Raw genomic sequence first — 72089 nt, 5'->3', positions numbered from 1 at the left:
GTGTGGTGGCGGGCGCCTGTAGTCCCAGCTACTCGGGAGGCTGAGGGAGGAGAATGGCGTGAACCCGGGAGTCGGAGCTTGCAGTGAGCTGAGATCTGGCCACTGCACTCCAGCCTGGGTGACAGAGCGAGACTCCGTCTCAAAAAAAAAAAAAAAAAAGAAGTGAGTGGTTCTGACTGGCAACCATCTGGCAAGGCCAGATATAATACATTAGGAAGTGGCAGGGATCATGGTGTTCACCAAGGATGCCAACAGGTAAAATCATGTTTGCCAAGACATTCTGCGAGTTTCACTACTATTTGGGAGCTCTTGCATATAACCATTTGTACCAAGAACCAAAATTATAGTGAATGTGTCTCTTGTGCATTTTCACCATGACCCCCGTTTTGCCAATTTCTTCAGGCTCTCTCAGCTTGAATTTAACCTCAGACCAGGTGTTTCTAAATAAGTAATGTATGTTTCTAATGCAGGAGGAGTAAGGCCTAAATGTAAAAAAGAACTATTAAAGCTAACTACTTTTTTTTTTTACAAAAGAAAAAATTTTGAAGTTTTTTTTTTTAATGCCCCCCTCAAGGGAAAAATGAAGCCCACCTTTTAGAGCCAGGTGCTCTTTATAGTTAAGTGATAATGGCAAGGAGAAGTTAAGCTCACTGGACTTTTCACAGAGTAATAAAAGTTTATACTGGCTTTATTAACATGTATAATGTTAAACACATTGCATAAAAATAAAAAGAAAAATATGGTATATATGTTCAATTCTTTTGCAAATCTCTCATGTCCACAGGTAACTGGGCAATTTGGTAGTCTAAAGTGGGCCCAGGTTCACCCCCTCCTTCACCCTACTTCATTGCTACAGATGCTAATATAAATCAATTAGAGGCTGACACAGCAATTGGCTGCCTGACAAATGTTCCATAATAATGCAGCTCAAGAGAATGTGGAATTTCTGAGGTGCTGGTTATAACGCTTTCAATAATAGCTGTAAATTCCATGCCATGTCAGCACAGGTGGAAAGCCGAGTCGTAAATAAAATGTTTCCCCAATTCCTAAAGAGCTCCCTAGATGATTGAGCAAAGTAAGTTGGGATTTAATTCAACCACTTAAACTTTCAGGAAGTAAAAACCAGACCTTCATCAAATTTAGACCAAAAAAAAAAAAAAAAGGAGGGAGGAAGTGGGGAGAATGTGTGTGTGGAGAATAGAGAGAAGGAAGAAGGGAAAGAACACCGGCTGCCAAGTATTAGAATGAGCCCGGGCTGCTCCAGCTGAAGTCATTAGAGTACTCATTATTTGGGAAATAGTAAAAGACCCTGGCTAGACATGTGCTCAGTTCCATGGGAGTAATTAATGGAGGCACGCCACTGCCACTTCAGCCCCCTTCCTGGAGCACAGCATGTCACACATGTGGGGACTTAAATTTTCCATTGTATTTTAATGGCTAATGATAGAAGCACTCTACCAGACAGCCCTTCCAGTTTGAGAAGTCTAGCCGATTACCTTATCTGAATGGGGGATGAAGGGAAAGCTGAAGTTCTCACAAGCATTTTCTGGGCATCTCCCCAAGGAGATGTGTTGTGTATTCCCCACAGCTTTTAACATAACTCTAAAAACATAGCAGACGCACTAATACCGCATTGAAGAATGAATAAAATCAAAGGGTTGTCCTCAGAGATTTATTTTAGGACACGTGAGGTAAATACAGAAATATTAACAAGTTTATATGAAGTCCTAAAATTTGAATATACCCAGTATACCCCGTTACCTTTTTTTAATAGAGAATTATTACTCTGCCAAATTTTCCCTTAGTTCTCTATAGTTTTAGGTGCCATTATGTCCAAGTATATTTTGACTATTTACGAGAAGAATAGAAACCTCCTACAGATGTAAGTATTGAAAGATATTACTATCCGAATTGATGCTAATGCATACTCTTATTTTCAGAGAGATACCTAAGTAGAGAGAAAGAACTCATTGCCAAGATAGTAATTGGTTTTATTTTTATGGTCTTCCATTTCACATTTTATCTAGCTTCTTTGCAAAATTATGAATGTGTATGTTTGTGCATAGGTGTGTGTTTGTACAATTCTGAGTATGTTCTTAGTATGCTTCTACTAAAGATACTAAATATTATAAGTACATCATTAAATTCCTCTCTAATGTAATAGCTATAATGCTATATTATAGAAAAGCTGAGGATAATATAGTCTATTATCTGTGAAATGATGAATACTTCTCATATTTGTGAATTGCACTTACGCTTACTTTTCTGTTCATGAAGCTAATTGTGACTTTCATTAGGGAAATCAGTAATTTCCAGTGTATCTGAAATTTCCAAGTAGACATACATTTCTTCTCTTGACTTGTGCTTCAGTAACTCTAATTCACCAGATATTTTTATTATCCATGTCATCAGACAAGACCAAACTCCTGCTTAATCAAAAGTAATTAATAATAATAAGCTATTTTAAAATTTAATATATTTGGGTTGATTTAGTATATTTTTAATTTTTGTTTCCTGGCATAGATATTATCTATAGAATTCCTAGAAATATAAGACCTGGAAAACAAATCTTCTAGCCATCTATTTCTACAATCCCAACCTATTCTCCTTATCATGCACTGAACTCAACAATATTCAGATTCAAATGTGCTATGCTTTTCCCAGTCTTCAGGTCTTAGCACATACTATATTCCCTTTTCCAGAAGATAAATCCTCTGTTCATTAGAGTAACTACAGCTTATTCTTAAGGTCTCAGTTTCAAGATTCCCTTCCACAGGAAGCAGTGGCACACTCTCTAAACAAGTACCCCCGTACTCCTCTATGACTATATTAACTTCCCCTCTTCACAAGCCTCTAAAACCTCCCCGTCCCCTCTTCTCATTCTCAGTCAATTTTATTGATAAATAGAGGCAAACAGAAGTACATTTTTACAAGTTCCACTATTACCCATCTACCTCCATCTATGCCCAAATAACTTGCCATCTCTCTTAGTTCATCTCTTGGATGAACTATCAATTCTCCAACCAAGGCTTAAACCTATTGTACTGTTTACAGTTTATGTATCACCACAGATCAGTGTACTTTCCTTTTTCTCTGCCTGGAGCAGCAATGACAGTTTACACCATTAAAAACTAGGTTCATACTGCTACTGCCACCAGACAAGGTGCATACTCTGGGAGCTGCTTCAAGTCTCCAGTTATTCGTAAGCTTAACTCAATGGCAGCTTCCTTAACCCTTGCTAGAGACGCACACCTCTTGCCTCCCACCCCTCATCTTCTCTCACTGAGGCAACTTTGACAGATGGGAGGCATGAACAGTTGAACAAATTCTTCTCCCTTTCTCCCCCTTGGATGGATTCTTTGGGAGTTCACTAACTTCTCCGATATAGTATCTCTGAAGATGTCTTGCAAGATTAAGCAATGCATTTGTCACAAAGCTATGGTCAGATCCAACATACTATCTTATATTTGATTCTTTTTTCTTTCAGACAACATTCCCTTTATGCTCACTTCTGCTTCCTTGGGTGGGATTTCACCCTCCTGATAAAATATTAACACATAAGCCTTTGTTTTCATAAGAACACACACTAAGACACCGTCTACCTGTGCACTGGGTCCTCCATTGCTTACTCAAGGACACTGCTCCAATAATCTTCCCTTTCTTGCATCATCTATCTTTTTCTGTGTTCTGAATTTTTCCTGTAAAGATACAGACAATTGTTACTTATCTCACATTAAAAATAAAAATCTGGACAACACCTGGATTTTACTTCTTTCTTCATCTGCTCAATTTTTCTCCTTTTACTATTTTTCAAACTGCAAAACTGTTGGAAGAGTTGTATCTAACTCTTGGCTTCCTTTCCTTTCATGAACGTACCCCCACCTCTTCTCTAAAACTGTTTTTGTCCTGGTCACTTATAATTTCCATGTTTCTGAATCTAATGGTCATTTTTCAATCTTTCCTCTACTTGACCTATCAACAGCATTTGACACTTGATCCATTGTGCCCCCTTAGAGCATTTTATTCTCTTGTCTTCAAGGATATTTTACTGGTTTTCTTTCTATTATAAGAAATTCTCCTTCTCATTCTCCTTTGGTGATTCCTTCTTATATTCCCAGTCTCTTAACACTGGAGTCCTGGAGCTCAGTCTTGAACCTCTTCTCATCTCTATTGATAGCCCCTCTTTAGGATAGTCATTGTCTTGTCCAATGGCTTTAAATAACATCTAAATACTGACGATGCTCATGTCTATATCCCAGCCCTAATTCCTTCCCCAAATTCCTTCTATACCTCTGCCTCTGTGACATCTCCCATTAGATGTCTATTTGGCATCCTGAACTTCACATTCTGAACTTATCTTTCCTTCTCAAAAGCTGCTTCTCCTATAGGTTTTTTTTTTTTTTTTTTTTTTTATGGTCATTTCATTCTTCCCTTGCTCATATATATTTTTAAAAGTCACTTTTAGCTTCTCTCTTCCTGTAATACCCTATTTTCAATTCATTAGCAAATTACGTTGACTCTACTTTCAAATTATATCCAGAACCCAGCAATCTCTCACCTCATCCCTTGCCACTGACCCTTATTCCAAGCTACCAGCATCATCACCTGCACAAGTACAATATACTTATAGTTGGTATCCTTAATTCTTTATTTTCATTCCTTCAATCTATTCTCAATAGAACTACCAGAGTGATCCTATTATAACGTAGAGATCCTGTGATTCCTATCCTCAGAACATTGCCATGAATTCAGAGTAAAACACAAAGACCATTACATTGGTCTGCCAGATCGCATAGGATCTGAATTACTGTTAACCTCTTTGACAACATCACCTGCTGCTATATTGTCTCCTTCCTCACTGTCTCCAACCATGTGGACTACTTACTGTTCCTGGAAAGTGTTAGACTTGTCATGCTGGGCCCTCTCTTCTGTTTATCTCTCCTTCTTTCCCTTTCCCTCTTCCAGAATAATCCTCCTCTAAATACCATATGACTCACCCTCTTCACTCCAGTAGGTCTTCATCAAATGTTACCTTTTCTGGCAGGCTTCCATGATTCTTTATCTAATTCCAGTTGCTCATGATTCACCACCCACCTTCCAACTGCTTTTTTTCCCTTAGAACTTACCACCATTTCACCTACCTTGTATTTTATTTGTTTGATTTTCTCTCTTCCTTCACTAGCATGTAAGCTCTGTAAGGGAAGGGATATTCAATAGCAGAGTTCATGGCAGTATCCTCAGTGTGTGCAGCAGAACCTCACACATAGTAGGCAGTTAGTAAATATCTGTTGAGTAGCAGCATGCCGCACTTCCCCTCCCATCTGGCAGTGAGTGTTCGTTAAATGTCTCTCTCTCCAACCTGAGTGAACAGTTTGCTAGAGCAGGGTCAGGTTCCCCAGGGTATAGTATAGGACTGGCATGAAATTAAATGCCCAATAAATATATTTTAGAAAACCAAATGCAATGTTCCTATTATCCATGTGAATTACTTATTTATATGAATTTAGATGATTGATTTGCTAAGGTTTATATGATGTCAATGGGAAAGTCAACAAGTTAGCTTTTGACTTAGCCTAGTACATTAACAGCCTTTGCCATGGTTTTAAGAAACACTCAATCTATTTTGTTATAAATATATTAGCAAGATTTGGGTTGACACTCATTACTTAAATGAGTTGCAGTCCTAGAGATAATGTCACCATTTATCATGTTAGAATCTGAACCATATGGATATCTAAAACCAACTTCTCCTAAATGCTTATTGCAATATTTCTCTAGTTCCCACTCCCTCTTTGTCCTTTTAAGGAAAGCAACAATAACAATAATGCCACACTTTTCTTATTGTTGTTCTTATGAAAATAATCACTATAAAACTTTGGAGACGATAGTTAAGAAAGAAAAGAAATTTCAAATCATCTGTCATGGCTGTGTTCAGTAATAACCTGTGTGTACATTATACATATTAACTGCTTGAAATCTGATCATACTTTCTTACCTTATTTTCCATATAAAACATTATATGTACAAATATGTAGATAGCACTAAATATACTGTATATACATATATATCACACATATATGCAATACACATGCTTTTAAAGAATATATCATAATTTATTTAACCATCTTCAGATTGTTGATTATTTAACTTTTCTCTAATGAAAATAACACATTTGATAAATATTAGCTATTTGCTCAGAACTTAATATATTTTGAAATATATATGTATATATACACATATATATATTTAAGGCTTGATATATTTTGTGCTTTTGAAAGACTCTATTAATGTGCACTCATTTAGCTGTGATTATCAGGATCTAATTCTTCAAGGCTTATTAGAAGTATGATGTGTACAAGTTTTTTACAATATGAGAAGTGAAAGATGAATTCTCATTGTTTACCTAAAAATTCTTCAGCACTTTATGCCAGAAAAACACATTTTAGAGCATTTAAAATGAATTACGTAATTTAATCCTCACAATAACACTGTGAAATACTCTGACATAATTCTTTTCATACTATTATATCAAAGGCAAGGAAAATGAGGAACAGAGACTTTTTCATAGTTCAAAATGTTAAACTAAGTAATTTACCCTTGTTTAAATCTTTTAACTTGTAGTTAATCCTGGATTTGGGCATATACTAACTTGTAGCTTAGTTAATCCCTGTGACAGTAAGATTGCATTTCTTCATATGTTTATTGGTTCTTTTTCTTATTTTTGTGAATTCGCTATTTAAGACATTTTCATTATTCTTTTAGAGTCTTCACCTTTTATTGATATGTAAGAAATATTTATATATTAATAATGCTTTGTGGCATAGCATACATATGTTTCTCATGTGTGTTTGTATTCTGTATATAAAAATTTGTCTTAAAGAAATTTTTGTATTTCATGTAATCAAATATATCACTTGCTGCTCTTATGATTTCTATTTTGTTGTAATATTTAGTAAATCATTTTCATATCAGAGGTATAGAAATAACTGCCTACATTTTGCTGTAGTTCTTTCAGGATTTCTCCTTTTACATTTAAATTATTGGGCCTTCTAGAATTTATTTTGATGTGAGAAAGAGACTTGTTTTTTCAGATGATTTAACAGTGTTCAAGATCACTTATGAAATCATCCATCCCCTTTCCACTGGTATGAAATGCCTCCTTTATCATATACTAAATTTTTATGTCTACTCGGATTCATTTCTAGATTTTTAACCTTCCATAATTTTGACAATGCGTATTTCAAAGTGCCATTTTATGAGATTTTTAGTGTTGTGTTTTGGAAAGAACATGGGTTTAGACTTACTAGATATGTCATCCTCGCCAAGCAATTTCTTTGATCCTCTTTCCTTTGTAAAAAGGAGGGAGCATAGTATTTGTCCAAACAATAGCTAAGCTTATGTAGGCTTTTTATGAAAAAGTGTTTAACCAAAGAGCACTATACATCTTCATATTTTAGATATTTTCAGCTGCTGTTGTATGTGACAGGTATTTAACCATCATTTTAAAATTAATGGGTTAGCTGGGCGCTGTGGCGGGCGCCTGTAGTCCCAGCTACTCCGGAGGCTGAGGCAGGAGAATGGTGTGAATCCAGGAGGGGGAGCTTGCAGTGAGCTGAGATCTTGCCACTGCACTCCAGCCTGGGCTACAGAGCAAGACTCCGTCTCAAAAAAAACAAACAAAAAAACAAAAACAAAAACAAAAAAACCATTAATGGGGGTTGCTGGCAAGATGGCTGAATAGGAATAGCTCCAGTCTGCAGCTCCCAGAGAGATCCACGCAGAAAGCGGGTGATTTCTGCATTTCTAACTGAGGTGCCTGGTTCATCTAATTCGGACTGGTTGGATGGTGGGTGCTGCCCAAGGAAGGCGAGTCAAAGCAGGGTGGGGCATTGCATCACCCGGGAAGTGCAAGTGGTCGGTGAACTCCCTTTCCCAGCCAAGGGAAGCCATTAGGGACTGTACCCTGCACTCAGGCCCAGATACTGCACTTTCCCCACGGTCTTCGCAACTGGCAGACCAGGAGATTCCTTCCCCTTCCCATGCCTACACCACCAGGGCCCTGGGTTTCCAGCACAAAACTAGGTGGCTGTTTGGACAGAGACCAAGCTAGTCACAGGATTTTTTTTTTCATATCCCCGTGGCACCTGGAACACCAGAGAGACAGACTGTTCACTCTCCTGCAAAGGGGGCTGAAGCCAGGGAGCCAAGTAGTCTGGCTCGTGCCTCACAGAGCCCAGCAACCTAAGATCCACTGGCTTGAAATTCTCGCTGCCAGCACAGCAGCAGTCTAAGGTGGACCTGGGATGCTCAAGCATGTTGCCAGGAGGGGCGTCCACCATTGCTGAGGCTTAAATAGGTGGTTTCACCCTCACAGTGTAAACAAAGCTGCAGGGAAGTTCAATCTGGCTGGGGCCCACCCCAGCTCAGCAAGGCTGCTGCGGCCAGACTGTCCCCTCTCTGGGCAGGGCATCTCTGAAAAAAGGCAGCAGCCCCAGTCTGGGACTTACAGATATAACCCCCACCTCCCTGGGACAAAGCGCCTAGAGTTGTGTGTGTAGCTTCAGCAGACTTAAATGTCCCTACCTGGCAACTCTAAAGAGAGCAGCAAATCTACCAACACAGCATTCGAGCTCTGATAAGGGACAGATTGCCTCCTCCAATGGGTCCCTGACCCCAGGTATCCTGACTAGGAGACACCTCCCAGTAGGGTCCAATAGACACCTCATATAGTAGAGCTCTGGCTGGCATCTGGTGGGTACCCCTCTGGGATGAAGCTTCCAGAGGAAGGAACAGGCAGCACTCTTTGCTGGTCTGCAGCCTTCACCGGTGATACCCAGGCAAACAGGGTAAGGAGTGGACCTCCAGCAAACTCCAGCAGACCTGCAGCAGAGGGGCCTGTTAGAAGGAAAACTAACAAACAGAAATAGTATCAACATCAACAAAAAGGACGTCTGCTCAGAGACCCCATCCGAAGGTCACCAACTTCAAAGACTAAAGGTAGATAAATCCATGAAGATGGGGAGAAACCAGTACAAAAAGGCTGAAAATTCCAAAAACAAGAACCCCTCTTCTCCTCCAAAGGATCACAACTCCTCACCAGCAAGAGAACAAAACTGGATGGAGAATGAGTTTGATGAACTGACAGAAGTAGGCTTCAGAAGGTGGGTTATAACAAACTCCTCTGAACTAAAGGAGTATGTCCAAGAACCTTGAAATAAGGTTAGACGAATTGCTAACTAGAATAACCAGTTTAGAGAAGAAAAATGACCTGATGCAACTGAAAAACACAGCATGAGAACTTCATGAAGCATACACAAGTATCAACAGCTGAATTGATCATGCAGAAGAAAGGATATCAGAGATTGAACATCAACTCAATGAAATAAAGTGAGAAAACAAGATTAGAGAAAAAAGAGTGAAAAGAAATGAACAAAACCTCCAAGAAGTATGGGACTATGTGAAAAGACCAAATCTACATTTGATTGGTGTGCCTGAAAGTCACGGGGAGAATGGAGCCAAGTTGGAAAACACTCTTCAGGATATTATCCAGGAGAACTTCCCCAACAAGGGAGGCCAACATACAAATTCAGGAAATACAGAGAACACCATGAAGATACTCCTCAAGAAGACCAACCCCAAGACACATAATCTTCAGATTCACCAAGGTTGAAATGAAGTAAAAAATTTTAAGGGCAGCCAGAGAGAAAGGTTGGTTTACTGACAAAGGGAAGCCCATCAGACTAACAGTAGATCTCTATCAGCAGAAACCCTACAAGCCAGAAGAGAGAGTGAGGGCCAATATTCAACATTCCTAGAGAAAAGAATTTTCAACTCAGAATTTTATATCCAGTCAAACTAAGCTTCATAAGCAAAGGAGAAATAAAATCCTTTACAGACAAGCAAATGCTGAGAGATTTTGTCACCACCAGGCCTGCCTTACAGGAGATCCTGAAGGAAGCACTAAACTTGGAAAGGAATAACCAGTATCGGGCACTGCAAAAACATATCAAATTGTAAAGACTATCGATGCTATAAAGAAACCGCACAAATTAAAGGGCAAAATAACCAGCTAGCATCATAATGACAGGATCAAATTCACACATAACAATATTAACCTTAAATGTAAATGGGCTAAATGCTCCAATTAAAAGATAAATTGGATAAAGAGTCAAGACCCATTGGTGTGCTGTATTCAGGAGACTGATCTCAAGTGCAAAGACACACACAGGCTCAAAATAAAGGGATGGAGGAAAATTTACCAAGCAAATGGAAAGCAAAAAAAGCAGGGGTTGCAATCCTAGTCTCTCATAAAACATACATTAAACCAATAAAGATCAAAAGAGACAAAGAAGGGCATTACAAAATGGTAAAGGGATCAGTGCAGCAAGAAGAGCTAACTATCCTAAATATATATGCACCCAATACAGGAGCACCCAGATTCATAAAGCAAGTCCTGAGAGACCTACAAAGAGACTTAGACTCCTACCCAATAATAGTGGGAGACTTTAATACCCCCACTGTCTATACTAGACAGATCAACAAGACAAAAAATTAATAAGGATATCTAGGACTTGAACTCAGCTCTGGACCAAGTGGACCTAATAGACATCTACAGAATTTTCCACCCCAAATCAACAGAATATACATTCTTTTCAGTACCACATCACACTTATTCTAAGATTGACCACATAATTGGAAGTAAAACACTCCTCAGCAAATGCAAAAGAAGAGACATAACAAATAATCCCTCAGACCACAGTGCAAACAAATTAGAACTCAGGATTAAGAAACTCACTCAAAACCACACAACTACATGGAAACTGAAACTTAACAACGTGTTCCTGAATGACTACTGGGTAAATAATGAAATGAAGGCAGAAATAAAGATGTTCCTTGAAACCAATGAGAACAAAGACACAACATACCAGAATCTCTGGGACACATTTAAAGCAGTGTGTAGAGGGAAATTTATAGCACTAAATGCCCAAAGAGAAAGCAGGAAAGATCTAAAGTCAACACCCTAACATCACAATTAAAAGAACTAGAGAAGCAAGAGTATAAAAATTCAAAAGCTAGCAGAAGACAAGAAGTAAATAAGATCAGAACAGAACTGAAGGAGATGGTGACATGAAAAACCTTTCAAAAAAATCAATCAAACCAGGAGCTAGATTTTTGAAAAGTTCAACAAAATAAATAGACCACTAGCCAGACTAATAAAAAGAAATGATATCAGAATCAGATGTAATAAAAAATGATAAAAAGGAAATGACTATGGATCCCACTGAAAGACAAACTACCATCAGAGAATACTATAAACACCTCTATGCAAATAAACTAGAAAATCTAGAAGAAATGAATAAATTCCTGGAGACATACACCCTCCCAAGACTAAACCAGGAAGGAGTTGAATCCCTGAATAAACCAATAACAAGTTCTGAAATTGAGGCAGCAATTAATAGCTTACCAACAAAAAGAAGTCCAGGACCAGACAAATTCACAGTTGAATTCTACCAGAGGTACAAGGAGGAGCTGGTACCATTCCTTCTGAAACTATTTCAAATAGAAAAAGAGGGAATCCTCCCTAACTCATTTTATGAAGCCAGCATCATCCTGATACCAAAGCCTGGCAGAGACACAACAAAAAAAGAAAATTCCAGGCCAATATCCTGATGAACACTAAATGTGAAAATCCTCAATAAAATACTGGCAAACCAAATCCAACAGCACATCAAAATGCTTATCCACCATGATCACGTTGGCTTCATCCCTGGGATGCAAGGCTGGTTCAACATACTCAAATAAATAAATGTAATCCATCACATAAACAGAGCCAATGACAATAACCACATGATTTTCTCAATAAATGCAGAAAAGGCCTTAGACAAAATTCAATAGCCCTTCATGCTAAAAACTCTCAATAAACTAGGCATTGATGGAACATATCTCAAAATATTTATCAGAGCTATGTATGAAAATCCACAGCGAATATCATACTGAATTGGGCAAAAACTAAAAGCATTCCCTTTGAAAACTGGCACAAGACAAGAATACCCTCTCTCACCACTCCTATTCAACATAGTGTTGGAAGTTCTGACCAGGGCAATCAAGCAAGAGAAAGAAATAAAACGTACTCATGTAGGAAAAGAGGAAGTCAAATTGTCTGTGTTTGCAGATGACATGATTGTATATTTAGAAAACGCTGTCGTCTCAGCCCAAATTCTTCTTAAGCTGATAAGTAACTTCAGCAAAATCTCAGGATATAAAATCAATGTGCAAAAACCACAGGCATTGCTATACACCAATAACAGACAGCCAAATCATGAGTGAATTCACATTCACAATTGCTACAAAGAGAATAAAATACCTAGGGATACAACTTACAAGGATATGAAGGGCCTCTTCAAGGAGAACTACACACCACTACTCAAGGAAATAAGAGAGGACACACAAAAAATGGAAAAACACTTCATCCTCATAGGAAGAATCAATATCATCAAAATGGCCATACTGCCCAAAGTAATTTATAGATTTAATGTTATCCCAAGTAAGCTACCATTGACTTTCTTCACAGAATTGGAAAAATCTACTTTAAATTTCATATGGACCAAAAAAGAGCCTGCATAGCCAAGACAATCCTAAGCAGAAAGAACAAAGTGGGAGGTATCATGCTACCTGACTTCAAACTATACTACAAGGCTACAGTAACAAAAACAGCATGGTACTGGTACCAAAACAGATATATAGACCAATGGAACAAAACAGAGGCCTTAGAAATAATGCCACACATCTACAACTATCTGATCTTTGACAAACCTGACAAAAACAAGCAATAGGGAAAGGATTCCCTATTTAATAAATAGTGTTGGGAAAAACTGGCTAGCTATATGCAGAAAACTGAAACTGGATCCCTTCCTTACACCTTATACAAAAATCAACTCAAGATGGACTACAGACTGAAATGTAAAACCCAAAACCATAAAAAACCCTAGAAGAAAACCTAGGCAATACAATTCAGGACACTGGCATGAGCAAAGACTTTATGAATAAAACACCAAAAGCAATGGCAACAAAACCCAAAATAGACAAATGGGATCTGATTAAACTAAAGAGTTTCTGCACAGCAAAAGAAACTATCCTCAGAGTGAACAGGCAAACTATAAATGAGAGAAAATTTTTGCAATCTACCCATCTGACGAAGGGCTAATATCCAGAATCTACAAAGAACTTAAACAGATTTACAAGAAAAACAACCCCATCAAAAAGTGGGTGAAGGATATGAACAAACACTTTTCAAAAGAAGACATTTATGCAGCCAACAAACATGGGGAAAAAAAGCTCATCATCACTGTCATTAGAGAAATGCAAATTGAAATCACAATGAGATACCGTCTTATGCCAGTTAGAATGTCAGGCATTAAAAAGTCAGGAAACAACAGATGCTGGAGAGGATGTGGAGAATAGGAACCCTTTTAGACTATTGTTGGGAGTATAAGCTCATCATCACTGTCATTAGAGAAATGCAAATTGAAATCACAATGAGATACCGTCTTATGCCAGTTAGAATGGCAGACATTAAAAAGTCAGGAAACAACAGATGCTGGAGAGGATGTGGAGAAATAGGAACCCTTTTAGACTATTTTTGGGAGTGTAAATTAGTTCAACCATTGTGGAGGACAGTGGCAATTCCTCAAGGATCTAGAACTAGAAATACCATTTGACCAAGCAATCCCATTACTGGGTATATACCCAAAGGATTATAAATCATTCTACTATAAAGACACATGCACACATATGTTTATTGCGGCACTGTCCACAATAGCAAAGTCATGGAACCAACCCAAATGCCCATCAACAATAGACTGGATAAAGAAAATGTGGTACATATACACCATAGAATACTATGCAGCCATAAAAACGGATGAGTTCATGTCCTTTGCAGGGATATGGATGACACTGGAAACCATCATTCTCAGTAAACTAACACAAGAACAGAAAACTAAACACCACATGTTCTCACTCATAAGTGGGAGTTGAACAATGAGAACACACGGACACAGGGAGGGGAACATCACACACTGGGGCCTGTTGGGGGAGTGGTGGGGGGCCAGGGGAGGGATGGCATTAGGAGAAATACCTAATGTAGATGACAGGTTGATGGGTGCAGCAAATCACCATAGCATGTGTATGATACCTATGTATCAAACCTGCACGTTCTGCATGTGTACCCCAGAACTTAAATTATAATATATGTTAAAAAAATTAATGGTAGAAAACAAGTTGCTAATGCAAATTAACTAAAATAAAAGAGAAATTATTTTACCAATTCTGAGAGTTTAAAACTAGATTAGTATTTTTTAAGAGAAGGTAGACCCTTTTTGACACATCAGGGCAAGGCCCCATGGGTTTCCTCAAACAGCTGCAACCTTCTGTTTACATTGAGTAAAGTTAAGGGTTTCTAGTGCTGTAATACAATCAGTCTAGGCAGGCAGAATGGCAATCACGTGATGAGAAAAAGGTGAGATGTCCTGGAGATTGTCTGCACCTGAAACATTTCCTAAAGTTTGATCATAGAGCCTGAAATGCACAACCTCTTGGGTTTCAACAGCCCTCTCTGATTGTGTAAAGGGGCCTCAAATCCAAGTGGCAGTGCCACTATGGTGCCTTTCAGGCACTATGACAAAAATCTTAGGATGTATGTGTGCTGATGTCTTCACTCAGCTGCAGATTCTTCCTTTACTGAACTCCATCTTACCTGAAACCTGTTATACAGATAAGTATATGTAGCCCTAGATTAGAGTTATTTGTTCTCTAGGTCTCTGTTTACTCAGAGTGAACTCTTGGATAAAGTTGTAGCCCAATGCCTTTCATAGAGTAGTAACCCAATGATGTGATTTGATCTGTGTGTCCTCCCAAAATCTTGTGTTCAGTTGTAATCTCCAGTGTTGGAGGTGGGGCCTAGTGGAAGGTGATTGGATCATGGAGGTGGATCCTGCATAAATGGTTTAGCACCATCCCTTTGGTGGTGTTCTCATGATGGAGTTCTTAGGAGATCTGGTTGTTTAAAAGCGTGTGGCACCTCCCTCCGTTCTCTCTTCCTCCTGCTCTGGCCATGTAAAGAGATGGCTCCTCCTTTGTCTTCTGCCATGATTGAAAGCTCCCTGAGGGCTCTCCAGAAGCAAAAGCTGCTGTGATTCCTGTACAGCCTGCAGAACCATGGGCCAGTTAAGCCTCTTTTCTTTATAAATTACCCAATCTCATGTTTTTCTTTGTAGCAGCATGAGAATGGACTGATGCACCCAATATACGGTGGTTTGTTGGAATAAGGCAGTGGCTGGGGGAAGTTATTAAAAACCATAGGAAAACAAATTCTGCAATCACAGAGAGGAAAATTTAAAACAATTTTGTCAACCATTACAATTTTGTCTTAAACTATTACAGAAATGTAGTTATTATTTTTAAGAGTGTCTACAGTTATGCCCCAAACTATCTTCTGGTGGTTGCCTCTCATTATTCTGCAACAGCTTCTACATTCTCTTTGACACAGCCCTCATGGATAGAAGTTCTAAGCTCAAGGACTCTGTACAGCCTCCCTCTCTCTCCTTTATGCTTCAAATACCTCCCATTTTTAAAGAACCATTTAAAAATATATTTTGTTCTGAGAAGTCACATATACTTCCTTATATAGCTGTCCATATTCATAGCTGTTACAGTTTTCATTACCCATTTTGAACTTAATTTATTGAATGATATTGTTGGTTACTTTTTATATATTTATATTCCACCTGTATAGCTGAGAACATTAATTCTTACAGGGGGTTACAAGTCTGTGCCTTTTTAAACCATCTTTGAAACTATGTCAGTGCCTCGGTTAATGCTAAATAAATAGTTGCTTAGTTAAATTGCCTTCCTAGCACACATAGTATGTCTAATACTATTTGCTTGTCTCGATAGGCAGCTTAAAACCTCTCTGGAACCTGCCCTTCACTTTACCATTCATTTCTCCCTTCTCTTCTTCTTATAGCCCATTATACTCAGGGGTTGCTCAACAAATGTTAATGGCCATGATCTTTTCAATCAGCAATTTGTAAAGTGGGTGATTATTGTCTATAAGTGACAAGGGAGACACTATTTTCTATTTATGCTAATAAAAGACTTGACTTATGAAGACAATATCTACAAACGGTGCATGGCAAAACTAAACTCCTTAGTTCTTCCAAAGCGAATATGGTCCATTTTCAGGAGGAAGAGTGACATCTATTGTTCAGAAGATACTCATTGGTGTTTTCTGTTGTTAATTTCTGCATTGATTCATGCCTGTGTCAACAGTATAAGCTATAAATAATAACATGTCTAACACAAAATGGTACTTGTCGGCCCTTTGTCGCATTGGACATCTAATTTGAGCCCTGTTTGGTTGTAAAGCTTATTGGCAGTTCACACATTCAGCTGCAGCTGTATTTTAATTCATACCCTTTTAAACAGCAAGTCATTGAAGATTGGCGAAGGACTATGTAAAAACACAACTAAGCCACATCTTTTTAAATTACTGAAGAAAACCATGAATTATGAAGAAGTAATTCCTTTAAGCATGCCTGGTGAAATTTGACTTCTTTGTATAAAATTATAGTTATTTAAAGAAGAAATGAAAGCTTTAAGTTTTATTTTACATGTGACCTGTGTAAAAACAACTTCTCCTAAAAGGTCATTGTCAACAGCCACGCTGACACTGACTTGTATGTAGTCAATTTGTATTAATATTTTCTTGAAGATGGAGAATGGCCCAGTGGGGATAGTCTGTCATCCAGCCTCAACTTCAATACCTCCAGTGACAGGAATTTTGCTCTTTTTTGAGGCAACTACAACATAACATGGTACAACCTGCCTTTGCTTTGTTATAGTGTTATTGAACATATCCAGTGGTAAATGTGCATGAAAGCATTTGAAATGTGTTGAGTACTACTAAAGATGAGATAAATACGGTGAAAGCCATGTCTATTTGGAATTCTAGAGGAAGTTGTTAATCTGCATGACGTAACTTTTAAAAGGTGATTATCCCTTTAAATACTACACAATATATATTGGAAACTGTGCTAGAGATTGGCATTTCTAAAGAATATAACCATCTTTGGAGTTTTTTAAAAAGTTTATCCCAAAGATAGTTTAAATTTCTATAAAGGGCTCACAATCAGCATTTAAAATACTCTCATTTATATATGTTTTATAAATTATAAAGTTATATTAGTCACACAACACAAAATATTTACTATGTTCTAGATGCACTATATGTTGTGGCATAAAGTCCATACCCTCAAAACAGTCTCAAAATGAGTTGATTTCAAAACAATGTGGGATGAGAAAATTGGAGAACATAAAAAGGAGGATTTAGGCCCAAAGGTAAAAAAGATATGATGGAATAATTGCCAGAGGAACTGATAACATAGAATGCTTATGTGTTAATCAGATGAAAATAGAGGGGGCAAAGTGAAGGGACAAGGAAAGTAATTCTAGGCAAAAAATAGCATGAGCCCTGTCACAGAGAATAATCTACTATACAAGAATTGGCTGAGAAGGGAAGGAGAGAAAGAGCTGAAAATATGGTCAATGGATGTTTCCTTTTCTCTTGAGGATGTTTAAAAGCTAAAAAGGAGGAGTCAGTAAAGGTCCAAGAGTGTAGAAAATGAAGAGAGACAATATTCTAAAGGGAGATGAAGAGAGACTTTATAGTGGAAAAAATAGAATCCAGTCAAGATAGTTGGGTCTTTAAAATGAGAAGGACATCTTATCCTCTGAGCCTGAGAAAAGTAGGGAAAAAGGAGAATTAATGATGATAAATTTGTGAGGAAAAATTCAAGGAAGCACATATCTGGTTAACTCAAATTATTTGCCAATTTTATTTCCTTTTTGGTCAGCTTTGTTATAAGCATCATTTACATATGATAACAGTCATCAACTCTATGTGTATAATTTGATGAGTTTTACAAATGTATACAGTAATCATCACAACAATCATGACATACATTTTTATCACCCCAAAAAGTTCTAACATGTGCCTTTGTAACCATTTTCTTTCCTATACCTCCTAGCCCCCCAAAACCATTGATCTTCTTTCTGTTGCTATAATTTTGTTTTTTTTCTAAAATTTCTTATTGATAAAATCATACAGTATACAGTCTTTTGTATCTAGCTTCTTTCACTAGAGATTCAGCTGAGTTGCATGTTTTGATAGTTCATTCATTTTTATTGCTAAGTGGTATTCCTTATATGAATAAAACACAATTTATCAATTGACCAATTGACAGATTAGATTCTAACAAGTTTTTGGCTCTTATAAATAAGATTTCAGTAAACCATCAAATACAAGTATTTTTCTTAACATAGATTTTTATGTCTCTTTTGTAAATATCATGAAGTGGAATGGTTGGTAAGTGTAGGTCTAACATTTTGTAAACAAACTTTTAAACTATTTCCAAAGTGAGTGTACCATTTTACATTCCCAATAGTAGTAGTTGAAAGTTTCAGTTGCTCTACTTCTTCATCATACTTGATATTATCAGTCATTGTAGTTTAGAATTCTAATAGGTGTGTAGTAGTATCTCGTTGAAGGTTTAATTTGCATTTCTCTAATGATGAATGATGTTGAGAATCTTTCCACGTGAGTGTTTATCATCCCTATATTTTCTTTGATGAAATGTCTGCTCATCTCTTGACTACTTTATATTGGAATATTTGCTTTTATATTATAGACTTTTAAAATTCTATATGTATTCTGAATATGAGTTCTTTATCAGATATGTAATTTGCAAATAATTTTTTGGAGTCTGTGGCTTAACTTTTTAATCTTTTAGTGGTGTGTTCATCAAAAAGCCAGTGTTTTAAAATTTTGATGAAGTCTAATTTCAGAATTTTTCTTGCATAATCATGCTTTTGGTGTTGTACCTAAGAAACATTTGCTTCACCCAGAGTTACAAAGATTTTCTCCTATATTTTTTTCTCTAAGTTTTAAAGTTTGAATTTTACATTTAGCTCTATAATCCATTTTTAGTTAATTTTTATATATGATATAAAAATACAAATAGACACGGTATACAAATTAAGTTTCTTATTTTTCAAATATGGCTGTCCAAAAGTTATAGCACTGTTTGTTAAAGGGATTATCCTTTCTCCATTGAATGCTTTTGCAATTGAAAATCAGTTGATCCTATATGTGTGGGCCTATTTCTGGACTCTGTTTAGGTTCCATTGATCTCTCTGTACTTTCCAGTACCACACAGTCTTGATAGTAGTAGTCGTATAATAAATCTTGAAACCAGATAGCATAAATCCTCTGTAGTGGGCTGAATGGTGGTCCTCCACAAATGTCTATGTCCTAATCCCTGGAACCTGTGAATATTACCTTATTTGGGTAGAGGGGTCTTTGTAGATGTAATTAAATGTAAAAGCTTCAGAGAATGAGATTCTGGACTGAGTGGACCCTAAATTCTTATAAGTGTCCATTAAAAAGACACACAAAAAAACACAGACAGAGGAGGTGGTGATGTAACCACAGAGGTAGAGACTGGAATGTTGTGGCCACAGGTCAAGGGATACTGACAATTTCCAGAAGATGAAATAGGCAAGAAATGGATTTTCTTTGGCAGTCTACAAGAGAGTATGACCCTCTTGACACATGATTTCAGAATTCTGGTCTCCAGAACTGTGAGAGAATACATTTCTATTGTTTTAAGCCACTCAGTTTGTTGTAAAATCATGACAACCACCTGAAACTAAGCCATCCTCCAACTATGTTTTTCCCTCACCATTGTATGTGTACTACTTTATATTCCCTTATGAATTTTGGAAATACCATGTCAATATCCACAAAAATGGCAGGAACTTTGATTGAGATTGCTTTGAATGTACAGATCAATTTGAGAATAGTTAGCACCTTAAAAATATTGAGTCCTTCAATCCACCTGTATGGTATCTCTATTTTTTAAGGTTTTTTAGAACTTAAGTTAGCAATGCTTTTGCAGTTTTCAGCATATAGTTGTTGTACATCTTTTATCAGATATATTCATAAGTATTTTATATTTTGATAATATTAAAATGGTATTGTGTTTTAGATATTCAATTTCTAATTATTCATTGCTAGTATACAGAAATACAGTGGGTTTTTAAAATACTGATCTTTAATCCTGCAACTTTGGTAAACTAACTTATTAGTTATAGGAGCATTCTTTTTTAGATTACAAAGAATTTCCTGGGTAGCCAATGATATCATCTGCAAATAAAAGTTTCACTTCTTCCTTTCCAAGATGGGAATGATGTTTTTATTTCTTTTTATTGCCTCATTACTCTGACTAGAACCTCCAGTGCATGTTGAATAGAAGTGTTGAGAGCAAGCATCCTTGCGTGTTCTGATCTTAGAGGAAAATCCAGTAACTCTGTCTTTTACTAATAATGATATTAGTTGTAGATTTCTTTTATAGGTGCCCTTTATCAGGTTGAACAAGTTCCTTTCTAGTCCTTATTTTCAGTTTTTTTTTTTTTTCTTAAATAAGTAATAGAGGTTGCATTTGCCAAATGATATTTTTGTATCTATTGAGATGATCATGTTGTTTTTGTGTTGCTTTTTTCCTAGTATTTCTGATGTTTCTGGTCCGTTAATACAATAAATTTTATTGTTTTATTTTCAAATGTTGAATCAAAGTTGCATTCCTAAAATAAACCTCATTTGGTCATTATGTATAATCACTTTAATATATTGTTGGATTCACCTTGCTAAAAATTTCTTTTAGAATTTTTGCGTATATGAACATAAGGGATATAAGTTCACAGTCTTACTCTTGTAGTGACCTTCTCTGATTTTGATGTTGGAGTGATGCTGACCTGATAGAATGGGTTAGGAAGTCTGTCTTCAAATTTCTGGAAGTGTTTGTGTAGAATCAGCACTATTTCTCACTTAAATGTTTGGTAGAATTCACTAGGAAGTCATATAGGCCTGGAGTTTTGGTTTATTCATTTGTTTTGTGAGATGTTTTTAAAGTACAAATTTAATTATTTGAATAACTCTAGGGATATTAAATTATCCCTTTTATTCTTTGAAAAATTTTTATTGATACATAATACTTGTACATATTTATGGGGTACATATTATGTTACATGCATGGAATGTGTAATAATCAAATCAGGGTATTTAGGATATTCATTACCTTCATTGTATTTGTCATTTCTATGTACTGGAAACATTTCAAATACTCTCTTCTATCCATTTTTGAAATATATAGTACATTGTTTTTAACTATCGTTACTCTACTCTGCTATCGAAGATTAGAACTTTTTCCTTCTAGCTAACTGTATATCTGTACCTGTTAACCAACCACCCCCTGCCTCCTTGCCCACACTATTGCCAGTCACTGGTATCTATCATTTTACTCTCTATCTCCATGAGATTAACTTTTTAAGCTCCCACATGGAAGTGAAAACATGTGATATTTGTCTTTCTGTACCTGGTTTATTTTGCTTAACATAATGACCTCCTGTTCCATCTCTGTTGCAGCAAAGTGACAGAATTTCATTCTTTATTGTGGCTGAATTGTATTCCATTGTGTATATATGCCACATTATAATTTTTTAATTTTTTATTTTTTAACTTTTGAGTTCAGGGGTACATGTGCAGTATGTGCAAGTTTGTTTCATAGGTAAATGTGTGTTATGGGGGTTTGTTGTACCAATTATTTCATCACCCAGGTATTAGGCCTGGTATCCATTAGTTATTTTACCAGATCCTCTTCCTCCTCCTGCCCTTCACCCTCCAATAGACCCCAGTGTGTGTTGTTCTCCTCTATATGTCCATGTATTCTCATGATTTAGCTCCCTCTTATAAGTGAGAATATGCAGTGTTTGGTTTTCTGTTCCTGCAATAGTTTGCTAAGGATAATGACCTCCAGCTCCATCCATGATCCTGCAAAGGACATGATCACTTTCTTTTTTATGACTCCATAGTATTTCATGGTGTATATGTACTACACTTTATTTATCCAATCTATCATTGATGGGCATTTAGGTTGATTCCATGTCTGTGCTATTGTGAATAGTGCTGCAATGCACATATACTTGCATGTGTCTTTATAATAGAACTATTTACATTCCTTTGGGTATATATCTAGTAGTGGGATTGCTGGGCCAAATTATACCACATTTTTAAAAATCTATTCATATGTTGATGGATATTTAGGTTGATTCCATATCACTGCTATTGTGAATACTTCTGTAATAAACATGGAGGTACATAGGTCTCTCAATATAATGATTCCTTTCCTCTGGATAAATATCCAGTAGTGGGATTGCAGAATCATATGGTATTTCTGTCCTTAGTTTTTGAGAAATGTCCATACTGTTTTCCATAGTGGCTGTATTAGTTACCATTCTCACCATACGTGTTTGAGAGTTTCCTTTTCTCCACATCTTCATCAGAATCTCTTTTTTTGTCTTTTTAATAGTAATCATTTTAACATTGGTAAAACGACATCTTATTGTGGTTTTTATTTGCATTCCCCTGATGACTAGTGATATTGAGCATTTTTTCATATACCCATTGGCCATTTGTATGTCTTCTTTTGGGGAATGTCTATTCATGTCCTTTGCCCAGTTTTAAATCAGATTATTATTATTAATTATTATTACTATCGAATTGACTCCCTTGTATATTTGAGATCAGTCCATTGTCAGATAATTAGTTCACAAATATTTTCTCCCATTTAACAGGTTGTCTCTTCACTTGTTGATTGTCTTCTCTGCTGTGCAGAAGCTTTATAGTTTATTGCAGTACCATTTATTTATCATTGTTTGTTTTTGCCTGTGCATTTGAAATCTTGGTCATAAAATCTTTGCCTAGACCAATGTTCTGAAGTGTTTATGTTTTCTTCTAGTAATTTTACAGTTTTGGGTCTTACTGTTCAGTCTTTAATCCATCTTGAGTTGATTTTTTTGTATTTGCTGAGATAGGGATCCAGTTTCAGTCTTCTGCATATTGACATCCCATTATCGCAGCACCATTTATCAAAGAAGGTGTCCTTTCCACAGTATATGTTCCTGTCGACTTTGTTGAAAATCAGTTGGCTGTAAATAGGTGGATTTATTTCTGGGTTCTCTATTCTGTCCCATTGGTCTATGTTTCTGTTATTATACAAATACCTTGCTTTTGATTGCTCTAGACTTGCAATATATTTTGTAGTCAGGTAGTGTGATGCCTCCAGCTTTCTCTTTTTGGCTAGGATTGCTTTGGTTAGTCAGGCTCTTTTTTGGTTTTCTGTAAGTTTTAGGATTGTTTTTCTATTTCTGTAAAAAGAATGACATTGGTATTTTGACAGGGATTGCACTGAATCTGTAAATTGCCTTGGGGAGTATGGTCATTTTAACAATATTAATTATTTTGGTCCACGAGCATGGAATGTCTTTCCATTTATTTGTGTCCTCTTCAGTTTCTTTCATCAGTGCCTTGTAGTTTTCCTTGTAGAGGTCTTTCACCTCCTTGGTTACGTTTATTACTAGGTACATTTTGTGGCTATTACAAATGGGATTTTGTATTCTACAACTTTATTAAATATATTTATTAGATCTAAGAGTTTTTGATAGAGTGTTTAAGTTTTCCTAGATATGAGATTATCTGCAAAAAGAGCCATTTTGACTTCCTCTTTTCCAATTTCAATGCCTTTTATTTCTTTCTCTTGCCTGATTGCTCTGGCTAGCACTTCTAGTACTATGATGAATAGGAGTGGTAAAAGTGGGATTCCTTGTCTTGCTACAGTTTTCAGAGCAAAGGCTTTCAGGTTTTTCTCATTCAGTATGGTGTTAGCTGTGGGTTTGTCATATATAGCCATTATTATGTTGAGGTATGTTCCTTCTATGCCCCGTTTGTTGAGAGTTTTTATTATGAAGGGGTGCTGAATTTCATCAAATGATTTTTGCATCTGTTGAGATGATTATAGTTTTTCCTGCATTGGGTTAATGTAAGATATCATGTTTATTGATTTGCATATGTTGAACTATCCTTGCTGCTTTGGATATATCTTCCTTGATTATGGTGTGTTATCCTTTGGATGTGTTGTTGGATTCAGTTTTCTACTATTTTGTTGAGGATGTTTGCATCCATGTTTAGCTGGGATATTGTTCTGTAGTTTTTGCTTGTTTATTTATTTCATCCTTGCCTGGTTTTGGTATCATGGTAATGCTTGCCTCATAGGATAAGTTAGGGAAAATTTCATCCTCTTCAATTTTTTGGAATAGGTTGAGGAGAATTGATGTGAGATCTTCATTGTAAATCTGGTGGAATTTGGCGGGAAAGTCATCTAGTCCTGGGCTTTTCTTTTTGGGAGACTTTTTACTATTGATTTAATCTGATTACTTGGTACTGGTCTGTTCAGGTTTTCTATTTGAGATTTGTTTTCTGGGTCAGAATATGGACTCACTTGAAAATGCAGTGTGGGCACCTAAAAAGAATGTATGTTCTCATGTTTTCGGGTGGAATGTTTTATACTCGTCTGTTAGATCAAGGTGGGTTATTTGTATTGTTCAGGTCTTCTATATTTTGTTGCTTGTTCTACCAATAACTGAAAAAGAGTGTTGAAATCTCCAAATATACTTTTGTGTTTATTTATATCTCTTTGCATTTCTGTTGGTTTTGCTTCATATATTTTGAACTCATTTATGTGGTGCAAAACATTTAGAACCGTTATGCCCTTTTGATGAATGAAGCAGTTTATTATTAGGAAATTACCTTTCTCCCCCTGGTAATTTACTGGTCTGAAATTTACCTTTTTTGGTATTAATAAAACCATTCTAGCTGTCTTCTGTTTACTGTCAACAGTATATTTTAACATCATTTTACTTTTAACCTATTTGTATCGTTATACGTAAGGTGAGTTCCTTGTAAGTGGCATGTTGTAGGGCCTTCCTTTCTTGTTCAGTGTTAAAAATTCTACTTTTTAGGTATTTGGACAATTATCATTTAAGGTGAATATGTATATGGTTGTGTTTAAACCTGCCATCTTTCTCTTTATTTTCTGGTTGTCACAGTTGCTTATTTTATTTTTCTTCTTTTTCTTTTTTTATGATCCCATTTTATCTTTGTTGTTGGATTATTAGTGATATCACTGTTATGTTACTTCAGTGGTTGCTTTGGAGTTTATAATATATATTTTTGACTTACCAGTCTCCCCTCAAGTAAGAGTCTTTACTTCATGTATAGCATACAATAGAAACTTCCATTTCTCTGCTTCCTGCCCTTGTGTTATTCATTTTGCTACTACATGTGGTATAACCTTACATTACATTGTTATTATTTTGTTTTAAACAGTTGACTATCTTTTATATAGGTTTAAATAGTAAGAATAAAATACATTATATTAACCTATGTAGTTATGACTTATGGCACTTTACTCCTCTGTGGAAGTTCGAGTGTCTATCTGAAATCATTTTTCTTCTGCTTGAAGGACTGCTTTTACATTTTTGCTTGCATATCATTTGGTGGCATTCTCTTTCAGGTACAGACAGTTTTTTCCCAATACTGAATCAATACATGTCTTACTACTCTAACCTGTCCCTAATTATGTTAATGATGTTCCTAGTCTAGCTGTTAAAGGCCAACACTATTCCTAGGAGAGTGTTGAGCACGTTTCCCTCTAATTCTTTCAAGTGGTTCTTTCTCTGGCCTTAGGTAATTTTCTCACACATAACTATGGATAAATACTCAACAGAACACTCTGAGAAAGACCCTCTGTAAATTTCCAGGGTTCTTTCTCTGTGCAGCTCTCTCTTCTCTGATATTTTGCTCTGTGAACTCTACTCAGCCTTGAACTCTGAGAAAACCCATGTCCATCTCATCAACTCAAGGACACAGGCTCTGCTTAAGTTTCCTCTCACTTTGCTAGTTGCTTCCTAAACATCTCCTCCAAGCAGTAAGCTAAGGCAATAGTAGAGCTCACCTTATTGGTTTTTCTCTTTTGTTGCCTGAGGTTCAATATCATTACAACCATTTATTTCATACATTTTTATAATTTTTTAGTTGTTCCCATTAAAATGATAAATCTGGTCCCTGTTACTCCATCTCGTCTGAAAATAAAAAGCGGAATTTTTAACTGTATTTAATTTCAATTGATTTAAATTTAAATAGTCACATCTGGCTATATCAAATAGCACAGAAGGTACTGATTACAGAGATATTCACATAGTGAAATTTCATTGAATTGTATACTTATGATTTGCATACTTTTATGTATGTGTAACACTTCAATAAAAAGTGACTGAAGAATTAAAATACTACTCTTAAACTTGTTCATCAGAAACGTCGTTTTTTCTGGATCATTGCTCAGGACAGCTGACACATTCTCTCTCTCTCTGTCTCTGTGTGTGTGTGTGTGTGTGTGTGTGTGTGAGTGCATGCCTGTGTGTGTGTGAGACAGAGAGAGAGAGAGAGAGAGAGAATCATGAAAGTTTTAACAAAGAAGTAGTAACCAAATAATGCTCTCATTTTATTTTCCAGGAAAGATGAAAGAATGAGAATGAGTGACAAGTAAAGTATGTCTGTATAAATTACATATGCTACATTCACATTACAAGATTAAGAATTGTGTCATCTTTAAACTCCAGTGAAATTAAACTGAATGATAAAAGATCTACCATGTATAGTAACTTTACTTAGTATCTTATACCAGATTTATTATTATTATATACTGGAGTTAGTTTAACTTGTGTAATTCCTACCTTTAAAAAAGGTTTTTTTAAATGTGCCTAGCCCTAAGTGGTTTGATTTGGCTTGATCTTTGCATATGACAGAGGTCTGAGGAGGCAATGTGTATTTATAGCATGAGGAGAACTGTAAAATAGGTCATGTTTTTAATTTTTTGAATAATTCTATATTTCCCTAAAGCCTGATTCCCTTTACATGTGACCCGTTTCTCTGCCTGGGGATGAGTCTGACTAGGTCATTCTATTAATTTCTCTTTCTCTCTCTCTCTTTTTTTTTTTTTTTTTTTTGAAATGAAGTCTCACTCTTGTCCCCCAGGCTGGAGTGTGATAGCGTGATCTCAGCTCACTGCAACCTCCACCTCCCGGGCTCAAGCAGTTCTCCTGTCTCAGCCTCCCGAGTCTCTGGGATTATAGGCACCTGCCACCACGCCTGGCTAATTTTTGTATTTTTAGTAGAGACAGGGTTTCACCATGTTGGCCACGCTGGTCTCAAACTCCTGACCTCAGGTGATCTGCCCGCCTCAGCCTCCCAAAGGGCTGGGATTACAAGCATGAGCCTCCACGCCGGGCCTAATTTTGTTTTGTTTTGTTTTGTTTCTGTTTTTAATTTTTTATTATTTTATTATACTTTAAGTTCTAGGGTGCGTGTGCACAATGTGCAGGTTTGTTACATATGTATACATGTGCCATGTTGGTGTGCTGCACCCATTAACTCGTCATTTACATTAGATATATCTCCTAATGCTATCCCTCCCTCCTCCCCGCCCACAATAGGCCCCGGTGTGTGATGTTCCTCCTCCTGTGTCCAAGTGATCTCATTGTTCAATTGCCACCATGAGTGAGAACATGTGGTGTTTGGTTTTCTGTTCTTGTGATAGTTTGCTGAGAATGATGGTTTCCAGCTGCATCCGTGTCCCTACAAAGGACACGAACTCATCCTTTTTTATGGCTGCATAGTATTCCATGGTGTATATGTGCCACATTTTCTTAATCCAGTCTGTCATCGATGGACATTTGGGTTGGTTCCAAGTCTTTGCTATTGTGAATAGTGCCACAATAAACATACGTGTGCATGTGTCTTTATAGCAGCATGATTTATAATCCTTTGGGTATATACCCAGTAATGGGATGGCTGGGTCAAATGGTATTTCTAGTTCTAGATCCTTGAGGAATCACCACACTGTTTTCCACAATGGTTGAACTAGTTTACAGTCCCACCAACAGTGTAAAAGTGTTCCTATTTCTCCACATCCTCTCCAGCACCTGTTGTTTCCTGACTTTTTAATGATTACCATTCTAACTGGTGTGAGATGGTATCTCATTGTGGTTTTGATTTGCATTTCTCAGATGGCGAGTGATGATGAGCATTTTTTCATGTGTCTGTTGGCTGTATAAATGTCGTATTTTGATAAGTGTCTATTCATAACCTTTGCCCACTTTTTGATGGGGTTGTTTGTTTTTTTCTTGTAAATTTGTTTGAGTTCTTTGTAGGTTCTGGATATTAGCCCTTTGTCAGATGAGCAAATTGCAAAAATTTTCTCCCATTCCGTAGGTTGCCTGTTCACTCTGATGGTAGTTTCTTTTGCTATGCAGAAGCTCTTTAGTTTAATTAGATCCCATTTGTCAATTTTGGCTTTTGTTGCCATTGCTTTTGGTGTTTTACACATGAAGTGCTTGCGCATGTCTATGTCCTGAATGGTATTACCTAGGTTTTCTTCTAGGGTTTTTATGGTTTTAGGTCTAACATTTAAGTCTCTAATCCATCTTGAATTAATTTTCATATAAGGGTTAAGGAAAGGATCCAGTTTCAGCTTTCTACTTATGGCTAGCCAATTTTCCCAGCACCATTTATTAAATAGGGAATCCTTTCCTCATTTCTTGTTTTTGTCAGGTTTGTCAAAGATCAGATGGCTGTAGTTGTGTGGTATTATTTCTGAGGGCTCTGTTCTGTTCCATTGGTCTATATCTCTGTTTTGGTACCAGTACCATGCTGTGTTGGTTACTGTAGCCTTGTAGTATAGTTTGAAGTCAGGTAGCGTGATGCCTCCAGTTTTGTTTTTTTTTTTTGGCTTATTGTCTTGGCAATGCGTGATCTTGTTGGGTTCCATATGAACTTTAAAGCAGTTTTTTCCAATTCTATGAAGAAAGTCATTGGTAGCTTGATGGGGATGGCATTGAATCTATAAATTACCTTGGGCAGTACGGCCATTTTCACGATATTGATTCTTCCTATCCATGAGCATGGTATGTTCTTCCATTTGTTTGTGTCTTATTTCACTGAGCAGTGGTTTGTAGTTCTCCTTGAATAGGTCCCGGCCTTATTTTTCTCTTTTATTCATGGATCCATCCATCCATTCATCTATTCATCTATCTATCCATCCATCCATTTATCCAACATATATGGATTAACTGTTTTGAATTGGGAAGATCACTTTTAAAAGGATAGATATTTATCTTAACACAACTTACAAACCAGTAGGTACAACACATATGAATGAAATAATGATTTAAGTTATACATGGCATAAAAATGTACAGTGTTAAGTGCGGATATAGCAATGAGACCAGCTCTAGTGTAACTGGGTCAGAAAATGAGTCTTCATAGTGATATTGATGTGAAGCTTGAAAGGTGAGTAGAAATTAGACCATGGGGTTGGGGTAGGAAAAGTTCATAAAAAATTACAGGAAAAGGTAGATCATCTACAAATCTGCTGAAATATGCATCGATAAATAAATGCAGGAAAGAGTTTCATAATTTTTGAGGAACCTGAAGAAGGTCATTGCAACTGGAGAACCTAGAGTAAGAGAAAGTGACTTGAGGTGAGGGTGAATGAAGGCATAAATCAAGTGATGCAGGCCTCATTGATCTTGCTGGGGACTTTTGTCTTGATCGTAAGAGCAATGCAAAGCATCAAGTAGTTTCACCCTGGACAGTGAGAAAGTCCAGCTTATATGTTAACATAATCCCTTGGCTGTACTCTGAAGTTTAGATTAGGAAGCAAAAAAGCATAAAAAGTATAAAAGTATATGTGGGCTGAAGAGTAGAAGGGTAGATTTGGGGAGAATAGTTTGTATACCATACAGATAAGAAATAGTTTAGGCTGGGCGTGGTGACCCACGCCTATAATCCCAGCACTTTGGGATGCCAAGGTCGGTGGATCACCTGAAGTCAGGAATTTGAGACCAACCTGGCCAACATGGTGAAACCCTGTCTCTATTAAATATACAAAAATTAGCTGGGCATGATGGTGCACACCTATAGTTCCAGCTACTCAGGAGGCTGAGGCAGGAGAATTGCTTGAACCTGGGAGCTTGCAGTGAGCTGAGATTGCACCACTGTACTCCAGCTGGCGGCAAAGCGAGACTCTGTCTCAAAAAAAAAAAAAAAAAGAAAGAAAGAAAAAAGAAAAAGACATAGTTTAGATTAATGGAGATTTAAGGAACCAATTAAAGCCATTCTTACTGGGAGTATTAAGGGAAAGAAGAGAGAGTTTTTTTCCCATCATGCAAATAGCTTATGTTTCTGGATTTGTTGCTGTACTCATTTCCCTGAGATGGAGAGCACAGACTGCTCTTGATGGGGAAAATCTAGGTATGTCTTTTGGAGAAGCTGAGTCTTATGGAGGTCAAAGAGCTTAGTTTATTATGATGGTCTAAATAAATATATGCCATTATTTCAGTATTATTCTTATTTTTAATTAAAAAACAAGAGGATTGGGTGGGAACTCTGTCCACCGGTAACTAAAGTCTCTCTTGAGACTGACTTATCTGCACATTTTATAGACATATTTATGACGAAATTATTGCTTATTACAACAATTCTTCCTAACACATTTTTATCAATGATTTTTTTTTGTTTGTTTAACTTGAATGATTTGTGAATATTTCAGGGTAGCTCTCCGATCAATCAGACCAGACTTTGTAGTATAATTCCACTTCTTATGAAGTGGGTTACTTTGGCCAACTTATTCTACAAGCTTCAGTGTCTTTTCCTGCAATATAATAGTGATATAATGTAATGTGTTATTATCAAGTTTAAATGAACTTATGTATTTAATCTCAGGGAGAGGTTATAATATTGTATTATTGTAACTGTTACTTTTTAGTGCCAAAGTCAGACTGAGGAATAGATAAAATTAGTATGTAAGTGAAATGATGCAAAAAAGAACATTTTCAAGTAAGAACATATTTCTACAAAATGCTCATTAACTTGCATTTACTATGTGCTTCAAAATCCTCTCTTAAAAGTGTGTCACTGTTTTTCCCTTGAAGCAAAAAGAAATTTTATAAAAGATTAAACAGACAAAATACAGAGATATAAATAATGAGATCCAAGTTTTTCTGTGTGTATTGGGAATTTCCCCTTTATTTTATAGTTTTGCACCTAGTAGCATGAACAATTTGCCTCTAACAAAATTAAAAGTGCCTTTAGGACTATCACAATTACATACTAGAACAGAATTGCCAGCAAGAATTTGATTATGAAATGGGGCTGCATTGCAAAAATTCTTGTTTCAACTACAAATGGGAAAATAGCTTCAATTAGTTCTCTGAGGAACCTTGATTTATGTAGATTAGGTGATGAATCAAAGGAGTTTAAGTTACTGGATTTACTAAATTCAGTTTAAAGTACTACTTTGGGATATCACATAAAATGCTTTACTCAGAAAGTATTTATTAGTAAGACAAAATGAAATAATCACTTTATGCTTCCAGAAACTATCATGATTTCATACCATCGCCTGGAGAAAAAAGTGAAATATTTAAAACCTGTGAATATACATATATATATGTGTGTATATATGCATATGTGTGTATATATGTGTGTATATATGTGTATATATGAATTGAAATCTAACACTGTTAAAAAGTTATGGAAGTTTGAAAGCCTAATAAATTTGACATTCACATTTAAATACTGTCTTTAAAAAATCTTCAAGTAAAGAAAGCAACTTAGACACACTTTAACAAAAAATCCAGACAAATTTTTTACTTCTAATATGAGAATATTCCTCCATGACACTACGTTCTAGAAGCCTCCAGCAGACAGAAAGCCCCAAACCCAAGTTGGAACAAACAGGATTTTGCAGTTCAAAGGAACATTTGATTCATAGAATTGGCCTCCCTTCCTTAAGAGGTTGAGCTGTAACCAGGGCAGCACAGTCCTCAAGACAGTGTGGCAGAAAATGAAAACAGAGGCCTGTTTTTGTTACCTCTTCTCCTGAAGAGCTTTGTGTTAGAAGTGGGGTTGTGTTACAAGTAGGAAACTTTTAGCAGTCTGTATGAAAAGCTCATCTCAAAATGATTTAAACAACAATGGGCATTTATTATCTCACAGAATTAGAAGTTCTGAGGAAAAGCAGCTCGGACATTGATTAATTTGATGGCTCAAACACTCTATCTAGGAACCAGGCCCTTTCCACACTTCCTTTCTGTCATTCTCACCTCCAGACCTAACACACAGCAGAAGAAAAATAGCATGTTTCCTTAAAAGTATGGAAACCTTTCTCCAAAGCTTCACAACTATCTTCCCTTCATATGTCACAAGCAATTATGGATCCTATTGAGGCAGGGTATTTTCTTGACCCCTTCGTGGGACTGTGACAGGGGTGCCCTGTTTACTTAGCCCACAGTGCTCAATCCCTCGTGGGAGGGAGTATGTAAGCAAGCCAGTGTGGGAGCCAGCCGGCTGCTTTGGCACCCGTAGAAGCAAACTCCATGCAGGCCTTGCAGCAGCATCCAGGTGGGGGTGCCTGACCTCAAAGCCCTAGAGGGCATGTTACAATGCTCTCTTAGTTCAGCCATCCGCAGACAGCAGTGTGTTCTCAGCTCAGTGGGCCCTTTGCCTCATCCTGTGTGGTGGCTGTCCTCTGCCAGTGAGGGCAAAGGGTCGGTGTGACAGCATTTTTGGGTACCTGCACTTAGTGGGCCCTGAATTCTTGTTCGATGTCCCAGAAGAATGAGGTCATGCAGACCAATTGAAGGATGGTGGATGCAGAGAATTTTATTGAGCGATGAAAGTGGCTGTCAGCTGAGACAGAAGCCGGGAAGAGGATGGGAAAGGCAGGTCACTTTCCCCTGAAGTCAAGTCGCCTCTCTGCCTCTCTCCACCATCCAGCCATTGTCTCTAAAGTCAAGTCACCTCTCCTCAGTGTCCAGCCACTTCTCCCTTCTACCAGCTGAGTCTGGGGTCTTTATAGGCACAGGCTGGGGTTGGGGTATACCATAGGCAGTTTTGGAAAAGGCAATATTCAATTGGTAAAAGCACATTATTTAGAAAGAACCAATTGGGAGAGAGCGGGCAAACAGGGATGGAAGTTCTCACTTTGGACCATGGGTTTCAGGCTTTTTGGCTTGAAGGTGGGGCTTTACCAGGGACCCACCCCTATCTGCCTAGAGTTTCTCTGCCTGCTGTCTCTGTCAATACGCGCTTTCCTAAACCAGTTATTGACAAGGGGAATGGGATTATCCTTTTTGCCTTAGACCATGAGTAGGTACTCTTTCCCTTTAAGGAGCCAGGTAGTAAATGTTAGACTTTATGGGCCATACTGTCTCAGTCACAACTACTCACTTTTGCTGTTGTAGTGCAAAAGTTGCCACATCCCATGGTGCATAAACAAATGAGCATGTCTGTGTTCCAACTACATTTTATTCCAAAAGTTGAGGGTACAGATTCAGCCTATGGGCCATTGTTTGGCAACTTCTGCTTTAGATCAATTGGGATTTATCTTTGACAGGATTTCAACATGTGACTTTTAGGGGAGGCACATTCAGACCATAATACCATGCACCTTTCTTGAGAGGATCAGGAAAAATAACTAGTGGGTACTAGGTGACTGAAACGCATGAAAAACCTATTTGGGTACAAAAATGTTTCTCTTCTTTTATTCCAGGGTCATGTCCAAGATCCTTAGATTAATAATTTAGAGATTTTTGGTGATATCTGAGACCCCTGCTCAACCTCATTTTTTTCTGTTTTTGTTCACTAAAAAGAGAAACTGGAAAAGTCAAATACTCATTTGCCCCTTCTTTCCCAGGACTAGTAAGAAAAGTGTATTTGAGAGTTCCTTTCAGGAAAAGCCGTCTGCTCAAAATAATCTCTTTTACTCTGCCAGTAATTACACCAGTGAGATTCGTCTCAGCATTGAGGGGCCACTTACATTTCTTACCATGTGACTCTGTCCATCTTCAAGCCAGGAATGACATGTTAAACCATTTTTGTGCTTCCAATGTCTGACTTCCTTTTCTGCAGCCTGCCAAAAACAGTTTTTTAAAGGGCTTTTGCAACTAGTTCAGACTCACTGATAATCTTCATATTTTAAGGTCAATTGTGCCATAACCATAACCATAACCTAGTCTAGGAGTAAAACCTGTCACATTCACAGACCCTGGGATTCTGTATGACATGTGGTAGATTGGAGGAATGAAAAAATCCTGGGAAACATCTTAGAATTCTGTCTACCACACACCTACAACTAAAGCTTACATACAAAATTTCAAAACATCAAGGTGTTAAAAAGATTCTAAAGTAGAAAAAGCATATCAGCGTATCACATTCCATATACTATGTAATTAATTACAGTTGACTAGTATTAGACTTATTTCACCAGTAACAGTGGCTACCGGAATGCAATAAAACAATACTTTTAACTTTCCAAGGGAATTATTTTTTCAATGCAGAATTCTATTTCTATCCAAATTATCACTTAAGTAGATGAGCAGAATACAGATATTTTTAGACATGCAAGGAGTCATAAAACTTTTATTTCCCATGTGTCTTATAGTCCACTTGGGCTTCTATAATAAAATAGCATAAAATGGGTGGTTTATAAACAACAGAAATTTATTTCTCACAGCTCTGGAAGCTGGAAAGTCCAAGATGAAGGTGTTAGAAAGTTGTGTATCTGGTGAGGACCCTTTCCTGGTTCAGTTCTTGCCATGTACTGATATGGTAGAAGGGTAAGCTCTCTGTAGGTAAGGCAAGCTCTCTGTAGTCTCTTTAACAAAGGTAGTCATCCCATTCATGAGGGCTCCGCTATCATTACCTAGTCACCTGCTAAAGGCCCCAACTTTTCATACCATCATCTTGTCGGTTAGGATTTTAACATATGAGTTTTAGGGGAGGCACATTCAGACCATAAGACTATGCACCTTTTCTTGAGAGGATTAGGAAAAATAACTAGTGGGCACTTGGTTTAATACCTGGGGACTAAATAAATAAGCCTTACACCAATCCCCTTGACACAAGTTTACCTATGTAAGAAATCTGCACATGTATCCCTGAACGTAAAAGTTAAAAAAAAACTGTTTTTGTGTAAGAGGGAACAAATGTCACTTTATCCTCAACATGAATATAAACTAATTATCTGTAATTATATGAAACATTATGTATTATCAACTTTATTTCTATAAAACCACTATCATATAAAAAAAAGAGTTAAAGGAAATTTTAAAAAATCAAGAAAGAGGATAACACCAGATTCTGTATAGAGTAGATTCAACACAGGAAAGCAGGGAAGAGAATTTCCAGGATGCAAGCTGCTTGGCAGGTCTAGATCATCAGTCTAGATTGGAGCTAGGAGAAAAAAAAAAATTCCATAGAAAAAAATAATTATCCTTCAGCTTCAATTTCTTCAACCCAAAATGACTCTAATAATAGTACCTACTTTATAAGGTCATTAGGTTACTGAGGCCACTAAATAAATCAACATTTATAAAATACTCAGAGCATTGTTTCACATTTATAAACACTTCCAAGGTGTTTGTAAATTAGATTTGGTGGTAACTATAAGAAAAACTAAAGAGAGAAATAGTTTTGGGAGGTGGGTCAAGGTTTTTGCTTTCATTCAAGTTCTTTATATTCCATACTTTTTTTTTTTTTTTAAAGTGATGCTGGTCAACAATGTTAACTACTTCAGATAGGTTAAATAAGAGAATGTCTAAGATGTACCCACTGTGTTTATTGTAAGAAGGTAATTGGCAATTTTAGCCATAGCTATTTCAGAAATATGATTTTTATTTTAAAAAAAAAAAAACAGAAAATCTAGTAAGTTTGGGAGTAATGGAAAGTGATAGGCAGTATAAGTATTTCTTTCTTTTTTTTGTTTTATTTTCCTTGTATGATAAGATTTAATGAATTATGAGCCATTGATAATTACAGACTTTAAACCTTAATATTTCTTCTTTCCTATATAAAACCAGGTAATTAAAACAGCTTATCTCAAGTATGACAGAAAACCATAGTAAGAATAAGAATCATAGTAATGGTGCTTCCACAGTATAAGTATTTCTTTCAAAAAAATGTGACTTTGTTGAGGAACAGTAAACCGGATAGTAGCAAGGAAAGGAAGAAAGTTGAAAGAACATATGTTTTTACTTAGAGACCCCACTCCTAGTCATCTCCCTTAGGTCCTTTTTTTTTTTTTTTGAGATGGAGTTTTACTCTTGTTGCCCAGGCTGGAGTAGTACAAGGGCGTGATCTTGGCTCACTGCAACCTCCATCTCCCAGGTTCAAGTGATTCTCCTACCTCAGCCTCCTGAGTAGCTGGAATCACAGGCATGTGCCACCATATCCGGCTAATTTTTTGTGTGTGTGTGTAATTTTAGTAGAGACGGAGTTTGTCCATGTTGATGAGACTGGTCTCAAACTCCCAACCTCAGGTGATCCGCCCACCTTGGCCTCCCGAAGTGCTGGGATTACAGGTGTGAGCCACTGCGTCCAGCCCATCTCCCATAGTTCTCTCAAGCCAGCCTAACTAAAAGTGAGGATATAAAATTTTGATAGATAATAATTTTTATAATTTTATGTAAAGTGTAAGTACAAATAGCTTCAGAAAAAAACAATGCTTTTATTGATCTCTAACGAATAAGCTGAGTAAAAGCCATTGTTTACAGTGCAAACACAGCTCTAACACACGATCTGTGGTGCAGCCCTAGACAGAGCTCTGAGCCATCCTAGGTAAGAATAAAGGTGAAAAAGATCCGAGAACAATGCAAACCCACCTGCCCTCTGTTCCCCACTCCTTGTCAAGCTTCATTTCACCCCAGTGCAAGAACAGAATCCACACATAGTTAGGCAGAGCAGTTGTCTGGAGAGCAAGGGTAGGCTTAGATCATTCTTCTACATCAAAAATGTAGGGACCACGTGTTGATGTTTTGTGAAAATGTTCTTTGAAGGATGGTCCAAGGAAAGACCGGGTGACTGAGAGTGGCTCAGCTAGTCATTCTGCTTATTTCGAAGCGAGGAAGAGTTTTTCATTTGTGTGTGTGTGGTTTGGGGACCATCAAATACATATTCATTCAACCAGTAGATCAACACAAAGTTACTCAAAGTGTGGAATATAGACTGATGTTTGCCCAGGAATCATTTGTTACCAGTCTATGGTGGTAATTGAAGGTAAGCATTTATTTTTATAGCAATTTCAAAATGTAATTTTATATGTTTCAAACATATTCTTAAAATATCTGAGTCAGTATCTCTTCTTGTTTCTTTAAATTTTATTTTGCTAGTAAATCTTTTTTTATTTTTATTTTTATTTTTTTTTTATTTATTTATTTTTTTGAGATGGAGTCTTGCTCTGTCACCCAGGCTGGAGTGCAATGGCTCGATCTCGGCCCGCTTCAAGCTCCGCCTCCCAAGTTCACACTATTCTCCTGCCTCAGCCTCCCAAGTAGCTGGGACTACAGGCGCCCACCACCACGCCCAGCTAATTTTTGTGTTTTTAGTAGAGACAGGGTTTCACCTTGTTAGCCAGGATGGTCTCGATCTCCTGACCTTGTGATCCACCCCACTCAGCCTCCCAAAGTGCTGGGATTACAGGCATGAGCCACCGTACCCGACAATCTTCTTTTTTTAAAGCATCATTACAAAAGTGACAAATTGTAATTTTAAGAAGTCCTTTGCCATAGAGAGTTTGAGAAGCACTGCTTTAGAGCACCTGTTACAGGAACCCTGGACCTCAAGAGGGATTGACGTCTCCACCAAACTGACTGAGGACTGTGTGTAAGTCATTTAACTCTCGGAGACTTCATGTTCTCATCTTTTAGTTCAGGGCAATAATTCATACCTTGGAAGGCTACTGTGGGGGTAAAATTAGATAAAGAATTGGTCATTAACTGTTTCTCTGTGTAGAAAGAACACTTCCAGGCAGACTGGACTGCTGTAGCTGTTCTGTACATGATTGAAGAAAACATCTCTGCAGTTTCTATGTGAAATGGTGCTTCATAAAAATGTTTTGTGTCCTAACTCATTTTAGGGCTCTTTTGCAAAGTATCTCACTCCAATGTTGTCTGTATCGAGCTGTGTGGTGACAGGTTTCTTTTCTGGGTGATTAGTGAACAAGTAACATTGCTTGGGCTTTTATCTCCTTTTGCATTGTCTTGTTGCTTGCTGGCCGTGCCTTACATTCCTAATTTAGTGGGCAGGAATGAAATGTGGTTGGCAAATCCTATAATGCTGAATTACAATGTCATGAATCTTTCACATTCCATCCCTAGATTCTGCGGATCTTCTGCATAGCAACAGACCTGGTTTACCTTCAGAGACTCATCAAACTATCTGAAGGAGTGCAATTCTTTTAAGATCTCTTTTCTGTGTGTGTGTGTGTGTGTGTTTTAACATACTCTTGCATTTCAGTAGTTGATTGAGATGGGATTCATGCACGAGAGATTTACAGAATTTGTATCCGATTAGCCCGGGCCACTTTATACTCTGTCATTGTAGATGTGGTTTTTAAACTGACAATTGTAAGTTTGCATGTATTCCTTCTCTCCTAACTCTGTTTAGACTTTGTATTCAGGATAGAAATTACCTTTTCTAAGAAGTTTTACCAAGCTGGGTGTAAATCTATAATACCTCAGCAGTAAAACAACCCTGGAGGGATAATTTTGGGCAAGCATTTCAATCTTGATACCAATTAAAATGGTATGATCTGTCTCACCGCCATCACACAAAACAGGTTTCTATGCCATCTCTTCACTTCTTGCTTAGAGAAAACCATCAGACTGGTTTCATCGCACTCAGATTTAAGATCATACATCTTTTTTTCAGAGCTTTATGGATTCTAATAACAATAGAAAGTACTGAAATAAGCCTATTTTCGTGGCTGCCTTTCAATCAGTATGTAACACACTTCCCATTTTGTCTTCACCAGAAATAAATTGTACTTTAAATCTCTGCTCTCCTTAAATATTTCAAATATGTGGGATATGATATCATCTCTAAAGAGGGAACTTCTTTAGACGGTATTGTTAGGAAGGCTTAGCAAAAGCATTTTGCAAGCTAGTAACATGATTCTAGAACAGGTTTTATTGCCTTAGAAGATGGTAGCATCCTCCTGAGATTAAGAAATTGCTATAATTGCTATGTGAAAGAGAAGGCAGAGAGACAGTTTTTGCTGATAAACTTTGAGGAGGTTTAGAGAAGCAAGACACGGTTGTTTTAAATATAGAACCGCCTTTCTTCACTCTCCATTGCCCAAATCCTATTCCTCCACACCCTTGCACCCCATTTCTCCCGCTTTGTGCTTCAGCTCACCTTGGTTCTTTGTGATACAACTTTTTCCGTGCAATTGAGTCACTTGAAGAGACCTCTGCAACATTCACAAGGAAACAAGCATCATCGACAGTGCTGAATTTATTGTTTTGTAAAGGCATGGGGTTTTGTATGTGAACTTCTGGAGACAAAAGAAACATGAATTCTGACTATAATTTATCCCATGCCATATATTCCCTATTCTACACTTAATGTTTCATTAATTGCTCTTATCAGTTAGGCTCTGTGGCAGCATTTTACCTTTTTGAATACCTGCTCATTTTCCCTACATTTTCTTTAGCGCTCTCTAAAGGGTACTATTCTTCTTGTGTGACAGATGGGCATAGCTTTACAAGAAAGGGATTTAGTCATTAACACCCATGTAAACAGATTATTCTTGCTAAGAAAATACCTTGTAAGGACACAAGAGCAGTGTAGCTTTTGAGAGAAACCATATCTCATACATTAAAATTGCGAAACACTTTCAGGTTAATTGCTCTTTATTAGAATTGTTTGTGGGAAGTCAGGATGTTGAAGCAGAAGGCAGGTCATAAGACAGAGGTTTGGTTGTAACCTTCCAAAGTCTGCAGGTGACAGCTGCTCGTGGCAGGTATAGCAGAGCGCTTGGAGATGTAGAGTGGGAGGTCAGCAGTGGTGATGGACTCTGGAGATACTGGATCACCACAAACAGAGCTCTCATTTCTCCCCCAGCTGGAAGTGGCACCTACTATTTGAGAACTGCAATAGATAAACATTTGCCAAGTTAATCAGGCATGTACTATGTCCATTAATCCCTCCTGTTCCAGGTCAAACCTTATCCCTTCCCTCTTTGAAAGGAAACAACAGTTATGTGCTCAATATCATGAAGGACATTATACATTTATTCGTTTCTATATATCTATGAATCCTTTCTGAGCTGTGGAGTATGCATTCCTTCCTTCAATTAAGAGGTATTTATTGAATGGCTACAATGTGTCACTGCATAAGGTGACATATGCCTGTGGGGAAACTTGCTACCTGATATCAGAAAGCTTACAGTCTGTTGCAAGAAACTTAGACATTAAGTGAGAAATTACAAATTAAAATGTGAATTGTAATCACAGCAATAAATTAATGCACCTTATAGTAAGTCTTCTGGGTTGAGTAAAGTGTTGTCTTTTGAGGTACTTCTCTCTCATAATACTGTTTTCAGCTGAGTAGCACAATGCACGCGAAAAACAGAAAGCTGAAAAGAATAAATAAGTGATTAGAAATTAAGCAATTAAGATGATAGGACAGAGAAAGTAAGGTTGGAAATTGGAAAGCAGATACCTAAGAGATGAATTAGTCTGTAATCACATAAGGAACGCTAAAATGCCTCATAACAATGCCTTTTTTTTTTTTTTTTTAATTTACAATGTTTCTCATTCATTAGGTTACTTTGTCCTCATAATGACCCTGCAGGGATAATAAGGGCAAGTATGACCCTCCTGGCTTTAGAGGGAAGTTCAAGTCTTGCCTAATGTTACCCAAATAATAATGAACAATGTTGAGACTGGGACCCAGGCCTTCTGGTTTCCAGTCTATTATGAGTTCTACAGCTACATGACAACACATTTCTTTTCACCTGTCATCTCTAAATGTGTTTGACAGCCCCAAAGCAATCCATGATCACTGACAGGACAAAAGCAATCAAGTTCACATCAAGACCCTACTTTCAGAGAGGAGCTCAGAAATTCAGAATTTTTGGAAAAGCAATTTGCGTCAAATGCAGAAAGTCTAGAAAATCTAGAGAGACAACAAAACTCACCCGTAATTCCATCAGCCAAATATAACCAGTTTTAAGATTTACATATATATCCTCCCGGTCTTTTTTTCCTTGCGTCTTTATTATTTTACACATTGAACTTCTACTTTGCAAACTGCAGGTTAAAATTAGCTCTCTCTATATATATGCTACATATATGTGTGTGTGTATATATATATCACATATTACCCCATATTGATATTTCCCTATAGTATGATATTAAGGTTAAAATATTTTTGTTACATAAATGTACTTTATTATTTTTATTATATTATTTTGTTTAACCAATTTTTAATTCTTAGGTACTAATTTTTTTTCTGCCAATATGTACATGGCAGCAGTGATATGCTGATATTTCTGGTTAAAAAAGAAAGCCCTGGTCCATAATATTGGTGTGCTGCACCCATTAACTCGTCATTTACATTAGGTATATCTCCTAATGCTGTCCCTCCCCGTCCCCCTACTCCACAACAGGCCCTGGTGTGTGATACTCCCCTTCCTGTGTCCAAGTGTTCTCATTGTTCAATTCACACCTGTTCTACCTCTGGTAGACTTAGGCTGTGAATCCATCTGGTCCTGGACTTTTTTTGGTTGGCAGGCTATTATTGCCTCAATTTCAGAATCTGTTATTGGTCTATTCAGGGATTCCACATCTTTCTGGTTTAGTCTTGGGAGAGTGTATGTGTCCAGGAACTTATCCATTTCTTCTAGGTTTTCCAGTTTATTTGTGTAGAGGTGTTTATAGTATTCTCTGATGGTAGTTTGTATTTCTGTGGGGTCAGTGGTAATATCTCCTTTATCATTTTTTATTTTGTCTATTTGATTCTTCTCTCTTTTTTTCTTTATTAGTCTTGCTAGCAGTCTATCAATTTTGTTGATCTTTTCAAAAAACCAGCTCCTGGATTCATTGATTTTTTGAAGGGCTTTTTGTGTCTCTCTGGGTGACAGACGGAGTATCACTCTGTCACCCACGCTAGAATGCAGTGGTGCGATCTCAGCTCACTAAAACCTCCGCCTCCCAAGTTCAAGCAATTGTCCCACCTCAGCCTCCTGAGTAGCTGGGATTACAGGCACCCGCCACCACGCCCAGCACATTTTTGTATTTTTAGTAGAGATGGGGTTTTGCCATGTTGGCCAGGGTGGTCTCGAATTTCTGACCTCAGCTGATCCACCCACCTCAGCCTCCCAAAGTGCTGGGATTACAGGCATGAGCCACCGTGACTGGCCCAGTCACTTATCTTAACCAAATATTATGTAATGTTTCTCTGTGTCTCATTTGTGTTTAAAGACTGAGGACAATCATTGGATTATGTATACTATTTAATTACATTTACAAACTTAAAACTTGTACTCAGTGCATATATAATAGATGTGGGTTATCATACCAGCTCTATCAATTAACAGATTGTTAAATTTCAGCCACTTTACTAACCTCATTGAGGTTCAGTTTCCTCATCTGCAACCATTCAGTTTATTTCATGGAATTACCACGAAGATGTGCTATAAGATTTAAAGATTCTTTTGATGGTGGGACACATGCAGTGACATTTGGATAGGTGAAAGGCAGAACTCTATTATTTACTGCTCCCAAAGAGAGCATAGGGAGTTGTGCTGCGGACAAGATAACAGCAAACTGGAGCTGTAGCGGCCAACTCATGGACGGGAAGTGCGACAGGGTTAGCTGGGTTTCACAGACTTTCTGTAGATTGGCTGTAGAATAACTTTTCAGGCTTCAGGGACTAGGTCTGTTCCTGGAACCCGTCCAGGTTGTCTGGTACCTGGCCCCAGGATGATTAGGGCTGGTACAGAGTGACCTGGAGTATGGGAGTTTAAGACAGATGGTTGGGGCATAGTCTGAATCAGCTGTTCGAGAAAGGGACCTGACTGCTCCGTCTACTTTTCTTCACCTTTTACCCTCATTAAATCCTCTCACATGACGGAAAAATGACCATGATCAACCCAAGCTATCACAGAGTGCTTTCTAACCTCGGTGTGGTTTCATCTGTGAATTAAATGTTGAGGTAACAGTGGTTCTTTACATTCTGAAGTCAAAGGCTTATTGAGAATCCTTTGAAAGCTGTGGGCAGCCTCCCCTGAAATGTGTAAAACTCATGTACAGAACATTTTGCCACCGTTTATGTTGTTGCTTCAGCACATGCACTTTACAGAAGCATTTATTTTGCAATGAGATAGCTCTCAGAACACATTCCCTCCATTTTCTTCTTTTAGTGGAGTGGCTCGGCCAAGAGATTACAGGCCTTCAGTAAAACTGTGTTGGTTACTGCAGAACACTGAAACAGAAATCTACCTGATTAGCATGGCTAAAATTATTCACTATTTCAGACTGGTAGTGAGCCCCTCCTTGTCAAACTGCTCGGAATGGGCTATGTTTAATCCTCAATAAAAGTGAAAAGTATTCCTCAGGTTCAATCCAGGCCTTTGAAACTTGTCTTCCAAAAGTCAACTTATCTTCTAAAAGATTTTTCTACACAGTGGAAAAGAAACTTATATTCTCTTTCCATTTCTACCAAACTTCTTGAAGAACCTCTGTTTTTCATGAAGGTGATGATTTCACAGCAGTAGACAAGACTTATTTCAAGATAATTGGCAAAAGTCTTTGATCTCAATACATTCTGATGTATTTATAATACTTAATCTAGCAAATATTTATGAAGCACCAACTATATATCAGGACCTTTATTAGGCATGAGGGATACAGCAGGAAATAGGAAAGATAATTAACTGCAATAAGCCATGATGATATGCGAAGCTTCTACCTTCAGCCAACAAAAAAACCCAGATGTGCTGCCAAACACTTCAAATGCTCGACATCATGTCCCAATTTTTTGTCCCAATTTTTCTTCCAATCAAATATAGTGCATTTTTCTTCTTAAAAATCTGAAGATATGAATTTTCTTAAAGTTTCCAGAACAGACATAAAATAGGAGGGTATTTCTGATAGCATCATGATTTACTTATTCGCTCACTGTAGATGCAGTAGTAAACAATATAGACCTGGTCCCATGCCCACTAGTAAGCTGTGAAGGAAGAAAGCTAGTAACTGTAACTAACTGCACTTGGAGATACCAGCAATTCCATCTAGTTTATGCTGAAGGAAAATGGCATATCTGCCAATTCCTCTAAAACTTGCTTCAAAATATTAAGTGAATATCAGCATTTCTGGAGTAGATGATATAGACAGAAGTACAAGCTACAAACCAAGCCACAAACCACTTCTCCTATTTCCAAAGCATGGATCCTTGAAGGATTTCCAATTTGTGTCATACCTTCTATTTGGTAGTGCAAAAAAAAAAAAAAAAATCACAGAAAACCAGTTTTTGCATTGAATTTCGAGTGAGCATTTTCAGGTTTGTCTATTTCACATTTTCTGAAAACTCATCTTTCTTCCAAATGTATAGTTGCATAGGAGCTACCATGTTTCTGTAAAATGATCCATTCACTGGCCACAGCCATTGAGTTAAGCAATGGACACTTGACCCAGATGGGATAAATACATCTTTTCTCTGGAGAATTTGGATCTACTATGAAGAACTTTTTTTAAGAAGGTAAACTTCAGAAAGGAATATCAGAACCATCTGATAAGAGTGTAATATCTTAGGGTTAAAAATATAAATCAGATTTGATTTCTCCCTTGATTAAAATCACACAATGGTTGTCCATTATTCTTAAGATAAAGATCGACTCTGTCTTTATATCTGCACTGTACTACAGGACAGCTTCTGCCTACCTTTTTGACTTCACTTTTTATCACTCTACCCCTCATTCAGCCTCACGAATATTCCTATTTTTGATATATGGCAAGCTCTTTCCAGTCTTAAAGACCTTATATTTGTTCTTCCTAAAAATTAAAATAAATGTCTTTGAATTTTCCTATGACAGGCTCCTCCTCATCATCCAAGTTTCAGCCTTCCTTCATGACCTCATTTAACGTACTCCCCCCTCAAGTCCCTCTGATTTGCATTTTCCCATTTACTTATTTATTTATTTATTTGAGACGGAGTTTTGCTCTTGTTGCCCAGGCTGGGGTGCAATGGCGCTATCTCAGCTCACTGCAACTTCTGCCTCCTGGGTTCAAGCGATTCTCCTACCTCAGCCTCCTGAGTAGCTGGGATTACAGGCCCCCACCCCCACACCTGGCTAATTTTTTGTATTTGTAGTAGATACGGAGTTTCACTATGTTGGTCAGGCTGGTCTTGAACTCCTGACCTCTGGTGGTCCACCCGCCTTGGCCTCCCAATGTGACATTCTCCCTTTTCTAACATCCTAATTATTACCTAAAATCATATTTTAGTGTATTTGTTTACTTATCTCTTTTCCCTAAATTAGAATATACCCTTCTAATTAATTTCCCTGACTAGTTCACTGATACTGCCTCAAGACCTGGAAGAATACCTGGCATGCTGGGGCAATCAGCAATTAATACCAACAAATATTTGCTGAATTGATGAAGAATCAAATAATCCTATAATATACCATACTCAGGAACTGTTGTCATTTTTGTTTTCCATCATTTGGAACTGAGAAGTAAAGAAAGATATAGAGAGGCAGGGAAAACAAAGCAGATATGCTACTATTAGCTTTAGTGGGAGAATGAGATTCCCGAACACATTCAACTCCCTGGCTCTAGTTCACTGCTTAGGCCCATATGCATCCCTCTTGCCTTCCATGAGATGCTCTCAAATTCCCATAATCTATTGCTTTTTTTTCTGAAGCTAATTCGAGTAAGATTTCTATAATCTTTAATGATTAAAAAATAGTTGTATGTTTAAGATATAATTTAAACACAAAATACACAAATCTTAAATGTTCGATTTGATAAGTTTTCACAATTTTAAGCATCTATGTAACAACTACCCAAAGCAAGAGGTTGAACACTTTCATTACTCCAGGATGTTTACTTGTGTCCCTTTCCAGACAGTCCTCCAATCCCTGATGCAGAGGCAATCATCTTCTGACTTCTATTACTGTAGAATAGTCTTTTTTTGATTTTGTTTAATATAAATAAACAAAATCATACCATATGTGTTTTCACGTCTTACATCTTTGATTCAGCATGCTTTTGACATCCATATTTTTGTATCACTGAAAGGTGCCTTCTTTTTATTGATGAGTAAAATTTCATTGTATGAATGTATGCAACTTGTTTATCCAAGAAATAATTTTGAATGCAGAATTTGCACACTAGTTGAATGAAGGTGGGGTGAGAATAGCAAGAATTCTTTATTTGGGACCAGGAGGAGGATTATGCCTGTGGTAGCAGAACAGTTGGTTATTTATCTTCTGTTATATCTAGTATCCAAGATTTTTAAGAGACTTTGTGGCAAAATGTCAAAATATTTTAGTATGTTGGCTGATTTACTCAGGCTTCATTATGGACTTTTTATGAAAGGAATAATCTTCAGTTCAAGGTGGCTCTCCTGAAAAAAGTCCATGGACAATAGCACAAATTCATAGCTCCTGTCTTTCACCAGCTTGGGGTAAGATAATCTTTTACCTTGCTAAATTGCAACAGCCTTTTCCTCAGTTGCATTCTATTCTGAAATTAGAACATATAAATTGGATTCTACAAATCAGAATGAGAATATCTGCGGGGTCCCAGGTGACTTAAGGCACCTCTCTGAAGCACCAATACTGCAGGGGTAGACACATTGATGACCCCATACAATGGCCCTTTCGTAAACCACATTCAACAAGACCCAGGTCAGGATAGGGATTCAAAGAATACAGCTCAATATTTCTTTCATAGGTTGTTTAAAAATAGAATTTTCCTAAGTGAAATTGACAGAAAACTGACCAATCTTTTATAGAAGTTATATCTCCAGAAAACACAGGAAGGCAAGGCACTGATACAGACACTGATAAGAAATGAACTACAAAGTTGGCTTAGCCTCCTATAGAGAAATCCTCCAAAATCCCAGCCTCAAATGTTGCTCCTGAAGAACACCTATCACAGGAAACCCTCCCAATCAATAAATGCATTAACCAAAAAATTTACTTCACTTTCAAAGGGAGTTAACAAATGGAGGCCCAAGATGTTTGTTCATCTTATAATTTAATAACCAGGATATTCTCTGAACCAGTGACCAATTTATACCATAGCATTTTTCATTTTTTAACAAAAAAGTTTTATTTTAATATATCGATTTTTCTCTATTATTGTTTATTAAATGTATTACATATTGTAAGGAACCATATAAATATATAATTGAACTTGAGTGGAATAGGAATAGATAGTCCTCAGAAAGCCTAGTCACAGAGAAATACTGTTCAGGTCATTATATCACGGAATGCAGGGCAAGTATGATTTTAGGCCAGAAAACCACTATTTGAGGTTTTACCTGGGAAAGTTGGAACATTTTAAGCAGGGCATTTTGGAGTTGTGTGTATGAGAAGAATGTTATATTCATGTTTACTGGGGGACCAAGGGTGGACTGTACATTTCTATACAATAATACGCAGTAATAACAATATCTTTCTAAGAACTTGCATTACCCCATTCATCCATTGGTGGCAGCAGGAATAGCTATTGTTCCCCAAACCCTGGACACAGTTAATCGTCTGTGGGTACACACCTTCCCCAAGCTGAGTTAATCAAATCCCTGCCTGGGAATTTTCAAGCTGGTACTGTAAGAGAAATAAGATTTTTTCTGGGTGGCTAAATTTACTCATATTATGAGAAACTTGGAAATGCTGGGGGCTGTATTTTCTATTATAGACCAGAAAAATTTTGGAAGTTGATTTGAGGAGACAATAGAATGAAGTAGATGGACAGAAATAAGCCCAGTAAAATAAAATGAGTTTAACTAGTGTTAATCTCTCTTGTTGCAGTTTCTTTCTGGGGTCCAGTTAAATCCTTAGGTTCCAAGGGAGAATCTGGTATCATGGTAATAATTTCTTTTTGATGCTTAAGCTAACTCAATCTGCACCTTAAAATGAGCAATCTTTAATGAGATATTTACAGTCATAGGGTGGAATACATTATTCCTAATGTTTGTCAAAGAAAAATTATTCTAGACATCATAACATGACAACAATGGTAAGGATATATAACTTAATTGTCTACAGAAATGCCTCAAGCTACTGCAAAGTTGCATTAAGAAGTTTTTAATTTGACAGAAAAAATTGACCAAAAAGATAGTTTTTAGTGTGATAAAACAAAATGAAAGAAAATTCATTTAGAACAACCCTGATTCTATCCTTGGACCTCAATGGAGGCTTGTGTTCCAGGACATTGGAGGATCTATTTTTCTCTCATTGCTCAAGCATTCATTTTAGATACCTATTACTTCCCAGCCCAAAATGACTTGGCTCTCCAAGGCAGACAAAGCAGGCTCCCACTGATCTATTTGTGAGAACTGAGGTTTGAGGGATGAGGAAAGAGTCCCACCTGTGAGTCATAGTCTCACTCTTCAAGTGAAATGCATGAACTGCAGGGTACATCTCGTATCAGAACCTCCACTGCCTGCAAAGCTTTGGTTTGGCCAATCCTATGTATTTGCTTTGCTATATTCCCAATTTCACTTTTAAATGCATGCTCGTTTATTTCAGCCTAGAGTGTGAGGAAAGAACAATTCCACTTACCCCTGGTTGCATGAATGGCAGTGCCGTACATTTCTGCCTTTGTTTTTCACAATTTATTTGTGTTTAACCTAAAATATAATAAATGGTCATAGAACATTAAAGCTAATAGAGTCCTTAATGATTATTGAGCATACCCTGCACCCCTGCCTGCATCACTTCACAGACCATATGACTGAGTTTCAAGAAGATGAATGCATTTGCCCAAGGATACAGTTAGTTATCAATGGAATTGGGTTCTTGTTCCCTGGACTCCTCAGTCTAAACTTAACGCTTTTTGTATGGCACCAAGTTTATGGTAGATAGTGCAGAGGGAAAGATTCCCATTTATTTTAAAACTCAGAGATCAGCTATATAGTATTTTTCTAGGTAGCAAGCTTCCATCCATTGCCTTTTCCTGAAATTTTAAAGTAATCCTCATGAATTATTCCAAGCACGTGGAAATCCGGCATCAAAGGAGAAAAGTAGAAATAATAGAACACAAAACTTGCAAGCAGGTGCCTATTTTTTATATGGAGAATATTTAATTTTCAATTACTTGTTTGCAAGAAGACATCCAAAATGTCTCAGAACTAGTTAGTCTTCAATATGAAATCTTCTTCCCTGCTGCTTCTGCCAGCCAACATTGTATTTCTTCTTGTAACCACCTCTGCATTTATTAAAAAGGAAAAAAAATTCCAGGGAGATGACTCTTGTCTTCATACTCAATTCTTGCTATTACTGCATAAACAAAAATATGCATGCTATCCCTGGGACAGTATTTTCTTGCTGTACTCTTTTTATTTGGCTAAGTTGAGGTATTGGAAATTTCAATCACTGTAAAATTGGAGGGAAATGTTGTTCTCATCCCATAGGCCAGGTTAGAAAGCCCCAAATGAACAGAGTATTAGACAGTTATCTATTGTGTTCAGGACCACACACTTTCTCCATCTTCCAAAAATTGGAATAAGATATTTCCCATTTGCTCCAAAAGGCATTTAAATTAATCACGTTGTCCTTGTAAATCCCAGTACCGATACACCACACATTTTAATGCTGTCAGAAGATACAAAATGATAGTTAAATACTCATGGAAAGAGAGCTGTTGAGTTTATTGACTGTGTTCGACTTTATCCATCAACCTTCTGAGGTTTGGAGTCAGGGAGGGTAACTACAGGACCACCCTACAAACGTCTCTTGTTGGTAACATCATAAAGTAAGGACTGGGCTGAAGCGATGAGGAGGCTGTCAGCCTGCCCATCTCAAATACATACTGTCATTTTCCATTTTTAAAAAGTACTGTTATTTCACAGGGAATAATAAGTTTCTATACTTCTGGCTAGTAAGAATTGGTGTGTTCTACCAAATTATTTTTGCTTTTGCACAAGTAATCTCAGCTTCAAAACCGAGTAAATAAAAACTTTCAATCAATTAGTGTTTGTATCGACCCTTGAAAATAATCCATAGGAAAAAAAAATCAAGTGTCTATACTACAGTAATGGGGCAGATGAAGAGACTTGCAACTAAGGCAGCAGCAGAACTCTCAAAAATAGACTTATTTCTTACCGAAATGTTGCCAGAGAAGCAGATTCCTGATGTATCTTGGGGCTTGCAGCTGCCAGGAATGTTTTCTGGGTGGTCACAGAGCTCATTAATCACTTCTGTGTGTTCACTAGCCTGGTGGCAGGTTGACATGTAGAAGCCTAAAGGACTGGGTAAACCTGGCAAATCTCATCATTTTATAGGCTGGCCTAAATCCCTTCAAAGCCCAAATTCCTTTGCATGGCATATGAGACATTTCCTGATGTAACCCCAAACCCCTCTCCACATCATCTCTGACTATTCCCTTTGTCCTATCCTAAGCTTTAGGCTATGCTGGGCCATGTTGTTATACCTTTTAACATTCCACTCCCTTGGTTGTAGTATCCTGCCTTCCTAGTCAACCTGATGAACCATAGAGCTTTCAAAACTCTGTTCAAGCTCCACTGACCTTGTTCGTTACTTCCCTGTTTTAATCCTCAACACACATATTGTAACTTTTTATTATTGTATTTATTATTTACTGTTATAACTACTGTTTACTATTGTAACTATTCTGCAAGGGCAGGAAATAACTTGTTCATGCTTATCTCTGCACACAGCACAATGCCTAGCACCTGACAGGTGTTTAATAAATGTTTGAAGAATAAAAGAGGGAATGAATCCAGCCAATGGATGTCTAGATTGTGACCAAGAATGCCAAAGGCAATCATACTTTTATTATAGAATCAAACTATCCACTAAATTCAATGTTCTCAGTCCTAAATATTCAAAACTTGAGGTTAGAAATAAGGCCAAGATGAATGATATCTAGACATATCTAAAAGGCAGCAGGCTAAGTATGGAATTTGAACAAAGGTTTCAAGCCAGAGACTGGCTTTTCCAAAGTAGCGGGGGTGGGGGGCGTTGGGAGGAACACAAATAATGAAGTTAGGACTGAAGATGGTACAGCAGCTCAAGGAGAATTGAAAGAGAAAGATAATGATGGACAACAAATTGTCCCAACCATGTTCAGGTCCCAGATGCCTGACTATGCAGAGCAGGGTTATGGAAACTTACTTTGAAATCAGGAGCAGAAAATACAGACACTGAGGAGGAAATGGAAAACCAGTTGGCAAGTATCTCAGGAACAAGTAAGATGGATGAACAAGAATGTCTCATACCAAGTCATTTGCTTGCATATATATACTTGCTATATATATATATATATAGCGCCATGGACAAGTCCTAGTCAACAAATTTCAAGAAAGGCTATCCATACCTGTGTGGGGTGATGAGAGTAGTGTTTAATAATTGAGCTGTGGAGTTAGGCTGCCTATGCTACAAGCCTGAGTCCATCACTTTCCAGATCTGAGGCACTGGTCAATTAACCTCTGTGAGCTATAAAATAGGGCTGCAAGAATGCTTCTAGAGGTAAAAAGAGGAGCCAGTACCATTCCTTCTGAAACTATTCCAAACAATCAAAAAAAGAGGGACTCTTCCCTACTCATTTTATGAGGCCAACATCATCCTGATACCAAAACCTGGCAGAGACACAACAACAACAACAAAATTCAGGCCAATATCCCTGATGAACATCAAAGCAAAAATCCCCAATAAAATACAGGCAAACCAAATCCAGCAGCACATCAAAAAGTTTATCCACCATGATCAAGTTGGCTTCATGCCTTGAATGCAAGGCTTGTTCAATATACACAAACCAGTAAATGTAATCCATCACATAAACAGAACCTGACAAAAAACCGCATGATTATCTCAATAGATGCAGAAAAGGCCTTCGATAAACTTCAACATCCCTTCATGTTAAAAACTCTCGAAAATCCAAGTATTGGTAAAACATATCTCAAAATAATAGCTATTTATGACAAACCCACAGTCAATATCATACTGAATAAGCAAAAGCTGGAAGCATTCCCTTTTTTAAACTGGCACAAGACAAGGATACCCTCTCTCACCACTCCTATTCAACATAGTATTGGAAGTTCTGGCCAGGGCAATCAGGCAAGAGAAAGAAATAAAACATATTCAGTTAGGAAGACAGGAAGTCAAATTGTCTCTGTTTACAGATGACATGATTCTATATTTAGAAAACCCCATAGTGTCAGCCCCAAAACTTCTTACGCTGATAAGCAACTTCAGCAAAGTCTCAGGATACAAAATCAATGTGCAAAAATCACAAGCATTTCTTTACACCAACAATGGATGAGCAGACAGCCAAATCATGAATGAACTCCCATTCGCAATTGCTACAAAGAGAATAAAATACCTAGGAATACAACTTACAAGGAACGTGAAGGACCTCTTCAAGGAGAACTACAAACCACTGCCCAAAGAAACAAGAGAGGACACAAACAAATGGAGAAACATTCCATCAAGAAAAAAAAAAAAAAAAACTACTTTAAATTTCATATAGAACCAAAAAGTCCCCATATAGCCAAGACAATCCTAAGCAAAAAGAACAAAGCTGGAGGCATCACACTACCTGACTTCAAACTATACTGTAAGGCTACAGTAACCAAAACAGCATGGTACTGGTACCAAAACAGTATATAGACCAATGGAACAGAACAAAGACCTCAGAAATAACACCAGACATCTACAACCATCTTATCTTTGACAAATCTGACAAAAACAAGCAATGGGGAAAGGATTCCCTATTTAATAAATGATGCTGGGAAAACTGGCTAGTCATATGCAGAAAACTGAGCTGGACTCCCTCCTTATATCTTATACAAAAATTAATTCAAGATGGATTAAAGACTTAAATGTAAAACCCAAAACTGTAAAAACCCTAGAAGAAAACCTAGGTAATACCATTCAAGACATTGGTATGGGCAAAGACTTCATGACTAGAACACCAAAAGTGGTTGCCACAAAAGCCAAAACTGACAAATGGGATTTAATTAAACTAAAGACCTTCTGTACGGCAAAAGAAACTACCATCAGAGTGAACAGGCAACCTACAGAACAGGAGAAAATTTTTGCAATCTACCCATCTGACAAAGGTATAATATCCAGAATCTACAAGGAACTTAAACAAATTTACAAGAAAAAAACAAACACCCTCATCAGAAAGTGGGCAAAGGATATGAACAGACACTTCTCAAAAGAAGACATATATGAGGCCAAAAAAAATATGAAAAAAAGTTCATCATCACTGGTCGTTAGAGAAATGCAAATCAAAACCACAATGAGATACCATCTCATGCCAGTTAGAATGGCGATTATTAAAAAGTCAGGAAACAATAGATGCTGGTGAGGCTATAGAGAAATAGGAACACTTTTACACTGTTGGCAGGAGTGTAAATTCGTTCAACCATTGTGGAAGATGGTGTGGGGATTCCTCAAGAATCTAGAATCAGAAATACCATTTGACCCAGCCATCCCATTACTGGGTATATACCCAAAGGATTATAAATCAATCTACTATAAAGACACATGCACATGTATGTTTATTGTGGCAATATTCACAATAGTAAAGACTTGGAATCAACCTAAATGCCCATCGATGATAGACTGGATAAAGAAATTGTGGCACATATACACCATAGAACACTATGCAGCCAACGAAAAGAATGAGATCATGTCCTCTGCAGGGACATGGATGAAGCTGCGAGCCATCATTCTCAGCAAACTAACACAGGAACAGAAAACAAACACCACATGTTCTCACTCATAAGTAGGAGCTGAACAATGAGAATGCATGGACACAGGGAAGGGATCATCACACACTAGGGCCTGTTGTGGGTTGGGGGACAAAGGTAGGCAGAGCATTAGGACAAATACGTAATGCATGTGGGGTTTAAAACCTAGATGATGGGTTAATAGGTGCAGGAAACCACCATGGTACATGTATATCTATGTAACAAACCTCCACATTCTACACATGTATCCTAGAACTTAATGTAAAATAAAAATTAAAAATACCATGTTAAATATGATAAGAAAATAGGGCTGAAAATAGTAACTACTTAATAGGAGTGTTGGAAGGATTGATTGTGTTAATCCATGGCAAGTACTTAACCCAGATACTGGAAGGATCAGAGTGAGTATAGCCAGAGAAGTCATTATACTTTTTGAGAGTTCCCTGGTAGGAAACACATATTTAATTTTTCATGTGGATTCTAAATAGGCTGTGTTTCTATTTGTTTGTTTTTAGAAAATAATTACCACTGTGTCCTTTAGAAGGGAAAAAAATCCACCAACTAACAAAGATACCCCTTTGAGTAGAAATAAGAATGGAGAAACATAAAACAGATCTAAAACTTTGAGAAAGAAGTAGAGTTTTATTTGCTAGTTGATGTGTCTGGTTACAATGAATGTATGAGGTTTGGTGACGATATTTTTTTAAAAAAGCAGTTGCTTAAGTAATATAACAAAATGAAATATAATTTAATTTTGTGGATATAGGCAATTAGGAATTGGTCCTGTTGCACTGCAATCCTTGGGAGCCCAGGCTGTTTCCAGCTTTTCATTCCACTATCCTTAAAGTGAGCTATCAGGGGCCTTAGAGTTCCAGATAGAGCTTCAGCAATCTCATATGCAACCGAGAAGCAAAAAGAAGAAGGAAATACACTTCCCCTTTAAGGACACATTTCAGAAATCATCACACCACTTTCCTACACTTATTATTGACCAGAACTTAGACATTTTACCACAATTGCCAGTATAATACAGACTATACATCTGTATAGTATATACAGACTATACACCAGTATAATACAGACTAGACACATGTATAGTCTGTATTCAGGTAATCCACTTAACTAAAATTGAGAATTTTATTATATAGAAGAGGAGAGACTGAGGGCATCAAACAGCCTTTGCCAGAGCTGACTTTGATGTTCTTCATGTGTACTGGGGTATTATCCTCATAACTCTACCGTGATAAACACATTTGTATGAAAGAACTTTGTTTTGCTTGTTGGTAACTCATGAAGTAAAAACTGGATTTTCATGTGTTTTTCCATATCTCTGTGCTTAATTTCAGGGTAACAGATATTTGGCCATTATTTCCTGCTAAAATGAGTTTCTTTCATTGCACAACCATTTCCCGGGCTACCAGTCCAATTTCTAGATCTGAAGCAATATTTATGAGGTGTTTACTCCTAGCCTGAAGTCCCCCAAACCCTGGAGGATTTAAAATTGCATAAATATAATTTTTCTTGACTAAGGGTCCTATGTCCACACTGTTCCCATTACCTGTAATGATTTGATAACTTTTATTTCTAGCAAACTCTTACTCATTCTTCAAAACTCATCTTCAGCTTTCCATCTCTGTGAAGTTTCCTATAATTCTCCAGGTTGTCTTCCTCCATGCACTCATAGAATGTTGTTTTTATCTCTAGTGTCACACTTGGCACATTATATTGTGAATATGTGCATTCCTGCCCTCTCAGGTTGATTGTGAGTTTGGGCAGGCAGACAGGCACTCAGAAGCATTTGTTTAATGAATGAGTAAATTGTTTGCTCCCCTAACAGGTGGTTATGTATATACCATTATTTCAGAGAGTTTCTTTAATTAGCAGAAATACAGCATGGGTAATAATATATAACAGCATTAATATGCACATGACCTCTTCTACTACATCACAGAGAAAATAAAACCATCAGAAAAAAATGCCTTCACTTTTCTGCCATCAAACCTAGAAACCTGCCTGCATCCTTATCTCTCATATCTTCTGTTTTCTTTCTATCTTATTATAGTTCTGGAGATAATCCTCCATCTGTGTTATAGGATCCACATCCCAACTTTCCACAGAAACTCATATTATTCATTACAGTTTTCTTTCTTGTTCTTTTAACTTCTTTCTATTGCACTCTTCCATCATCATTTAAACATATGCAATTCATTTTCATATTTTCAAGAAAATACCATCTTTGGACTCTACTTCCCTTTTCTACTGTTGCTGTATTTTTTCTCTCTTTTACAAAGCCTTGAGAAAGTCACCCAAGCTCACTGATTCACTAACCAGCCACTTACTCCTCAACTCACTCCAGGCGGTGACCCTCTCCCACCCCTTCATGCACATGGCTCCTGCAACAATCAAACTAAGCCATTCAGCGTTTTTCTAGACAGACTTCTGCTATTTGACTCTCTCAGTATCATTAGAGAGTGTAGAGTATTATGTCTTCTTGACACAATCTCGACGCTAGGCTTCTGTATCACCAGATTCCCTCATTTTCATTTACTTCTGGGACTAATTCTCAGATTTTCTTGCTAGATCACTTTCCTTTATCTAGTTTTTGATCTTGAGTTCTTAAAGGTTTTGTCATTGATCTCTTCCTCTTCTTACTCTGTATTCTCTATTTCATGATTTTAACCATGCCCACATTATTAATTACCATCTATATTATGAATACTTTCAAGTGAGTATCTTCATTCCAAAGTTTTCCTCTAAGCTCCAGACTCAAATAGCAAATTGCCTACATAAAATCTCCAATTGGAAATCTTAGAAAAACTACAAACCTAACATATTTAATACGTGCATACCTGAACTCATGATCTCCTTCCTCAAACCCAGCCTTCCACAAGTGCTGTCTTAATAAATGGTGTTATTATTTATCCAGTTGCCCAAAATGAAAACTCAGAAGTCACTATTTTGTCTACAGAAAAGAGTACACTATTTTGTCTACAGAAAAGAGTTCTGTCTACAGAAAAGAGTTTTGTGTGGCCGATTTTCTGGCAACTGAAGGTAACTTTGGTATATGGTGTTAGCTAGCCACTAAGATGGCCCTCAGTGATTCTGTGCCCTGATGTTCACCCTTTTGTGAATCCTCTTCCCTTAAGCGTAGATTGCACTTAGTGATTCACTTGCAACAAATGGAATGTGACAGAAGTAATACGATACCACTTCCAGATTAAGTTTTAAAAAGACTGGCCTCCATCTTGGGTGTGTGCACTCTCTCGCACATGCGCGCTCTCTCTCACCAAGTGTACTGAGAGAAGCAAGCTTCCATATTATGCATGAGGTCATTCAGAAAACCCATAGAGAGGCTCACATCCCAAGAAACCAAAGGCTTCAGTTGCAGATGGCATGTGAGGAACCTCACCCTGCCAGCAACCATGTGAGTGAGGTTGAAAGTGAATTCTTCAGCCCAGTTATGGTTTGAGATGACTACAGCCCCAGCTGACAGCTTGACAGCTACCTTATGAGAGACTTTGACCCAGCTAAGCTGTTTGTCATTTTAACTTGCTAAGTTTGGGATAATTTGTTATGCAGCAAATGATAACCAACATACATTTGAAAAAACTTGCCTTTGGGGAAACCAGATGGCTCCCGATCTATAACAACTTTATGATTTTGTAGAGATTGCAAAACAGACATGCATATATAGACTATTGTGTAAATATTGAGCTAATTAATGACGCAGTTAAATAGTATGTTTTTCTATAAAAAACAGCTTACAGCAAAAATTTGTTTTCAGTGTGGATTGTCTTTTACTTTTGAAAACTTTAACTGTTGTACAATTATAAAAAGATGAAGTTAAATATCCGTCATTCAAGACATCAAGATCTTGGTCAAATAACCCGATAAAGTTTATGCAACCAAGCCATACTGACGTAGCCTCATCTTTACATATTCTGGTGACAATGTTGGGCAGAGATAATTCTTTTGCGCTACCGAGGATGTGTGGTAATACCATAAGCATACACTAATACATTCCATGTCCTGTGTAAAATTTTTTATTTTTAAATCAAAGCTATGATTATGAGTTTTTTATTTCTTTTTTAAATGAATGTAAGTAAAACCTAGTTAGACTCTCAATTGCCCTTTCTCTTTTTACCTCCTTAACTAACTTACCTACTGTTTGTTTTCCCCTGCTTTTCTGTCTCCAAATAATGGTCATTTATTTCTCATTAATGTTATACCTAATCACAAAGAATGCAGGAATCAAAGGTAAGTGTAATATAATAAAAAAGAGTAAAAAAAAAAAATAGTAACATGGGCAATAACTAAAGTCAATTATTATAGCTTAGATAAAAATAAATATGCAACTTACAGTTCATTTCTTCTCTGAGAAAACTAATGCACTATAATAGTTTTAAACAGAAAACTCTTAAGAACAAATGTAGGCATCCCAGAGCATTGAAATAGAAAAACATGTCTTTCAAAAGAGACAACAGCTGAAATAATCACATGGTTGAATTCTGTATAAGAATATAACAATTTTAAAAATCTCCACAAATTAGAAACCCAAAAAACTTACTACCAAAGTTTTAACATGAATATGTAGAAATAACTTAAGAATGGAGCATAATATGTAATTTGAGTCCAATAGGAGAAAAGTTTAAAACTTTTTAATAATTATTCAGAAATCTTTGTGATAGCATTGAAATTTTACTTTAACTGATAAATGTTTTAAAATTAAAATTAAGAATGAGTCCTATTTATTTAAGTTTTAATGCTGAAATTAAAACTGTGATAATTGAAAGAATTTTAACTAAAGTTACTTGATTTTTAAAAAATGGGTAGAAAGGTATATACATAAATAAATATACTAATTCAACACTGCTAGAGACAAATCCTTCAAGCAAAATAAAAAATATTTTCCTTATACAACTAGGTGATTCAACAGAAAATTATAGCAGTTATTACTCTTTATCTTTCATTTTTGGTGAGCCCAGGACTCCTTATGACTGCAGCACATAATGGGAAACTGAGTGATCACAGTAGATCTTTTTTTGGTTTGTTTTTAACACCATCAGCACGCTTTCACTTTGTAAGTAATCTGCCAGTTACCATGCGACTGATACTTTAGATCTCTGGATACATATAGCCTTCGCATTAATGAGAAACATACCTTTTACTTATTACTATTCCCTGACACATGCATACACATAAATGTATAGACATATAGAGTCCTACATAAAACACTACCAAACCTGTAAATATTTTTGCGTGATATCTTTGAGAATTTCCAATTAGCTATTCTACTTTGTTTTATTTACCTTGTAAATCAATTTTGTCTGTTTATGATAGTCAATAGTTTTCTTACACCTCTTTTATGTAGACAATTATAGAATAATGATGCCAATGATTACATTAGGTATGTTTTCTTATAAAAAGCAAAAGACAGAGCATGGGAAATATGACTACTATGCAAATTATATAAAATAAATAATTCATTACCTGTATCTCAAATACACTCTGGCAACATTATGAACTTTCATGAAAACCAGCACTAATTCTTTTTTTATTCAGATATAATTTACACATAAAAATGTTTCCCTTTTAAAGTGAACAATTCAGTGGTTTTCAGTATACTCACAAAATTGCACAACCATTACCATCATCTAATTTCAAAACATTTTTATCACCCACAAAATAACCCTTATGCCTATAAGCTATTGTTTCCCATTTCTCCCTCCCTTCAGCCTTTGGTAGCCACTTGTCTACTTACTGTCTCTTCTATGTATATGACCATTTCACTTCAATAGAATCATATAATATGTAACCTTTACGTTTCTGTATTCTTTCACTCAGCATAATGTTTCAAGGTTACTGCATGTTACAGCATGTTACAGAAATTTATTCATTTCTATGGCCAAATACTGTTTCATTGTATGGATATATGTTGTTTTATCCATTCATAATCTGATAAACATTTAGAATGTTTCTACTTTTTGACTATTGTGAATAATGTTTCTATGCACATTCATGTACAAGTTTTTGTGTGGACATATCCTTTTAATTTTTTTTGGATATATATCTAGGAGTAAAATTGCTGGGTCATATGGTAATTCTGTGTTTACATTTTTGCGAAACTACCAAATTGTTTTCCACAGTTTCTGTACCATTTTGTATTTCTACTAGCAATGTAGGAGGACCCCAATTTCTCCACATCTTTGAAAATCCTTGTTATTTTCTGTTTTTCTTTTAAATTATAGTCATCCTAACAGGTGTGAAGGAATATCTCATTGTGATTTTATTTTACATTTCCCTAACTATCAATAATGTTTAACTTTTTTTATGTGCTCATTCGCAATTGGTGTATCTTTAAATTTTTTAATTGGATTATTTGGACTTCCTAAAATTATTAAAATGTTAGAATACTTTATATATTTTGGATAAAAGCCCCTTATCAGATATATTATTTGAAAACATTTTTCTCATTGTGTGAGTTATCTTTTCACTTTCCTGATAGTGCCCTTTCAAGCATAAAAGCTTTAAATCCCAATAGAAAGTTTTAATTTTTCTTTTACTGATTATGCTTTTGATGTGATATATAAGACAAATATTTGTACCTATGTTTCTTTTAAGAGTTGTATAGTTTTAGCTCTCACTTTTATTTATTTTGAGTTAATTTTTGTACATGATATAAGGTAGAGGTCTGGCTTTATTCCTGCAGATGTGAACATTCAATTTGCCCAACACTATTTATTACAGAGACCTTTCCCCAATTGTGTATTCTTGATGCTCTTGTAAAAGATTAGTCAGCTACATATGCATGAGTTTTATTTCTGAACTCTCTATTCTGTTCAACTAGTCTAGTGTCTGTTTTCATGCTAGTACCGTGCTATTTTTATTATAATAACTTTGTAATATTGTTTAAAATCAGGAAGTATGATGCCTTCAGCTTCTTTCTTCTTCCACAAGATGCTTTGGCTATTAGAGATGAATCTAAAGAATTTTTTTTTCTGTTAGAGATGCCATTGGGATTTTGATAGGTATTGCATTGAATCTATAGATCACTTTGCGTAGTATGAACATTTTAACAATATTAATAATACCAATCCATGAACACAGGATATCTTTCCATTTGTGTCTTCTTCAATTTTTTTTCATTAATGCAGTATCGTTTTCTAGCATACAGATTTTTTACCCTTTTGGATTAACTTTATTCCTAAGTATTTTATTGTTGTTAATGCTATTGTACATGGAATTGTTTTCTTGATTTCTTTTTCAGATAGTTCATTGTTAGTGTAGAGAAACACAATTGATTTTTGTATGTTGATTTTGTAGCCTTCAACTTTAATGAATTTCTTTATTCTAGCAGTTTTACGGTAGAGTCTTTTGGGTTTTCTACACATAACATCATGTTGTCTGCAAACAGGAACAATTTTGCTTCTTTCTTTCTAATTCAGGTGCCTATTATTTATTTTTATGCCTAATTGCCCTGGCCAAGATTTTCAGTACTATGTTTAAGAGAAGTGTCGAGAGTAAACATCCTTGACTTGTCCTGATCTTAGAAGAAAAGCTTTCAGCTTTTCACCATTTAGTATGGTGTTAGCTTTGGGCTTGGAATATAGGGCCTTTGTTATGTTGAGGTACATTTCTTTTATACCCACATTTTGTTGAGAGTTTTCATCATGAAATGATGTTGGTCAACTTTTTGTATTAATCGAGATGATCATGATTTTTATTCATCCTGTTGCTGCAGTGTATGACATGTATTGATTTGTGCACATTGAACCATCTTTGCAGCCTAAGGATAAATCCTACTGAATCATCATGTATAATATGTTTAATGTGCTGTTGAATTTGGTTTGCTAGCACTTTGTTGAGAATTTTTGTATCTAAGTTCATCAGGGATATTGGCTTGTAATTTTCTTTTTTTATAGTGTTCTTATCTGGCCTTGGTGTCAGGGTGATGATGGCTTAATAAAATAAATTTGGAAGCAAGTGTTCTCACTTTTTCAATTTTTTTTTATAAACTTGAGAAAGATTGGTGTTAATTCATTAAATATTTGAAGGAAGTCACAAGTAAAGACATCTGGACCCGGGCTTTTCCTTGCTGGGAAGTTTTTGATAACTGCTTCAATCTTCTTGCTGAATATTTTTCTGTTCAGATTTTTATTTCTTCATAATTCAGTCTTGGTAGATTGTACTTATATTAGAACAATAGACTTTAAGTCTAAAATAATCACAAGAGACAATGAAGGTTATTATTTAATGATAAAGGGGTCAATAAATCAAGAAGATAGAACAATTGTAAATATTTATGTATCACACATGAATACCTAAGCATATAGAGCAATTACTTACAGAACTGAAAGGAGAAATAAACAGCCATAGTGGTGGGACTTTATTGCTTCACTCTCAATAATGGAGATACAGACAGAAAATCTGTAAGGAAACAGTGGGTTCAAACAAAACTATAGACCATACAGACCTAACAGGCATACACAGAACATACCACCCAACAGCGGCAGAATACACATTCTTCTCAAGTGCAAATGACAGATCATATGTTAGGCCACAAAACAAATCTTAACAAATTTGAGAAGACTGAAATCATATCAGGTATCTTTTCAACCATAAAGGTATGAAAGTAGAAATTTATAACAGGAGGAAAATTGAAAAATCCACAAGTACATGGAAATTAAATAACACACTTCTGAACAACCAATGATTAAAAGAAGAAATATAAAGAGAAATTTAACAATTTCTTGGAAACAAAAATAGACACACAGCATACCAAACTTATGGGAAATTGTAATCAGTATCTTTCTGAAGTCACTTACTCTGGCATCAGATTTGCACAAGCAATGACCTTGGCAAACTTGTCACTGAATTTCTTGGCTGTTTCATGATCAGCAGATGCTTTATCACCATAAAAGTTGAAAAATTTAATGCTGTGACTTTTCTTAATGTTCTGCAACTAGCCTGTTGAATATTTACAATTGCCTTCAATTTTCAGTTCATTGTGATAGATCTTTGTTTCCTCATCAACATACTGAGTGTCATGTGTTCACTGCAATGCTGATAGATCCACCCCTTCAGCTGGTAATCGAAATCTTCATTTTTAGCTTTATGCAGTGTTTTCCTATTTTTCTTCTGTTCATCCCTTTCAGCATAGAATTTTGACAGTTTATCCTTCTGTTTCTTCGGGTCATATATGGTGGTCATTGTGACACCATACTTCTATAAGGCATTTCACATTTACACCACTGTCCAGTTTCACCAATAGCCTGATTTTCTGTGCTATGGACAAAAATGTTTTCTGGCTTTAAAAGAAAAAATTCTGGATGTTACTAGTCAAGTTTATATAAAGCAGTCAATAGGGACTTATTATTGTAACATTAAGAACAATACATAAACTAATTTGTACTTTTCCTTTTTTGTTATTTTATTTTACTGTAGACTCAAGGAGTACATGTGCAGGTTTGTTGGACAGATATATTGAATAATGCTGAGGTTTGGGCTTCTAGTGAAGCCATCACCCGAATAGTAAACATTGTACCTGATAGGTAATGTTTAACTCTCATCTCCCTCGCACCCTTCCCACATTTGGAATCTCCAGCATCTATTTTCATGTTTATGTCTGTGTGTATCCATTGTGTAGCTCCTACTTAAAAGTGAGAACAAGCAATATTTGATTTTTTTCTCTGAGTAATGTCACTTAGGATAGTGGCCTCCAGCTCCATCCATGTTGCTGCAAAGGACATAATCTCATTCTTTTTTATGGTTAGGTAGTGTTCCATGATAAATGCACATACCATGAAATACAGTCCACAACACTTGACTGGCTTAAAAATGTGGTAGGTATATATACACCATGGAATCAACCTAAGTGTCAATCAACATATACCAATATGTATGCACACATATAGCATGGAATACAATCCGTAACAGTTGTTTGGATTAAAAATGTAGTATATCCATATGTACCATGGAATCAACCTAAGTGTCAATCAACAATGGACACTTAGGTTGATTCCATGACTTTGTTATTGTGAATAATTCTGCCTTAAACATACAAGTGCACCCCATCTCTACTAAAAATACAAAAAAATTAGCCTGGCGTGGTGGCGGGTGCCTGTAGTCCCAGCTACGAGGGAGGGTGAGGGAGGAGAATGGTGTGAACCCCGGAGGCAGAGCTTGCAGTGAGCCGAGATCGTGCCACTGCACTCCAGCCTGGGCAACAGAGCAAACATACAAGTGCAGGTGTCTTCTTGATAGAATGATTTCTTTTCTTTGGTTGATACCGAGTAGTGGAATTGCCATGTTGAATGGTAGTTCTATTTTTTGTTCTTTGAGAAATCTCCATACTGTTTTCCATAGGGTTTGAACTAATTTAATATTTCCACCAACAGTGTAGAAGCATTCCCTTTTCTCCACCCCTTTGGCAACATCTCTTATTTTTTGAATCTAGTAATAGGCATTCTGACTGGTGTGAGATGGTATTTCATTGTGGTTTTAATTTTCATTTCTCTGATAATTAGTGATGTTGAACATTTTTTCATGTTTGTTGGCTGCTTGTATGTCTTCTTTTAAGGAGTGTCTGTTTATGTCCTTTGCACACATTTTAACGAAGTTGTTTTTTTCTTGTTGATTTGTTTAAGTTCTTTATAGATTCTGGATATTAGATCTTTGTCAGATTCATAGTTTGAAAGTATGTTCTCTCTTTCTATAGATTTGTCTTTTTGCTGTGTTGATTATTTCTTTTGCTATGCAGAAACTCTTTAGTTTAATTAAACGGTGCTGGTAAAACTAGCTAGCCATATGCAGAAGAATGAAACTGGACTCATGTTTCACCATATACAAAAATTAACTCAAAATGGACTACAGACTTAAAATGTAAGACCTGAAACTATTAAAGTCCTAGAAGAAAACCTAGGAAAAACTTTTGGACATTGGCCTATGCAAAGAATTTGACTAAGACCTCAAAAGAAAATGCAACAAAAACAAACATAGACAAATCGGACTTTCTCTTTTTCTTATTATTGTTACCCATATGGGTATCAACAGGCCTTTTTGACATTTTCAGCATTATCTTTTCACCACAGAGCAGAGAATAAGCAAAACAACAACAACAAAAACACAGTGATTAATGTATGTAGGTCTTAGCTCCACGGGGGCCATTATGAGGAACCTACTGTTGGTACATCTAACCCACACTCCTGCCATTGCATTACCCTTTGTGGGCGTGCTTGCATGAGGAAATCTTAGCATTCCTGTAAAAGATATATTACAATGGAAGAGGGCTGGGAGCGTCCCTTGGGGATGCTAAATGAACTCTGTGTTATGTGCCTGCATTTTGACTGTGATCCATCACAGGAGATGAGGTGTGAATACTTCCACTTGTGGCTTCATGTTGCTACTGGAGAAGTTTTGGATTTTAGTGCATTTGGATTTTGGATTTTTGCCTTAGAGATGCCCAATCTGTACTTTTGCTTCTTCCTTTCCACTATGGAAGACTTCCTTTCCTTTTTCTTAATTACCCTGGCTAAAACTTCCAGTAAAATATTAAATAGAAGTGGTGAGAGTAGATATCTTTGCCTTGTTTTTAATTGTAGGAGAAAGTATTCCGTATTTCACCATTGAATATGACATTTTGCTGTAGGTTTATACAATTTCTTTATCAGGTTGAGAAAATTTCCTTCTATTTCTAGTATGTTGAGTGTTTTGTATTATAAATTGGAGTTGAATTTTGTCAAATGCTTTTTAAGGTATATATTATGACTATAATAATCTACTAATTGGTATATTACATTGATTGATTTTCATATGTTGAACCAAACTTGCATTCCTGGGATAAATCCTACTTAGTCATATTGTATAATCCTTTTCATGTGTTGGTAGATTCGTTTTCTATTATTTTGTTGAGAGTTTGCATCTATATTCATAAAGAATGTTGTCTGCAGTTTGCTTTTCCTGTGATGTCTTTGTTTTTGATATCAGTTTAATATGGGCCTTGTGAAAGGAGTTGGAAAGTGTTCTTTCCTCTTACAGTTTTTGGAAGATTTTATGAAATATTGCTGTTAATTCTTCTTTCAGCATTAGGTAGAATTCACTGGTGAAGCCTTCTGATTCTGGGCTCTTCTTTGTGGGAAATTTTTTAATTGTGGATTTAATGTCTTCTTTGTTATAGGTCTATTCATATTTTTAATTTCCTCTTGAGTCATTTTTAGTAGTTTTTACCTTTCAATGAATTTGTCCATTTCACCTAGGTTATCTAATTTGTTGATATACAATTATTGATTGTATTCTCCTATAATCCTTTTAAAAATTTTTTATAATGTTGGTAGTAATGCTCCCTCTTTCTTACCTGATTTGAATAAACTGAGCACTCTCTTTTTTTCTTGGTCAGTGTAGCTAAAGGGTTTTCAGTTTTGATGTGCTTTTTCTTAAGAACTCAAATGAGCTGCAGAGAAGTGGGCTGCTAGAGTAGCCAATTAAGACAATAAGCAAAATAAATGTAATATTAATAGTTAAGCCTTTAATCACTTACTGCAATAGTATTGATGAAGACACTAAACCAGAGAAAGCACTGATTCCTGACCCCCTTACCCAGCCCCAGTTTATTTCCTCCCACTGAATGGCACTGGTCAATTGTCAGATGGATCTGTACAGATGTGGAGATGATCTCAATATTGAGAGAACCCGGAACAAAAACCTTTTTCAGTTTTATGGACCCAGGAGCCAGGTGAAAGCAAGGGAAAAGGACTTGGAGTGGAAAAGTATTGAGTATTCAGTCAGATGAAAAAAAGTATCTTTAGAGTTTCCTCCCTCCTTTCCCCAAGAAGGAATCTCTGCAGAGATACCCAAAGAAGGCCTCTGCTAAGTCTCCAGATAAAGAGACCTCTGAATGGGGGCCTAGTCTAGGAATGCTGACATATGTAAGAGCATGACAGGTCAGGGAGGTCTTCGTTCTTGACTGTAACTCCCATCAGAGATGGCAATTCACCAGCTGTGCACAAAATCTGGGGAGACAAGGGGGCAGCTTTCTCCCTTTAGGCCTGCCAGTAAAAGCCTTTCCCTATGGTCTGCCTTGAAAAATGATACAAAGGGTTTTGGCTGTTACCCCAACTTCTCACTTTCAAAGAACTAACTGGTTTTCTCAATCTTCTCTATTACTTCTTTATTCTTAATTTCATTTATTTCTGCTCTTATCTTTTTCTGCTTGCTTTGAGTTTACTTTTTCTTTTTCCATTTTCTTAAGGTGGAAGGTTATGTTGTTAATTTTTTTTACATGTGCATGCTTATTACATTGATCTATTGTTTAATGCTGAAATTTGAGTTTCTAGTAAACACATCCCCCAAGTAGTGAACATAGTACTCAATAGGTAGTTTTCCAACCCTTGTCCCCCTTTCTCCCTTCCTGCTGGTGGATAAAGAAATTATATTTATCCACTTGTTGATTGATGGGCATTTGGGCTGTTTGCATATTTTTGCAATTGTGAATTGTGCTGCTATAAACATGTATGCGCAATTATCTTTTTATATAATGATTTCTTTTCCTCTTGGAAAATAGTGGGATTACTGGATCAGATGTAGTTCTACTTTTAGTTCTTTAAGGAATCTTTACACTTTTCCATAGTGATTGTACTAGTTTGCGTTCCCACCAGCAGTGTAAAAGTGTTCCCTTTTTACCACATCCCTGACAACATCTATTATTTTGTGATTTTTTTTTATTATGGCCATTCTTGCAGGATTATGGGTGATATCGCATTATAGTTTTGATTTGCATTTCCCTGATCATTAATGATGTTGAGCATTTTTCATATGTTTGTTGGACATTTGTATTTCTTTCGAGAATTGTCTATTCATGTTCTTAGCCCACTTTTTGATGGGATTGTTCGTTTTTTTTCTTGCTAATTTGTTTGAGTTCCTTGAAGATTCTGGATATAAGTCGTTTGTCAGATGTATAGATTGTGAAGATTTTCTCCCACTCTGTGGGTTGTCTGTTTACTCTGCTAATTGTTTCTTTTGCTGTACAGAAGCCTTTAAGTTTAATTAAGTCCCATCTATTTATCTTTGTTTTTGTTGCATTTGCTTTTGGGTTCTTGGTCATGAAGTCTTTGCCTAAGCCAATGTCTAGAAGGGTTTTTCTGATGTTATCTTCTAGAATTTTTATGGATTCAGGGCTTAGATTTAAGTCTTTGATCCATCTTGAGTTGATTTTTGTATAAGGTGAGAGATGAGGATCCAGTTTAATTCTTCTACACGTGGCTTGCCAATTATCCAAGCACCATTTGTTAGATAGAATGTCCTTTTCCCACTTTATGTTTTTGTTTGCTTTGTTCAAGATGAGTTGGCTGTAAGCATTTGGCTTTATTTCTGGGTTCTCTATTCTGTTCCGTTGGTCTATGTGCCTATTTTTATACCAGTACCATGCTGTTTTGGTGACTATGGCCTTATAGTATAGCTTGAAATCAGGCAATGTGATGCCTCCAGATTTGTTCTCTTTGCTTAGTCTCGCTTTGGCAGTAAGGGCTCTTTTATGGTTCCATATGAATTTTAGGATTTTTTTAATAGTTTGGTGAAGAATGATGGTGGTATTTTGATAAGAATAGCATTGAATTTGTAGATTTCTCTTGGCAGTATGGCCATTTGCACAATATTGATTCTACCCATCCATGAGCATGGGATGTGTTTCCATTTGTTTGTGTCATGCATGATTTCTTTCAGCAGTGTTTTGTAGTTTTCCTTGTAGAGGTCTTTCACCTCCTTGATTGGGTATATCCCTAAGTATTTTATTTTTTTGCAGCTATTGTAAAAGGATTTGAGCTCTTGATTTGATTCTCTGCTTGGTAGTTGTTGGTATATAGCAGAGCTACTGATTTGTGTACATTAGTAAAGCAGAGCTACTGATTTGTGTACATTAATTTTGTATCCTGAAACTTTGCTGAATTCATTTATCAGTTCTAGGAGCTTTTTGGAGGAGTTTTTAGGGTTTTCTAGTTGTACAATTATATCATCAGCAAACAATGATGGTTTGACTTCTTCTTCATCGATGGGAATTGTCCTTTATTTCTTTCTCTTGTCACATTGCTATGGCTAGAATTTCCAGTACACTGTTGAAGAGGAATGGTGAGAGTGGGGATCCTTGTCTTGTTTCAGTTCTCAAGGGGAATGCTTTCAACTCTTTTCCTTTCAGTATTATGTTGGCTGTTGGTTTGTCATAGATGGCTTTTATTACATTAAGGTATGTCCCTTCTATATTAATCAGGTTTCTCTGGAAAGACAGAATAGGATATATGTATATGTGAAAGGGAGTTTATTAAGGAGAATTGACTCACACAATCACAAGGTAAAGTCCGACCATAGGCCATCTGCAAGATGAGGAGCAAGGAAGCTAGTGGTGGATCAGTCTAGGTCCCAAAACCTCAAAAGTAGGGAAGTTGACAGTTTGGCCTTCAGTTGTGGCCACAGGCCTGAGAGTCCCTGGCAAGCCACTGGTGTAAGTCCATGAGTCCAAAAACCGAAGAACTTGGAGTCTGATGTTCGAGGGCAGGGAGCATCCAGCATGGGAGAAAGATGAAGCCTGAAAGACTCAGCAAGTCTAGTCCTTCCACATCCTTCTGCCTGCCTTATTCTAGCTGTGCTAGCAGCTGATTAGATGGTGCCCACCCAGGTTGAGGGTAGACCTGTCTCTCCCAGTCCACTGACTCAAATGTTAATCTCCTTTGGCAACACTCTCACAGACACACCCAGGCAATACTTTGCACCCTTCAATCCCATCAAGTTGATATTCAGTATTAACCATCACACCTTCTATGCCAATTTTGCTGAGGGTTTTAATCATAAAGGAATCCTGGATTTTGTCAAATGCTTTTTCTGTGTCTATTGAGATGATCATGTGATTTTTTGTTTTTAATTCTGTTTATGTGGTGTATCATGTTTACTGACTTGCATATGTTAATAGGTTGTTAATTTGGGGTTTTATTATATTTTAAAAATACAGTTTATAGCTATAAATTTCCTTCTTTTTTGAATTATACTTTAAGTTCTCACATCACTGGTCATCACAGAAATGCAAATCAAAACCACAATGAGATACCATCTCACACCAGTTAGAATGGCGATCATTAAAAAGCCGGGAAACAACAGGTACTGGAGAGGATATGGAGAAATAGGAACACTTTTACACTGTTAGTGGGACTGTAAACTAGTTCAACCATTGTGGAAGACAGTGTGGCGATTCCTTAAGGATCTAGAACTATACATTTCCTTCTAAACACTGCTTTGGTTTCATTCTATACACTTTGGTATCTTGTGTGTGTACTAGTTTTTAATCTCAAGGTACATTTTAATTTCCCTTGTGGTGTCTTCTCTGATCACTTGGTTGTTTAGGGTTACATTGTTTCATTTGAATTTGCTTACTTTCCTTCTATTAATTTCTAATTTCATTCCATTTGAATTTGTTTACTTTCCTTCTATTAATTTCTAATTTCATTCCATTGTAGTCATAAAACATACTTTGTTTAATTTCAGTTATTTTAAAGTTATTGAGATTGGTTTTGTGGACTAATATGTAGTCTGTCCTGGAGAATGCCTCATGTTGATTTGCAGGACAGGGCTCTGGGTAACCTTGGCTGGCCCAGCTCTTTCCGCCATCTCACTTGTAATTTTCAGAATGGCTATAGAATGTGCCAAGAACACAGCACTGTGAGATAAGGAGAAACTGTTTGGAACAATCTGGGTTCTATTTCTGTTCCTCCTAGAACAGGATGTCCTACAATGTTGTAGCACAGTAATCTAAGTTGTTTCTGTAGTATAAAACATAAAGCAGAGTGCTTTTGGGGTTCCTCAGTTGCAGTGAGATGTGAGGCACTTGCAGAGACTCAGTCCACCACCCTGGGCAGCTTTTCCGAGACTTAGGGACTGGCTTGCCTTAATTCATAGCTTCTGCTGTCCCTTGCTACCTGCCTGTGAGTAACCGAATTGCTTTTCTTAATTTGTATGAGTGTTCTATCTCACTGGACTTCTGCAAGTGATAAAAATTACAGCCCAAGACGTAGTGTACAGAAGTGTTTCAACTTTTAGTTCTGGTGGTTGGCATTGTGATGATCTTTGTTATTCTCCATGTAGTAGGGGTTCTCCCCTGGAATTGGTAAATGGCTCATGGTGAACCTGGTTCGTAAGACTTGTGAAGAATGTATATTCTGCTGTTGTTCTGTGGAGTGTTCTATAAATATAATTTAGGTCCATCTGATTTATAGTGTTGTTCAAGTCTTCTGTTTCTTTAATATTATATCTAGTTGTTCTATTCATTATTGAAAGTGAGGTATTGGAGTCTTCACCTATTATTGTTGAATTGTATATTTCTCCATCAGTTCTATCAGTTTTGCTCCATGTATTTTCAGGCTCGTGATCGTTATGATTGCATACATATTTATAATAGTCATATCTTCTTTATGGATTGACCCTTTTTTCATAAAATATCCTTTTTGTAAATAATTTTTAATTATTAAAGTTAAATTATAATTATTGAAATAATCCTTTTTAAAATAATAGTTTTAAGTCTATTTTATCTGATGGTAGTATAGTTACTCCAGTTCTCTTTTGGTTACTGCTTGTATGATATATCTTTTTCTATCCTTTTACTTTCAATCTAATTCTGTCTTTGAATTTTAAAATATGTCTGTTGTAGTCATCATGTAGTTGCATTATGTTTTGTTTTTTGTTTGTTTGTTTTTTTTGAGACGGAGTCTCGCTCTGTCGCCCAGGCTGGAGTGCAGTGGCGCGATCTCCTCTCACTGCAAGCTCAGCCTCCCGGGTTCACGCCATTCTCCTGCCTCAGCCTCCTGAGTAGCTGGGACTACCAGTGCCCGCCACCACGCCCAGCTAATTTTTTGTATTTTTAGTAGAGACGGGGTTTCACCGTGTTAGCCAGGATGGTCTCGATCTCCTGACCTCGTGATCCGCCCGCCTCGGCCTCCCAAAGTTCTGGGATTACAGACATGAGCCACTGAATCATGTTTTTTAATGGTATCTGCTTTTAAGTAGAGGTTTAATCTATTTAAACTTAATGAAATTACTGATAAAGTACGACATATGACTACGATTTTGTAATTTTTTTATATATAGCTTATGTAATTTCTGTTCCTTTATTACTCTATTACTGCTTTCTTTTGTGTTAAATAGGATTTTTCCAATGTACCATTTTAATTCCTGAGTAGTTTCTTTTGCTATCTATTTTTGTAGGATTATTAGTACCTAAATTTATAATAACCTAGTTTAATGTCTACTTAATC

The 72089-nt window shown here is 36.7% G+C and overlaps 1 long non-coding RNA gene across 1 annotated transcript; it reads right to left on the bottom strand.

Annotated features, from left to right (window-relative positions):
• Positions 1-39740: 39740 nt before the first annotated feature.
• Positions 39741-63832, bottom strand: LOC103875800. The gene is made up of 4 exons (XR_634767.4): positions 62631-63832; positions 62152-62232; positions 40378-40483; positions 39741-39996 (listed from the first exon to the last, which is right to left on the bottom strand). It is a non-coding gene; the product is annotated as an uncharacterized LOC103875800 (long non-coding RNA).
• Positions 63833-72089: the final 8257 nt, after the last annotated feature.

Source organism: Papio anubis, chromosome 9 (assembly GCF_008728515.1).
Source record: "Papio anubis isolate 15944 chromosome 9, Panubis1.0, whole genome shotgun sequence".
In the NCBI taxonomy this organism is placed as follows: Eukaryota; Metazoa; Chordata; class Mammalia; order Primates; family Cercopithecidae; genus Papio; species Papio anubis.
Note: the sequence above shows the minus strand (reverse complement) of the source record. Positions and strands in the feature narration are given on the sequence as shown.